The sequence below is a fragment of the Hetaerina americana genome, unplaced genomic scaffold, assembly GCF_022747635.1.
Source record: "Hetaerina americana unplaced genomic scaffold, ioHetAmer1.1.p SCAF_5, whole genome shotgun sequence".
Classification (NCBI taxonomy): Eukaryota; Metazoa; Arthropoda; class Insecta; order Odonata; family Calopterygidae; genus Hetaerina; species Hetaerina americana.
The window spans coordinates 33064920-33137008 of record NW_027287095.1 but is presented as its reverse complement, the minus strand read 5'-3'; the positions used below and the strand labels follow the sequence as shown (position 1 = coordinate 33137008).

The 72089-nt window shown below is 37.4% G+C and overlaps 2 protein-coding genes across 3 annotated transcripts; both read left to right on the top strand.

Annotated features, from left to right (window-relative positions):
• Nucleotides 1–32186: 32186 nt before the first annotated feature.
• CycY (cyclin Y) lies at nt 32187–45787 on the top strand. Its single transcript, XM_071591827.1, has 8 exons — nt 32187–32387; nt 32703–32861; nt 34147–34476; nt 38624–38655; nt 38765–38953; nt 40869–41002; nt 41962–42114; nt 45343–45787. The coding sequence occupies exons 3-8, from the start codon at nt 34158–34160 to the stop codon at nt 45785–45787; spliced, it is 1272 nt and encodes a 423-aa protein (XP_071447928.1). The 5' UTR covers nt 32187–32387; nt 32703–32861; nt 34147–34157.
• Nucleotides 45788–56279: 10492 nt separating this feature from the next.
• Nucleotides 56280–71500, top strand: ncm (pre-mRNA-splicing factor nucampholin). 2 transcript variants are annotated; one of them, XM_071592233.1, is made up of 11 exons: nt 56280–57488; nt 57764–57985; nt 58550–58679; nt 62611–62799; nt 65204–65354; nt 65651–65809; nt 66931–67145; nt 67368–67648; nt 69056–69157; nt 69281–69462; nt 70426–71500. In XM_071592233.1, exons 1-11 carry the CDS (start codon nt 56560–56562, stop codon nt 70608–70610), a joined length of 2745 nt encoding a protein of 914 aa, XP_071448334.1. In that variant the 5' UTR covers nt 56280–56559; the 3' UTR covers nt 70611–71500. The 2 variants fall into 2 exon arrangements, with proteins under 2 accessions (XP_071448334.1, XP_071448333.1); XM_071592232.1 differs by having other exon boundaries at nt 66928–67145.
• Nucleotides 71501–72089: the final 589 nt, after the last annotated feature.

Here is a 72089-nt window from a genome sequence, read left to right as displayed (position 1 = left end):
TTGCGGGGTTAGTTCCTTCCCTTGCACCGCCTGTTGTCCCCTAGGAAGATATGGTATGTACCAGAAAAGCTTGGGTGAAGATTGAGGCGCCCAGAGGTGTCCCCAGGGATCGAACCAGGACCCCATCATAAGTATTTATTGTATTCTATTCTTTAAAAATAAACTTATCTTTCGTGCGGAAAAATGTGAAGAAATAGTGTTTAAAGACCCCTTCAAAGAATATTTAAGCTGACTTTAGTACAAATATTGTCAGCATTTAACTACCTATCACGCTAAATTCTCAAATGAAATTTAGAATTATGTCTCCTTCAAGGGAAACATGTAATTCAGCGGCATTTTATGTACAAGGACATCCTCCGAAACTAGGGTGCAGCTTAACCTCGCGAGCCGTTTCGTAATAATGGAGAGAAAAGTGCATCCGGTTCCCTTGACATTGATGAAGTTATTTCACAGCGTTTAAAGACCTGGGGCACGCGATTTTTTTCCACAGAGACTCACGGAACGGTGAAAACTACAAACATGTTCTCGGGGCCTGTTCGGTTCATCACTGGGCGCTTTTTTTCCTCTCTCTCTCTCTTCAACAGAGCAATGGCGCGCCGCCTCAGCGCACCGTTTGACAGCTATTCGACCGTGTCGTTCGCACCTGCGTCCCCAACGACCTCCTGAAACGTCATCCTTCCTTCCTGTGGATTCCTCTACGTTTGATGAACGTCTCCCACGCGAGAGGCCGAATAACAGATGCCCGTTGTACGTATCTCCGGAAACGGCTTCCGTGACGGTGAGACTTGGGCCAAGACGCTCGAGCGGCGAAGTCCCGAGAGCACAAAGTGAAGAATATGATATCAATGTTCTTCGAGAAACAGAAGGTGCCCTAAGGCTTCACTCAGGTTTTCAACATAGTTTTGGATACTTCTTGGAGCACTAGTTGCAGAACTGAATCGCAATGGCTTGGCAACCAAGGTAGTTTTGCGATAATTACTGTTTCATTAATGGAAACCGCGATTGGGTTTCGGACCGTTTGTGCCTATCCGAACTGACGATCATTGAATAAAAAATGATGTTGGGTGTGGTAACTTTGCGGTATCGCATGTCAATAAATGAATGGCATGTCTTAATATTCCACACTAGAGTGAAATCTGGAAGCCTTCCTGAAGAAAGGCTTCGTGAAGCGGAAACCTCCCAAAGCCCAAGGAATCATAAAATATTCATGGAACGTTTTCCTCTCGAATAAGCCCCTAGGATAGACGGAATCTGTCGAACGCTCACTGAAAGCATTCAACGTATCTTGTAAATTTTATATGAATCAGTTGTATTGGAATCGGATAATGGTGGATATAAAATTTTAGGTGAATTTTTTCAGCTAACCTATTTCGTACTTTCGAGTTGACGTGTGCTGTAACCAAAATTCGATCAAATCAATCGTAAACTCCTTTCAATCAATTTTTTTTCGGGAATCTAATGTTTTTAAAGCAAATTTTTCATTAAAATACATAAATTTTTGTCTTTCATGCATTTAATTTTCGCATTCTCTCGCTCCAATCCGACTAAGAAAGAAAACCTGCACATCCCGGAAAATCACGTGGTCCTGCGATCCTCCCTGTGGCAGGTTATCTAATAAATTGACTCGTCAGGTTTCAATGCTGAGGCATCATCATGAGATTAGAATTACAGGTTTTTTTGGAGTATTGTTTAAATGATCGCTATGAGTGAGGCTCGTGGACAGAGGTTTTAAGTTAAGGGAGGGAGGAGGTACATGGGGTGGTTTAATACTTCAAATGGACGAGAGTACTCGTATTTTAAAAGAGGAAGGGAAACCCAAGGTCACATATCTGTAATCATTTCGGACATGAGAACAGGGGCATCGAAAGAGGAGAGGGAAGTGCAGGTCAGGCAGACAAGGCAGGCAAAAGAAGGCATCATTTGGGAATTTATTGCCATTATTTTTTGCATCTTCAATTCAAATGAAATTCATCTGGCAATTCAAATGAAATGTGTGATAAAAATAAACAAGATTGAATGAAATAAATGGAATGATGCAGACTTGACTTGTTACCAAGATTTTTAATGTTCTAACACTCAGATTCATTTTTTTCTGCAAGTATAAGAACAAAAGGAATCACAATCGGGAGTATTTCATTTAAAATGGATACAAAATATTTTTTTCAAATTTGCACATAATATTTAGCTCAAAGTATCCTCTGAGCTAAATATTAGTTTACCAATAGCCGTGGAATAAAAAATACACACGTTCAAACCATCTTTAGGGATGATTCTACATGTACCAATGCGGTAAGCTAGGTTTTTTGACAAATGATAATAAACGACTTTCAACGAATTAGCTAATTGCGTCTTAAAAATAGGCTTAGGCTACTATGGTATGGCTGGACACTCTGCGAGATTAGAGGTTACCGGCGGGGAAAAGATGTTAAAAAACATCTGCATTTATGGGCGACGCGAGCTCTTACTCGTCGGATACGACCCATCTAGCATTCCTGAACGTGGGCTAGGTCAGGCAGTCCGTGAATTACGTGTTCTATCGGCCGTAATAATCATCCGATCGACTGGCACTCATCCCGAAAATTTAAGTAGTGACAGAACTCATGCAATCATAGCGCAGTAAAATAATACAACACCACTTCCCTCGACCCCCTCTCCCGAATCCCGAATCTTCTCCTGTTGTTTTACAACAGCTCTCCAAACTATTCCATACCCCTTAAGTCTCTCCTTTTCCTCATAGATCCTTTAACCCACATTTTCCTTCACCTTCTTATCATAGCTCATCCTTGGCCACCCTCTATAGCCCCTACTATGTTTCCACCAGTTATGGTCTTCAGAAAAATATTTTCCTTTAGAATGCGTCCATTTAATGCCCCGTATCTTCTTGTAAGCTTCCGCCCTTGGCATCTCTCTTCATCCGCTCTTTGAAGTACGACATATTTTTCGTTTAACGATTTTATTTTCGTCAATCATCTGTGGAACCACATTTCAAATGCTTCCAGTGTACTCTTCCCTGCTACTGCTTTCATCCAGGTTTTACAGCCATGAAAAGGTAGACTCCATATGTACCTTTCGGTAATTACCTATCGTCTGCCTTCTGCTATTACACTTAAGAATGATCGTACCAAGAGCAGTTATCATTGCTCCCGTCAGCACAGATGTAGGGGTCCTCTGAATGTGCAAGCTCTTCTACTACGTCAAGATCGTAATAGTCCATGGGGAGGGATACATGTGTGGGTGTGTGTAAACTCTGGTTCAAAATTAAAATAAACATACAAGCAAAAAGAAAGAACCCGAATATGTAAGACGTGCAGGCCATCATCTCCAGAATGTCACTCTCGGGGGAAGAGCGAAGAGAATAAATACATGGTGGCTTGCGGGGGGGAGGAGTTAAGAAACAAATGGTTAAGAGACAAGGAATAGCGGCTTTAAGATTGTTTTAGTAGTTGATATAAATGATTAGAGGGGCATGGGAAAAACTGGAGATGACAATGAAAGTCGAAGGAGAATTTGTAAAATCATTTAGGTTTGCTGCTTACAAAGCTGTAGTTTGTCAGTCAGCCAAGGGGTTGCAAGCATTGCTGAGAGATTTGTAAATTCAGTGCGATAGATTTGGGGTGAAAATCAATGTTTTTAAAACAAAGTTCATGCGATTTTCCCGAAAGACAAAGGCTAAGCAAATCATTAAAATAGGAGGGTAAAAACTAGAGCAGGTGGAACAGTTTACGTATCTCAGAAGGTTTTTCGACCAAAATGGTCAAAGTAATCGGGACGTTAGAAGAAGAATTGTGCCATGCAAAGAGGCTTTAACAAGGAGGGAGTAAATGACAGGGAAGTTGAGTAAGAATATTAAGAAAAGACTCGAAAACACTTTGAAAAATAGCGTAGTTATGTACGGCGCGGAACAAATGAGGAAGTGCTAGGCTTGGTGGGCGAGGGGAGGGATTTGCTGGGAGAAATCATAAGGAGGTAGGAAAAGTGGATGAAGGGGGTATTGATCAGCAATGGGATGTTGAAGACTGTGATAGAGGGGAAAATGTTAGGCAAACGAGGAAAGGGCAGGAATATGATAGGGATGTTGCACGGGATAAAAGGAGGAAGGACGTACACAGAGATGAAGAGGGACTTGATGTAAAGTAGGTTGCTGGATTGTGTTTTGTTAGGCGCCACAAAATATTTATTTGGCAGATGTGTCCATCCGAAACCTACCTTAACCGGTAGATTACCTAATGAAAAAATAAAGCCCAAGAGTTTGAAATACTTAAAACACCCACAAGAGAACATCTTGCGTGTTCTCACCTATATGCTGCTTGCGGATTCGGAGAGAGTTTCAGTCTCCGAAACATAAAAGCAGTTGTCGAGGGATTGATTGCGTGAAGAAGCATGGGTAGGGATGGGATAATTAAGAAAGGCGGGAGTTATAGCAGAGTAGCGGTGCTTTTTCATGGGGAGGGTAAGGGTGGTGGTGTCTTCACCCACGTTGAAAACAGGACAGAAGTTCCATGAGAGACGGTAGATAACGTTTTTTGAGGGAATTTCTTAGTCAGAAAGTCGGTTAGTCGGAAAAGGTGGCAGAATTTGCAGCGTGGGGGGTCACAAGGTACAGAGAGAGGCGGAGAAGAAAGGTTGGACGTTCAGGTGGTGGCCTTACAGATTTAAAGATGTCGCGCAAGTTCGACAGGCGTTTAAATGAGATAAAGGGGAAATTTGGAAATAAAAGTGTTCTGGTCTCATTGTTTTGAATAATGGGGTAGGGCTCGTGTATCATGTTTGACAGATCTAGATCCTCTATATCACACACTTCATCACTGCCATAGCAGTGATGGGTCACTACCATGGTTTTCATAGAATAGGGTAGGATTAATGAATGTGGTGCAGAAAAGAGGAATATATTGGAGAGATAGGATAGTTATCCGCTACCAGTACATGTCTCAGACTACTCAGATGCGTCTAGCGGATGGTAGGTCGGGATGAGCAGTGTTGGGAATAAATTTGTTAGCACCTTGTATTTTTTTAAAAGATAAGATTCAAACATTTTTTTCATCACAAAATCCATAAACGGTTGTTCAACTATAAATCTAAAGGGGGAGGATTATGGAGACCAGTGTACTTTGCCTAATAATTTGATTTCTGTGACTAATTCCATCTCAAAGTTCTATTTCTCCTTGTTTCTGGGACTTCTGAGAGTCTTTGGAACAGGGTGACTGATTTTATTGAAAAAAACTCGCCGCTTTAGAGGAAGTGGGAATGTGATTTAAATTTTAACCAGAGGATGCCATGAATAGTCTCAAACGAGTCCATCGAATGGCCCGTAACATGCAAATGCGGAGACAATAAAAACTCAAAAAAAGATTTAGTAGACAGGTAGGTGTCGAACCTAACCCATTGTTTTGTATGGATTTTCGAGAAATTCCAATGATTTGTCTCTCTCTCTCGATTTCTTGAAGTCGTGGCCTCAGTCAATACCCACTCCACACCTCTCTTTCCTCCAATTGTAGGAGTCTCGAGCATTTCAAGGTGGGAGGAAACCGTCTATCCGTTCGGGAAGTCACGGGGGGGAAGAGAGGGGAGGGTGTGGTGCAAGCGCGATGGGAAATCGGGAAAGTGATCCGTGCTTGGGAACACTTGTTTCCCCACGCCTTCTCCCCCATTCCACTGCTCCAGTCACGCCAGCTGGGCCGTACTCCGCCCCCTCGCTCACCATCCTGTCGAGAAATGATGAGTTCCGGCCTGCATAGGCATTTGCGGCGTCCATCGAAGGACGAACAAGGTGACGGCAACCTGACGAAGTGGATGATTGATCACGAGAACTGAGCATCGCAAAACAAAATATCGGATCAATTCCGAACATCGATGCAATTTCATGCAAAACTCTTTTTCCGTGAGCTCGAATGAAATTTTTTTGCGCATATTTTCAAGGTTTTCTTAATTTGGCAATTTTTTTCAGTTTATTGATAGTTTTGTTCCCTTACCACAACCACATCTCAAAGGCTATTTCGTTTTTGGTTCCCAGAGGGATTCCAAGCGTCCTTGCTTCAACATCGCATTCCTCTTTCGAAAGGAAATGGCATTTGACCACTGCATCGCAGAAGCAATTCTTTTTCGTTGTGACAGCTGGGTTATGGAGTGGAAATACAGCTTTTTTTTAATTGGACTTCTGCGAATAAATTTTGAAACCACATTTCCAACAACTAAAACTGTGGGTGTGTGTATGCGCGTGTATATATACTATATATATATATATATATATATATATATATATATATATATATATATATATATATATATATATATGCTTTCGTAGACGTAACACGGAAGTGCCGAATAGTACAATACACAGTAACACACAATATAGAAACACAAAAAAAAAGAAAAACACTCACACGTTATTTCTTGATATTTCGACGGAATCACTCCGTCTTCATCGGAAGATATAGAAGTAATGACCATTATATAAGAAGTAATGGTCATTACTTCTATATCTTCCGATGAAGACGGAGTGATTCCGTCGAAATATCAAGAAATAACGTGTGAGTGTTCTTCTTTTTTTGTTTCTATATTGTGTGTATATATATATATATATATATATATATATATATATATATATATATATATATATATATATATATATACACTCAATATAGAAACACAAAAAAAAGAAGAACACTCACACGTTATTTCTTGATATTTCGACGGAATCACTCCGTCTTCATCGGAAGATATATATATATATATATATATATATATATATATATATATATATATATATAAACACACACTGGGTTTTAGTTGTTAGAAATGTGGTTTCGAACAAGTTCAATTAAAAAAAACGCGAGCTACACACACGCACACACCTATATATGTATATGTGTGCGGATCACGGTAGTCCAGGGGTTGGACTACTGACCGGAGTGTTTTAAGAAACTCTGGGTCGGCATTGGGTCGATCCAGGAGACAAATGTCCACACGGTTTTGTCCCTGTGCATCAGTCAGCACCTGCGGGACGAATTTTGATGCGACGCGCGCCATGGCCAAAATGTCTGTCGAAATTGTCTGACAGGGTCCAAAACTAATGTTCACTTCCTCGGCTAACTCCCTAACAGTTAAACGGCGATTTACCCGCATCAAGTCGTTCACCAATTCAACATGGTTGGGGTATGTCGAAGTGGAAGGCCGCCCCGTTGGCGAGTCTTCATTTGCCGAGGTTCTGCCCCATTTAAAACGACTGGACCACTCAAAACACTGGCTTCAACTAATAGCTTCATTAACAAAGGCTTGCTGAATCATTCCAAATGTCTCCGCAGCACTTTTGCCAAGTTAGAAACAAAATTTCGCGCCCACACGCTGTTCCTCTAGCTCCGTCATTGCTGCCGTTGCACGCGGCGACGAGCGGGTACTGCTGCTGCTGTGTACCGACTCGACGTAAACAAACGCAACGCCTCTCGTTTTAGTCGTCAAATATGTTGCTAGATGGCGCTCTGTGTCTCGTTTCGATCCGTTGAATGGTTTGTGCAGAATAAAATTAGTCCGGTCTTTTTTTGATCACACCTTTTATATGATCAGCCATTCTTCAGTAAGTCATTTTACTTCGAATCCAATAATTGCACTATTATTTGCATCACTCTCAACCGTCTATTTGATACAAGCGCAAAAGGATTGACTACAAATTGCCTTACTGATAGTGAAAGCCCAAATATAATTTGCTAACCACTATCTAAGAGGAAGAGTATAGAATTGTAAAGGTTAGGAAAGTGAGTGGAAGAAATATTGAACGAAAATGGGCTGTTGAAGGCCGTGAGGGAAGGGAGAATGCTACTAAAGTGGGGTAGTGGAAGGAAGAGAGTAGATTTTGTAGACAGATTGAAGACAGACAATGAAGAATGAAATAATGTAGGAGGTTCTTGTGATATTTAGAATGAAGAACTCGATACTGATCACTCGTAATCTGCCTTCAATAGGAAGAGTACCATGAATAATAAGTAACTAGCCTAAAAAAGGCATTTTTTGTAGGATAGATACACGCGAAAGGGAAACGTAGAGTATACGATTTGTTCATTCAAATTTATCCTGATACACTGGAAAGTTTGATTGCCGTACTTGAAATTCTGAGTTGGGATGGAAACATTTAACATGAGTGGAATACTCGTCAACAGTGGCGAAGTTAGGATTTATGGCGGCTGGGGCTAACATTTAGTTTTCCGTCCTACCGTCCTCTAATATTGAGAAAAAGAAAAAGCCGTCACGTAGAAGAAAAAATCAACACACCGCTATTATTACCGAAGTGAAAAATCAATTACAAAATTCTTCAAAGTCGTTAACCCCTCGAAACAGTAAAACAAAAGAAACTACCACGACTAGGAGTTCACAAGCAGTACCTAGCTAGGCTAGATACTGCTTGTGAACACCTCCGTGACCTCAAATCTTCTTGCTCTAGGACTACAAGTTTACAACTAAGTTTTATGCCCAGCGAGAGAGAGTTCCGCTCGGGAAAATGCATGCTCGCGAGGACGAAAGGGCACGACGTAAGGGTGCACAATTTGTCGAAACATATCATGACCAATGAACTGCGTCACTCAGTGCTATCAGATTTAATTTGGGCAGTACCAGAAAGTGGAGGAAACAACGCGATCTGGGATTATTAATTAACTTTATAAAACAAAGGTTTACACATTAATTTCTGCATTATTCTTAGGCCAAATTGATTGAGATGATCATACCACAAATAAATTAATTTGACAAATATGATAACTTTAAGATTGGCTATTATTCAACTCCTATCTAATGGGGTTTTCCCATTCTATCTGTCTACTTTCATTGGTGCTTGCATATGTGTACGTGTATGACAGTTTTTGAAAATTTTCCGACCTCGACATGAAAATGGTAGCACTCTTCAACAAAAGATGGGAAATGTGTTTGCGTATTCGTTGAAAGGTACTCACCAAAACTTCAATCATTTTTCACACTCAGTTGTAGTCTGGCAACAGTTTGAGTGAGTTTTCGTAAGGGCATTCGTGAAAATGGAAAAAAATAGTATCGAGCTGCCATTAACTATTTGTTTTTGAAAGGCAATGCGCCTGCGCAAATCAAAGACGAGTTGGACGCTGTGTACGGGGATTCTGCAGCATCGCATGTAGTTTGATCGAAACATTTTTCGCCACTTTGTTGGTCTTGTTCTGAATTTCATAAAGAGTTGCCGCAAACAGCTAACCATCCTCCTTGATAATACTTTAATATTGTAACATCAATTATATTGTCTCCACGCATGTGCATGGTATCAGGATCGTTATCTCTGGATTGCTTTTTTTAATTCATTATTTTAAAATAGGTTTGGAGTTGTAAGGTTGCTTGAGTCAAATCGTACTGTTCACAGTTTTAGAAACCTCAGTATCATGAAACAATCGCGTTGGAACGTGATTCGAATGCGAGATCGTATATCTCAATTGATTGTCCGACCGATGTCTTCATTTTATTTTATTTGTGATGGATAGTCTCACTTTATAGATTAGTGCGAGAGATTAGTTATACTGTATAAGATGATAATTTATATATGTATATATCTATATCTATCTATCTATCTATATATATATATATATATATATATATATATATATATATATATATATATATATATATATATATATATATATATATATATACAGGGTCGCACCCAAAAGTGGTAGGACTGATTTTTTTACAAGAATTTTATTGACGATATAGTTACATCGACTTAATAATCTTCAAAGTATGCTCCTTGAGCTGCTACACACTTAGTATAACGTTGCTCCCATTCCCCGTACGCCCGCTGGAAATTTTCTTTGGGGATGCCGTTGATGACCCTCGTCGAAGCCTCTTGAACGGCGTTTATCGAGTCAAAACGTCGTCCCTTGAGCTGTCTTTTCATCAGGGGGAAGAAGAAGAAGTCCGGTGGTGCCAGATCGGGAGAATAGGGCGGGTGCGGCAACGTGGCAACACCGTATTTGGCAAGGAGCTGTCGGTCGACACTCAGAATTTTCGGCACCATCTTGGCACACACCTTGCGCATGGCCAAATCCTGTGAAATAACGCGTTGGACGTTGGATGCAGACAGACCCAACTGGTCTGCAATTTCTTCACTGGTTAAGCGTCGGTCTGTGTTCAGCAGTGTCCTCACTCTGTCCACATTCGTGTCGGCCTCCAATCTGCACACATCCTTTTGCCTCAAAAATCATGTTTCAGATCCATAAAGCGCTATGCTCTATATTTAAAGTCTTTGATAATATTTTCCTTAACACATTACTTAGTTCACTTGCCATGAATGCTCCTTTTCTTGTAAATACTTCATTCAAAATTTCCCACTACTATGCACATTTTCCTTTTTTACACTGTCAAATAATGATAGTAAATATTTTACTCCCGTACTAATTAAAGGCATATTCTTCCCCGTGGACAGTCGGTTGAAATCAAATCGATATCAGGACATTCATTCCACTTACCACACAGACGACCGAGAAAAAAAAACCTTCTCAAGTCAATAGTCGGCAACATAAAAGAGAATCTTTAAATGTTCGCCGGAAATCATGGGGAAACTTTGTTTACATACCGCATTAGAATACCTTGAAGTGCCCAAAGCTTCCGATATTTTCAGCGATCGACCGTTTCACATGAAAGTAATCGAAAAACATTTGAATATACTTTAAATCGGCTGTCCGTCGCTGGTTTAAACTGATAATGTCTACCCGTGCCGTGGATATTATTTTTTACTGCGCGAGCAAATATTGCGGTGACAATGATTTTTCTTCTAAATAGGGTAAGAGGTGGGAAATTCTCGAAGGATACCGAGCGATCAGGGCCAGATATTGACCGGTTTAAAAATAAGTCATACGTGCTTCACTCTGCGGCAGCCAGTAAATTTTCACGTATTCGGGCTATTGAGTTTAAAGAAAAAAAAATATGCCCTTATATTAAGCGCAAGGGATGAATGATCTTAAAGTGGAACATAATGACGTATTAAGGGGACTCGACGGAATGAAGGAGATTGCGGAATTCAAGCAAACCCATGTTGTCACCAAGGGTCGCATGGTCGGCACCATTCGACGCTTGTGATTCATTTTTTCGCCATTGGCAAATACTATAACTTTGGAATTTGCTCCCGAGACGAGTCAGGGAAATAAGGGTTTTTATTAAGTGGTTTTTTTTATATTGACATGCTAACATAACCAAAAATCGTAGAAATACGACGTGACTCCTGAGTTTTTGTTAATAATGAATGACCACAATGTTACCTGGTAGTCGATGATTTTTTGGGTTTAAAAAAATTCTCAATCGTTACATGACCTGGTCCTATAAATGTATACATTTATTTTACCACTTCGAGTGGAATACATTCATTCATAAATATATTTACCCAACAACTCAATCTTAAATTATCTCTCTACAATGCTTGCCTTAGGAATCGTTGCTCTTTCAACACAAAAATTGCTCTCTCTAAATATATGCACTTCTGGACATACTATTGATGCATTTCAGTAATGGTTTTAGGATCGAAAAATTTGGCGCTATTTTGTTCAAATAATTATTTCCTTCTACACATGTAGTATAAAGGGAAAGTGTTAATTGAATCCATCCAAGTTGACGGTGATATTTAACAGTAGTACACCTGATCGCGTCCTTGTGTATGTATTCAATTTACATTCATTTTAATAACAAGGAGAAATCACCCGATCACACATGCATATTAAAATGCTCTCCTCCTCAAACTCAAATCATTCCGTAGATTTTGTGTTAGTTCCATATTTAAAAAAGCAAAAACGTGACGATAAGGGGGAAATAAACTCGGATTCAGGTCAACATTGACGTATATTATCGAACATTATTTTCAGCATGCCGAAAACATTCAAAAATAGATCGAGAATAACTTAATCAAATATTTACTCGATGTAATTATTCTCTCCCCAATTATTTCAGTCACACAGAGTTTAAGTTGCATTTAAAAACCTCGACATTTTTTTCATTTTTGTTCAGCCGACGACTGTAAACTCATAATTTACTATCAAAGGACCACATGTATTTGGTAAATGGGGATGTACAGATAAATGACAATCAATGATTTTTTCACTTAAATTATTAACCAATTTCTATAAATAATTTCATATAATAATTAACCGGCAGTGTACGGTTTAGGTAGGTTTTGCATGGACACAATCTATACCATAGTGCAACGATTCATTCCTTGTCTCCCCTAACTAAACATCCTACCATCAGACACTACAATAAGTCCTTCAATTTTACATACTTCCTTCCTTCCTACATTCCATCCATCATTCCTATCCCATTCTCACCCATTTCTTGCTGGCCTAACATTCTCCCTTCTATCACATTTCTTCAACGTCTCATTGTCAATCAAAACGCTCTGCATCCATCTTTCCTGCCTCTTTCTGATTTCTCCCAGCAATGCCCTCTCCTTCATCATGCCTACTATTTTCTCGGTCCTTCTCCTTTCTGCCCATTTAACCTTTTCCATCCTTTTTCGCACCCACATTTCAAAAGCCTCCAATTTAGACCTATCGTCTTGCATCAACGACCATATTTCCGCTCCGTACAAAAGCATGCTCCATGCCAAATTTCGATGCTCCTCTTTTAAAACATACATTTTACTTACCTAATATGCATGTACTTGTACTTACCCAACTGTCGTCAATTCCCTCCTTCTAGAGAGTGCTTATTTGTCTAATTCAATTCTTCTTCTAATGTCCCGACTATTTTGAGGATTTTGGTCCAAAATACTCCAAGATAGGTTAACTATTGAACATGGTCTAGTCCGATAGCTTAACTGGCTAAAGCACTCGGCCGGATATCGAGGAATCCGGGTTTGAATCCCGGTCAAGGCGAATGATTTTATTCACTCTGAAATTGTTGCATTGAAATGCATATTAGCGGATGACTTCGTTAAAAGTGACTATTGCGGCATCTCCCGCAGTTTCTTGGAATACGGAACTCCTGTTTTAATATTTAACTTAGCTTCCTTAAATTTCCATATCCTCACACTCTTCCAACGCACTTCTTTCACCCTGTTTGTGTCCCGCCTCAGTTTGCTAATGTCTAAAATTCTTCCACTTCCTTCTCTTGTCTATCTTCCTAGTCATCTCATCTGCAACCCACGGTTTTCCTATCCTTTTGCTAATTGCTGTTGCTATGATTTCGTTTGCTGCTTTCGGTATCTCTTTTATGATATGTAACCATCTTTCTTTTATTGTATCCACCTCTCTATCCTCTATCATAAGCTTTTTCACTGCCTCCGGGTACTCCTTTCTTTTCATCCCTGTTAATGCTTCTACGTTCTACTTCCTCGTGCGTCTTCCTTGTTGTATCCTCATGAATCTGATGTTACTCTTGATTGGTACTAATTTATCGTCCGAATATACATCCGCTTCCAGGAAACTGTGAGTATTAATGACGCTATTCCTAGACTCTTGTCTGGCACTAAATAACTACTAACTGAAATCTCTTTGAATCTCCGTTCAACTTTTGCTTATATCTACTTACATCGTGGTGTTTAAACCAATTTTCTGTTATGATTAAAGCCTGTCTCTTGTAGAACTAATAATCTTCTATCATTTCTTTGCTTTTTGTATACTTCGCTTCTTCCTACCTTTTTGCTCCCTACTACTGCCACTCCTCGTTGGCTCCCTTCCCCGCCGTGTTATGTCACTCTATAGCTATCACTCCTTTAATCACCACTATTTCCTTCCAGCTCACAGCCCTCAAATATCTACACGTACACTTCCTCCCTACATCTCTCGCTTTATATTTTCTAATATCTACGTCCTCAATATCGGCTTAACATCCCTAGTGCCTATTCTAACTAATTGGGTCGTCTTCTGCTGTCGATTTCCCTTTGCAAGTAATATGCGTGATTAAGACTGCGGAAGCCTTTCCTGCGGTAACAAGACGCGCTGCCCAGTGGTCCAAGTCCCTTATATTCCAGGGCTTATCCAAATAATTTTATACAACCTATTTTTTGGGATAAATAACTGATGAGATCTACAGTTGCCTTTCTCATTACGGTTTTTAATGACATATTACCCAATTGGCCACCCCACTTGGTCCGACGCCTTGCAGGCGCTGGGCGGACTACCTTTCATCTGGTTCCTAACCTTCGGCCTATCTGGTACGGGTGACTCTATCAGGAGCAATTATCATTTATCACTACAGAACAGAACAGACATGAAACGACTTAGAAATTTGTTTGTAGTTCACTCTTCCTAGACCGTGAAACGTGGACGTTATCAGGAGCTGAGAAAAAAGACCTACAAGGTTTGTCCCAATAGTAGTAGGACTGAGTCGATTAAAAAAAATGTATTCCCAGAATTGACACATTCACTCAAAATTCTTCAAAGTAGCACCCTTGTGTGCCCACGCACCGCCTTCAGCGGATTTTCCACGCTTCGTACACCATCTGAAAGGGGGCGCCCGGAATGTTCCTAAGCTCCCTCGTCATGGCCTGTTGTGACGCTTTCATCGGGCTATGGTTACGTCCTTTCAGCACGGATTTCAGGTAGGGGAAGAGGAAGAAGTCTGGTGGAGCAACGTCAGGGCTGTAGTGTGGCTTAGGCATGGTTTCCACGTTGTGTCGGGCCATATAGTCCGTTACTCCGTTACTCAGAGAGCACTCGCCGCACCAACTTCGCACACACCTTTTCCATGTCCATGTTTTCGATCACAAGTCGTTAGACATCACTTAAAGGGATGCCAAGTTCATAAGAAACCATGCGAACACTTATTCTGCGATCCCTGTACAACTTAACCTACACGTTTGCAAGATTTTCGTCACTTTTTGAGGTATAAGGGCGTCCTTAACGTTCGGAGTCTTCGACATCTTCTCTACCCTCCCGAAAGAACTTATGCCTCTCAAAAACACCCGATCTACTCATGGCGTTATCACCATAAGCTGCCTTGGGCATGTCACGAGTCTCTTTCCTGGTTTTGCCCAGTTTCACGTAATATTTGATGGCCTAATTCTATTCCAATAACCGGTTCATGACGGAGCGTAAAGAGGTCGCGTTATAGATGTTTCTCAAGCGAAAGATCCGCATTTCACAAAGGCTGGGAGCCAACTACCACCGGCCTCCAGCCTTTTCTGAGACTCCCCTCCCTCGAACCCAGCCAGAGAAACTACCGCCCGCACGTCCGTCTATCCGGGCAAGAAAAAGTCATACTACCTTGGGGACAGATCTTTTAATAAGAATAATAATAAAAGTTGAAATAATAGGAAAATCAACAAATGTGAAGTAGCGAATAAGACCTAAGCGAAGAGCGGGTGAATGCGGTGCGTAACCGATGGTATGATAGTTAATGAAAACCTTACTTTAATTAAACGCGGAGGGGTAGTATTACTGTATACAGGTATATCAATGAATACCAGTAGCAGAAAATTTCATTTGAAAGAAATATTCCAAGTTTCATTTACTTTTTGGAAGCCTTTCATATTAATTAACAAATCACTTCATATTTGTATGTAATATAATTAGTGTACAGAAATACTAATATCACTCATTAAATTTCAAACTGTCTGGCGAGTCCGAGGGATGATTCTTAAAAATAATTTGTAAGCTTAATTGCAACCAAAATTTGGATCTAACTCATAATTCTGTGATTCTAAAATGCTCTTCCAATTTAAAGGGTGGGTTGATATATTTTGCAGGTGTGATGCAAGTTTTTTCAGGATAATTCAAGAGGATTCTACTACCACGAACATTTTTCTCCTTCTCTCTCGGGGTCTCATTACCCTAAACAAGCATAGTTTAATAATTCCCTTATCCTGTTTTCATACCCTGCCTTCCGCGTATTCTTCTCAGATTTACTCTCAGGAGCAAAACTCGCTCCATTTGCTCGGATGTATAGTGAAAATTGCCGAACTGATTTTTAAAGATATTACTATAGATTAAAACACAAGTGTGGGTGTGAGTGCGTTTCCATTTTTTTCATTTGTAAATGTATCATATTTTCTGCGATTGACAGGTCTCTGACACGGGATTAAAACCACCGTAAAGCCAAAGTGTTGAGTGCCATGTGTTGAAAGCCATGAGTTCTTTCGACATACAAACCCGAATGAGAGATTGTTTAAACCTAATTCTGTTTTAATTAAGTTTCATGGCTATATTTACGTTTAATAGTTTACAATTTTTTGCTAATATATAAATATATATACATATATAAATATATATTATATATATATATATTATATATATATATATTATATATATATATATTATATATATATATTATATATAATATATATATTATATATATATATATATATATACTATATAAACCATAAACACAGTAATCAACCCGAAGGTCGGTTTAGTAGGTGATGGTAGAGATCACCCAGTACTAAGCCCTATGCGGCGTGTGAAAATTCACACATCAGGATAGGGGGGCCAGTTCCTTTCCCTGTGCCGGTAATGGTTTCCCAGGAAGACCGAAACGGCCCGAAAAGTCACTTTAGCTCGGGTGGAGCTGCAGGTGCCCAGAGGGCCTTGCCCGGGAATCGAACCCGGGACCCTCCGGTCAGCAGTCCGACACTCTACCCACTGCACTACCGCGACCCATATATATATACATATATATATATATATATATATATATATATACACACACTATATATATACTATATATATATATATATATATATATACACACTATATATATACTATAATTATATATATATATATATTTATATTTATATCTTTGTTAAATTACCCCTTATTTCCAATCTTGCCCACAAAGAGTGCGGCTTTAAGATTAATCCATTTTTTATTTTACTCACTACTTCAGAGAACACCCAAGAACTATGATGAATTTTCAACATCCACACAACAATCCGAAAGTCACCGAAAGGGAACGTGGTGGTGTGTGGGGACACCAGCCTTTTAATTTATGCATAAATATATATATGCTTCACGGACAAAAACACGTGCACACCTATCAACGGCACGTAATTGTTAATTGATTAAAGGGTTAGTTTACGAGATAAATTATGCCTGCTAGTGGCACAAGCGTACGGATTCATTGTTGCTGCGGAAATTTGAACTCGTTATTTCAGGAAATTTGAACTCGTTTCCTCGTAGCGTCTGGACGACCCAAGACTATCCGCATGACCTGGATCCTGGAATTTTGCAAGCGTTCGCCAAACCTAGATCAAACCTAGAGAAGAAGCGTCCACAGGCTTCAGTGGTCCTCTCTTGTTACGTCTCTGGTATTACTCAAATTCTCGGACAACTTAACTAGGAGGGACGCCGACATTACTGTCCCTTGCTTTTTTTCTGAACTACAAATTTGATTCTATGAATTTTTTTCTGTTTTAAGGCATTTGAAAACCTTAACCTGGTCTTATATAAAGTCATCACCTCATTGCATATGATTGCAAGAGCGTTCACCTTGCTACAAATTATTATGTACGAGATATTATGGTGCTTAAAACTATTTTCCTGTTAGTTTCCTTCCTCGGCATTAACTGCACGAAGTTCATCATCATTGCTATTCCTACTTCAATCTCGAAACGGTGCCTTTGACCTTGTTAGCATTAAGACTACTAGGGAAACACCGGTATAGCGGGCTTATCAGAAAATAAAGCCAATAAATCATTGTGTGTGCCTTTCCGTGGTGTGGCAAATTTAGTAGGACGGTTAACAAAGCCCGCACAGATGGTTTTCGCTTTCTTCATTTTGTCATGATACATTCGAGTGAGATCGTCGGGGAGTTAAACGGTTATACACGTTGTTTACGTTGGCGAGTGCCGTTGACATGAAAAATAGTTTACTCCTGGTCTTTGCGTGCGTATGACATCGTATACCGCATCTTTCCTAAACGAAGATTCAAATTTAAATGAAGCTAGAGGCCAAAATTGGAGAATTAAATCGAGGAAAACGTACGTTACCCACAAGTTGGTGAGTCTTCATTGTTTTTCGTTTCTCCGGTATGATTTTTAATCGTAAAGGATTCTCATCCATATCATCTAACAAATAATGTTAGGCTGATAGTAGATCAAAATTTCACGAAGACTCAGAGATTGTTTGCGGCCAATCACCGTTTTTGAATACATATGATAAAAGTAAGTAATTACGTAAACCTTTATAAATGTTCATTGCCTATTTAATATTTTATGATTAGGTTGACATTTAAAAGAATATATTTGTAAATACATTTTTGGTTTCAAGTGGACTCTGAACCGATGTGAATTTTTAATGGTATTAAATACGGAGGCGTTTTGCGTTTCTCCCGTTCGATGTTTTAAAAAATCAACTCATTTGGTAAAACCCGAGACCTAGCACCCTTCGAAATCTACGCACCGAGGAATCTTTCGTGACTACTCACTGAAAGATTGCATTGCAACTTAAGCAGGACACATAATAATGTTACCTCGAAATAAACTCATTCCGAAGCATACTTTCGGCGGCAATGAGAGTTGGTTTCGCATAACTAGCTAGGGAAATGGCGTTCAGTGAGAGGTCAACGTTATTTTATGTATAGTACTACGTTAAACTTTTTTGAGATCTATAAATATATGTATTGGATCCCATTGACTTCCTCGCATGCAATATGTGTGAAAACAACTATGTCCTGTGAGCGGGATCATAAATACCCTTAGAAGGTTAAAAAACATTGGAATGTACTCACAAACCTGGTATTGTTGTAAGATCAATTACTGTTATTACCTTCGTTCAGCTCGTACGTAGAAAAAGACGTGAATGAATATCATCGTCTCGTGAAGGTGAATACTTCCAATGCAATTTCTCATTAGCGAGGATGAAGCCATGAAATGATGGGAGACACCACAGCAGGTACTTAAAAATCTTATGATCCGGATATGAGAAGGATTCTCGGTTTTCGACTCTGGTTACGCCAAAATCCTTGGTTCGTTCCGTTCTTTATCAAATATTTTTTTACGATTTTCAGTTTTACTCAATTAATTCGGTTTTATCGTGTTGGTAGCTGAGTACATTAGTTGTCCTCACTCTCTCTCAGTCGTCATTAAGATATTTTCTGATCCCTGCTTCGAAATTGGCCCTAAAACCTTTTATACTATAGGAGTCTTTCGACATAAATCGCATCCAGTCGCCGTCGAGTGCGCACCTCCTCAATGGCTCAGTAGAGGTTGTATGCGTAAGTTGAGAGCTATTCAGATTATACAGAGCCATCCATCACAAAGGGATCAACTTGATTAGTGCGGCTGTAGTTTCTCTTTCGCCACTGCTACTCGCTCTTTCAGCAGACGCAGTGACATTTCAGCAATGTTCACCGACGGAGCGCTGGATCGACTCCGAGGTGTGGCCTGACTTTGCGGTATCGTTCTTGTCCGTAGCCTTCGTTTGCCACCAGTCGGATGTGACAAGAAATTTTGGCTGTCCGCCGCTTTTCGAGTGGGTCGCTGGGTTTTTTGCTCCCGGCCGCCTCCCAGTCTTTGACCTCAATTGCCCACACGCCCTAATTGGTGCAAATGACTCCAGTTGCCGCGTGAATCCTGAGACAACAACAATGCTACCGCTAATACGGCAGCAGCAGCGTTTGCGTGGGTGCGGAGAGGATGGGCTAAATTTTGATCCATTCTTAGGCCTTGCGTAGGTATTGTGAGCACCGTGACTGTCGGGGTGGAGTGAGAATGCCGGTAACTTTTGTGGAGCAATGTATTTGAGTTATTGGCTGCTGGTAGCTGGAAGAAGAAGAATAGAAGGGTCCACGTAAATGTACTGGATGCTTTCAAAGTAGAATTTAAATACCAGCATGAGCCAACTTCTAGTCTCGATTGAACTCCTTCTCGGAGGCAATGCCTCTTTGATTCACAATGTAATTTCCTTTCTTTTTATTTGGTTAAAAGTACGAATCTCAAGGTCTTTAGCATTTACTAGTTCGGTTATTGATTTCCAGCGACATTATGTCCTCTTCCCGGATAGCATTTTTCAACTTTCATTTCTTCAAATATTTATAACTTCACATCACTATTAATGTATTTGAGATATTCCGTTTATGACCTTTATCCGTAGTTCTTCCCAAGAAATTCTACTCTTCCGCTATTAGAGCCTTCTCGATGGCATATCCTAGAATATATCCATTCAGTTTGTCAATACGACTCTCCTTGAATTATTACGGAAAAGGATCCTAGCTTCATTGAATGCCTTATGCTTTTATTCTTTCAATTTTTTTTCCGGTCGTGACTAACATTAGTATGTTGAATTAGAAAGTTTCATTCTTTTATATGACTCGCAGCGTTTACCAGAAGCCCAGAATGATTAATGACTCTTTACCACGAGATTCACATTAGTCCTAGAAATTACGAGATTGAGCTTAAAAAAAATGTGAAGAAATCCATTCGATTACGGAGTTTTCACTTTCGCAAAAGACTGCTATTCACCATCTCGCTTTAAAATTGCCACAGTCATTGCTTCATTTTCGTTGTTATACGTTTGTATGCATTATGTACTGACTTAGGTATTTCATTTTAAAATGTTGTAGTTATTATTCAGAATGTTAAAAAAAATGAGCCAAGCATACTTTCTGTTAAAAAAATGTATTTATTATTTGCCCCCGGAAATTTACATTCACAAAACTTAGACGCCGTTTAACCCGAAACAAAGTTAGTCGTGCGTCAATCACAATTCTTGAAATCCAAGATTTTCTGCCACGCACAAAGCTCCACTTTCAATAGAGAAGACCGCGTCCCTGGGCTGATGGCCGTGAAAGTTTTAATGAAATTTAGCGATTAATTTACCTGAGCGAATCTGTCTTAAATGAAGAATAATTTCTGTCGCATTGAAATTGTATTAATCCTGGCTAATTAATAATATTGGTTTGAGAAAAAGTTTCAAGTTTATTTGAGGAAAAAAGTGAAGTGATTGCTAAGCTCTCATGATTCTCGGCTCTATGCCTTTCCGCATATGAAATCTCGGCTAAAGTCCTCGATACAAATTTTTGAAATATACTGGCTCGCTTTCTTGAGCAGCGGAAATGGGGGAAGGTAATTGACAATGTTTCATTTTACGGTGATGAGAGAGAAGGAAAATTCCGTTTCGTAGAGTAAATAAAGTCAAATTTTTCCAACGTTGTCGAAATTCGATTGCCCCATTCATTGTCACGTGCATTTTTCGACACAAAGTATATCTCGGCTTTCCGTTATTTCATTCGAAAAAGGCAATCATAAGATTATAGCCCAAGGTTCGAAGCCCTTAGATACGACGTCGAGTTCATACTATTAGAAGCACGACACATACCTGTAGTGTCTCATAGTCAGTCTAGCAGGCACATATTACATTAAACACAGTTATCGACCTGAAGGTTGCTTTTGATACACGTGGGTAGAGCTCACCTAGTACTAAGACCGACGGCGTGTGAAATTCACTAATCAAGGTAGTGGGGGAAACTTCTTTCCCAGGGGTGTCCGCGGCAATCGACCCGGGTCCATCCGGTTAATATCCCAGCGCTTCACCCACTGAACCACCACACATGCAGGTATTTCATGTCTGATTACATTGCTGCGAAGAATTTTCAAATATGGGTCATTTTGATCGCTTTGAGTAATTTCCGACAGAATTCAAAGGGATTTGGCATTTTTCAACGATATGAATGTCGTTAATGGTGATTCGGAGTGTAACTGCAGGCATAAGAGTTTCCATCCTCCACAAAGTCAATGAATTCCAATTAAACCATCGAACGAAACCCACTCTCCTTACGTGGACATTCTTTTCAGTATTGAAGGATATTATATTTCGAATGAATTTTAAACCGCATGTTTAAATTAACGTAAACTGTTGGCAGCTTGATAACCGCTGCAGGCAATTAGCTTTGTCAGCCCACTTTGATTCACATAAGCTCGCAAGCAGTATTATCGCATTAGAATCTATTCGCGAATAACAATGGAGGTGATTAGTGTGTTTTGTTGACATAAAATGCGATAGTTGATAAATATTATCACTCGACCGCGTCACTCAAAAAATCCCGGTGATTTTTTTTCAGATTTTTCTTTTTCTTAAAACTTAGTATGTTGATTCTTTTCTTCGAGCCCCTCTCTTCCTCCCTCCCCCTATTATTAATGACGCAGGTTGCATCGTGACCCCCTCCCTCCATCCCTCACGTGAGGACCGCTGGCATATTGATGCGGCTCGACGTTTTTCTCGCACTGCAGCAAGCATCTTTCTTCTCGGGCTAAGACTTCACTTCGATCCGCTCAAGCCGGCCAACTGAAACGTGAGAGAGATATAGAGACACCGAGCAGCAATAATGCTCGCAAGCCTCGTCAGCACGAACAAATTCAAAGATAAAAGCACGCCACGGGGAACGTTCTTGGTGTCGGATTCCTCTCCTCGGAGCTAAATAACCGAGGGGTTGGGCCAATGAAAAATTAACGCGTCGGATCCTCGGGAATTTAATTCGAGGTCTGCCGAGAATCAGGGCGGCAACGGCCGCGTCTGACGCCGTGAATGCGAGTTCGCGGAGTGGGCAAAGTCGCCGTCGATACGCGGAAAACGTTCCTTCTGTCATTTATTTTCGGGAAACAAGGAGGAAATATTAATTTTTCCACGAGTGCAACGGTGCTTCGCCGTGCGTCTCGTGTTGAGGCCTTTTATTCGCAGCCGCTATGAACACATCATACTGCGTAATCACGCCGGACAAGGATTTGCGAAAGGTCGGGAATGTTCTTCACGATAAGAGATCAGTCGTCGAAGACCGAGGAAGTTGTATGCATGCATGGGACATGTGCTCTTCTAATTAAATTGAGATCAATCAGAGGAGATAGGACAGTATGTGCAAATTCATATCACTCATATAGTATAACCAGGAAGAGGAAGGGAATGGGAGCTTCACAAGTTTAATTTTCAATGGTTCCATTTTAGATTTAAGGATATTTTTTTGAATAAAGGTCACTAGTTTAAGAGAAAGGGGTTGATCGATGAAGTCATGGATCAAATCGGTCAACGGGACTTTACAGGCAAGAAATATTGGGATTATCCGGAAGAGAAGAGCAGGTATGAAAGAAGAAATGTATGAAAGAAGAAATGTATGAAAGAAGAAATGTATGAAAGAAGAAATGTATGAATCTTCCTGAGGCAAATGAAGTATTCATGGGCAAGTCAGTGCATTAGAACTTAGTGAAAGGGAATACGTTTTCTGAAGCACGTAACTCAAAATTAGGCACTTTTTAATTTTACAACCTACGCAAAGGAGCGACGCAATGGATATCTACATATGTATCATGTCGTCGTGGCATTGGATCGAAATACTTGGTCACCAGCATAGCCATGGGTGCCCTGAGAAATCTGGTGCCAGCCCACTGAAGCGCGGAAGTGGATATGACTCCAATTGGAATTCGAGACGCTCCAATCATGTATCCGACGCTTTTTTTACCCCCGCATCCATAAACTAGTCTCTGGTTGATCCACACATCCTTTATCATCTCTGTATCCCCTGTCGTACCCATTGTCGCCGCCCTCTACCACGCCGAAACAGAATATTTTGATTCCGTCTACACTCTAGCAAACACAACAAAAGCGAAATGCACAAGTCAGATCCGGAGATGCTCTTTCATAAAATAATTTCGTAAAATACTAAAATTCGTGCATTAAATTGATGCTAAAATTTTTAATACATTCCGACATTTAAATTAACTAAAACGTTTTATTTTAACAAAAATTATTTTTTTCATCCTTGCGATTTTTATATCTAAAATTTTAATTTAAATCTATTGTCAAATGTAATTTGTGGTTGCTAACGGATTTTTTCCATCACGGCACTGAACAGAAATTAATCTTTGAAATTTAAAAATTTTATTAATAGAGGTTTCACAAGGAGGAGGGAGTCGATGACCAGGGCGTTGAGTAGGGATGTTAAGAAAAGGCTCGTCAAAACTTTGATATGGAGCGTTGTTATGCACGGCGCGGAAACATGGTCACTGAAGCAGGAGGATAGACGTAAATTGCAGGCTTTTGAAACATGGCTCTGAGAATTAGTCCTTTCCCTTGAGAAAGGTGATTTGATCACAAATAATTCGGAAGTGAGTTTCTTTCCTTTGTGCTGGTTTTTGTTTACTAATGCGATCTTGAGGTACATATATAAATATAAATATATATGTATGTGTGTGTGTGTGTGTGTGTGTGTGTGTGTGTGTGTGTGTGTGTGTGTGTGTGTGTGTGTGTGTGGGTCGCAGTAGTCCAGGCGGTAGAGCGTAGGACTGCTGACCGAAGGGTCCTGGGTTCAATTCCCGGGCAAGGAACTCTGGGCACCTGCAGCTCCACCCAAGCTTTGTGATTTTTCGGGTAGCAGATCTTCCTGGGAAACCATAACCGGCACAGGGAAAGGAACTGGCCCCCTTACCCTGATGTGTGAATTTCACACGCCGTCGGGTTTAGTACTGGGTGAACTCTACCATCACCTACCAAACCGACCTTCGGGTTGATTACTGTGTTTATGGTTTTATATATATATATATATATATATATATATATGGGTATATATATGGGTATATATATATATATATATATATATATATATATATATATATATATATGATTTCGTCGACAAACACGGAAGTGCCGAATAGTACATTACACAGTAACAAACAATATAGAAAAAAAGAAAGATCACCCACACGTTATTTCTTGATAATGTCGACGGAATTCTACTCCGTCTTCATCGGAAGATAGTGAAGTCATTATAATTACGTGAGTTCAGAGTTCTGTCCCTCTCTTCCTTGATAAAGGTGGCAACGACCACCGAAAATTCGAAAAATAGTGAGTCTCTTTTTTGTGTGTTTCTGTGTTTTTGTCTGTGTCCACTAGTGCTAAGTGTTATACATTATTATTCACGTCCGTGAGACTTTCAAAAAGTGTTATATATATATACATACTACCTTGATCAAAAAGTTCCCGGAATAACCACCGTGTAGCGCTCCCATCGTTCCGATTTGAGTTCTGTTTTTTTTGTTAAATTGGTACATCTGTTGTTGATATTCCCTTTAAATCTTAGTGTCATAACTTGACATTTGCAAAAGTTACGGTCGGTTTTCGGTATGTCCATCAGTGCTTCCTGCGATTTTTCCATTACTTCCTCTCGGCTGCTAAAACGCGTTCCCCGTAATGGTTTTTTAACTCGATTGAACAGAAAGAAGTAACAGGGAGCCAAATCAGGTGAATTCGGTGGCTGTTGGATGGTATTTATTGCATTTTTCGTCAAAAAATTACGAATAATGATAGCACTGTGCGACGGTGCGTTATCATTGGTGCAAAATCCACGAGTTTTCTGCCCACATTTCTGGTCTCTTTCGGCGAATTGCTTCACGCAAACGTCTCATAACGCCCAAATAATACTCTTTGTTTACTGTCTGGCCTTCTGGCAAAAATTCATGATGCACTACACCGTTGTAATCCATGAAAACCGTCAGCATTGCCTTCTTTTTTGACTGAAAACGAGACGTGGTTTTTTTGGTCTCGGCTCATTTGGTGAACGCCATTCACTTGCGTGATGTCTGGATTGCGTGTCGTACTCATAAACCCGTCTCGTCTCCAGTAATGATCCTTTTGATGAATGTGGGATCGGATTCAGCCTCGCAAATCATGTCTTTTGCGACGTCAACACGGTCTCTTTTTTGCATGAAATTGAGGTCTTTTGGCACCAACTTTGCTGCTACACGACGGAAACCCAAATCATTAACCACAATGTCTTGGGCGGATCCATAGGCAATGTTCAAGTCCTCCGCTATTTCTCTGGTGGTTAATTTGCGGTTATTGACCAACATTTCTTTTACTTTATCAATTTTTTCACCGACTTTCGATGTCGATGGTCTGCCACTGCGTTCATCATCTTCGATTGACTCACGACCACTTCTGAACCGCTCGTGCCACTGGTAAACGACCGTTTTTTTTAGAGAATCGTTGCCGAAACACTTTTCCAACATTTCCAACGTCCGTGCGCCACTAAATCCGTTTTTTACGCAAAATTTAATACAAGTTCGTTGTTGCAAATTTAAATCCATTTCTGCAATTGTAAAAAATCGCCAACACACACAGAGATAGATGTACTCTTGGCTACGTAACTTTTGCAAATGTCAAGTTATGACACTAAGATTTAAAGGGAATATCAACAACAGATGTACCAATTTAACAAAAAAAACAGAACTCAAATCGGAACGATGGGAGCGCCACACGGTGGTTATTCCGGGAACTTTTTGTTCAAGGTAGTATATATATATATAGTACATTACACAGTAACAAACAATATAGAAATACAAAAAAAAAGATCACTCACACGTAATTATAATGACTTCACTATCTTCCGATGAAGACGGAGTAGAATTCCGTCGACATTATCAAGAAATAGCGTGTGAGTGATCTTTCTTTTTTTCTATATTGTTTGTTACTGTGTAATGTACTACTTCTAGAGAACATCCGCCCGGCAAGTGGAAAGATCCGAGGTTCGAGTCCCGGTCAAGGAAATATTTTTACTCTTGTGATCCGTTCGATTCCGCCTTACCCACCTTTATTGTGTTCGTCCTTTATATGTGTTCCTTTCCCTTTTCCTTATATCTGTTTCTGTATATATGAGTATTTATTCGCCGTTTGGCGGGATTTCGTGTTTGAATGTATGTATATATATATATATATATATATATATATATATATATATATATATATATATATATATATATATCCCTCCCCGGACTACAACCTTGACGTGGTGGAAGGGCTTGTGCGTTCCGATGACCCCTAGAGCTGTGCTGGCGGGAGTAATAATAATTGCTCCTGGTAGGATGAAAGGTAGTCCACGCAGCGTCTGTTCCTCAGTGAGGCGGCTGCAATGGCGTCTGACCCCAGTGGGGCGGCCAGTAATTGATGGTGTCACGTTAAAAACACTATTGAGGAAGGCAACGGGAAACCACCTCAATTATCATTCCCAAGAAAAATATGATGGACGATAGAGATATTTTGAGTCCTGGCAACTACGGGGCTGGGCCCAATCGGCCGTGTGTCGTCCCCGGCAGCGGGGGAGGCAAGGCTTCCGCGGTCGTCATCCCACGAAACCCTTGCAAGGGAAAACCAGCAGCAGCAGGGAAGAAGACGGAGGAGAAGAAGACCAAATTAGTTAGAATAGGAACGTGGAATGTTAGGACAATGATGAGGAAAGTTGGAGAATGTTAAGCAGGAGATGAAAAGGGAAAAATAGATATTTTAGGTCTATCCGAGGTGAGATGGAAGGATAGCGGGGATTACTGGAGTGATAAGTATAGAATAATATACAGCGGCGGGGACGAGAGCCAACGAGGGGTTACCATAGTATTCAATGAAGAGGTAGGAAGATGCGTAGTCAACATGGAGCAGGTAACGGTTAGATTATTACTAGTAGAGATAAAAGCAGAACCGACGAACTTGGTTATTATTCATGTATACATGCCACCGAGCAACCATAAAGAAGAAGAGGTCGATAGGATATACGACCAGTTAGAGGACATAATCGCGTGTGTTCCTGCAGGGACACATTTGATAGTGATGGGGGATTGGAATGCGACGGTAGGCGAAGGAAGAGATGGTGATGAGGTCGGGGACTACGGTTTAGGCAGGAGGAATGACCGCGGGGGTAAAGCAGTTGAGTTCTGCAGAAGACAGGGGTTAGTCATCACCAACACTTGGTTTAGACACCACAAAAGGCGCAGGTATATATGGAAAATGCCAGGTGACTCAGAGAAGTATCAGTTGGATTATATTCTGGTTAGGCACAGGTTTAGGAGCAGTGTGATAGATTCGCACAGCTTCCCGGGAGCGGATGCGGACTCTGACTACAATTTAGTTGTTATAAAGTGTAGCGTCCGTTTCAAAAAAATAGGGAAGGGGAGGCGGGTTAGGAAATGGAATGCAGGAGCGTTAAATGGATTGTCAAGGAAGGAGTACCAACAAGCTGTAGAGAAAATGATGGAGGATGGTAAGGAGCTGAATACTACCGAAGAAAAATGGGAATGTATCAAGAAAGGGATATCGAAAGCCCCAAAGGACACAATAGGAACCGTTAATCGGTTAAGGACAGGGAAACCATGGATCACGGATGAGATGATTACAACGATGAGAGAAGAAAATGGAAGAATTTAAACACAGAGTTAAGAAAAAGGAAGTAAAAAGAGCTAAATAATAAATTGAGACGGGCAACACATAAAGCAAAAGAAGTACGGTGGAAGGCGCATTGCGAGGATATGGAAAGTTTTCTGAGGAATGGTAAAATTGGTGCGTTATACAGCAGGTTTTAATCACTATCGGGAAGTAAGAAGAGAAGATCTGTGCTAGCAGTTAGAGATAAGTCGGGTAAGATAATAGTTGACGCAGGAAATATCCAAGAGAGATTGAAGGAATATACAGATATATAGTAAATAACTTAGACCAACAAAGTTAGACATAGAAAAGGAACATGACGCAGAAGAAGATAGCGTAGGTCCAGGCATGCTCAACGATGAGATAGAAAGGGCATTAAGGGAGATGGAACTGAATAAGGCCGTGGGGGTGGATGCCATTCCTTCGGAACAACTAAAAGGTTTAGGAAAATATTGGAGGAAAAGGCTATATGGGCTGATTCGTAGTATTTATGAGGAAGGAATCTGGCCGGAAGACTTTGTGAGATCAGTGTTAGTTCTTTTCCTGAAAAAGGTAAAGGGCACATCATGTGAGGACTACAGAACAATAAGTTTGATATTGCAAGCAGTTTACGTGGTCCTCAGGATCATCGAAAAGAGAATGGAGAGCAGGGCAAATGACTACATAGGGGGATTGTAAGCATGAGTTCAGGAAGGTGGGAGGCACACTTGATGCCATTGTCATAATGAGATCACTAATTGAGAGGAATTTGGAATACAATCAGGACGTATTTGCCTGTTTCGTAGATTTCAAAAAAGGTGTTTGATAGACTGAATTAGGAAAACCTTATGAGTATATTGAAGAAAATAGGAATAGATTAGAGGGAAAGGAGGTTAATCCGCCACCTGTACATGTCTCAGACTGCTCAGGTGCGAGTGGGAAACGTGGAGTCCGGATGGGTAGTGTTAGGGAGAGTTTTAGGGCAAGGTTGTCCATTATAACCGGTGCTGTTCAAGGTATATGTGAAGGAAATGATTAAAGAGGCATGGGAAGAGTTGGAGGTAGGAATGAAAGTTGGATAGGAATTCGTAAAATCGGTTAGGTTTGCTGATGACCAAGCTTTAGTTCGTCAGTCAGGCAAGGGGTTTGCAAGCATTGCTGAGTGAATTGGAAATCCAGGGTAACAGATATGGGATGAGAATCAATGTAAATGAAACAAAGTTTATGCGATTTTCCCGAAAGACAAAGGCTAAGCTAAACATTAAAATAGGAGGGCAAAAACTAGAGCAGTTTACGTATCTCGGAAGTGTTTTGGACCAACACGGTGAAAGTAGTAGGGACGTATGAAGAAGAATTGCGCTAGGCAAATAGGCTTTCACAAGGAGGACGGACTTGATTTTTATTTATTTTTTATTTATTTATCGACTTGATTGGGTGAGGTATAGTCCCATCTTCCACCTAACCCTTAGACATTACATACTACCAAACTCAAGATGGAGGAAAATCCATTTAAGTGGTAATCAAACCCACTACTTCTGGGTTAACAGGCAAGGACGTCACCCTGCCGCCGCCGGGGTCTGTAAATATAGTAGATGACAAGGATGTTGAGTAAGGATGTTAAGAAAAGACTCGTAAAAACTTTGATATGGAGCGTAGCTATGTACGGTGCGGAAACGTGGTCATTGAAGTAGGAGGATAGACGTAAATTGGAGGCTTTTGAAATGTGGGTGTGGAGAAGAATGGAGAAGGTGAAATGGACCGAAAGGAAAACAAATGAGGAAGCACTTGGTATGGTGGGCGAAGAGATAGGGGTTTGTTGAGAGAAATCCTATGGAGGCAGGAAAAATGGATGAAGGGCGTATTGATTGGCAGTTGGATCTTGAAGACTGTAGTGGAGGGGAGAATCTTAGGCAAACGAGGAAAGGGCAGGAAAAGGATAAGGATGTTGGACGGGATGAAGGGAGGAAGTAAGCACTCAGAGATGAAGAGGGACCTGATGTAGAGTAGGTCGCTGGATTTTGTGTTTTGTTAGGAGTCACAAAATATTTATTTGGCAGTTGTGTCCATCCAAAACATATATATCTGTGCGTGTGTGTATGTATATATTTATGTCTGCGTGTGTTTGTATATATATATATATATATATATATATATATATATATATATATATATATATATATATATATATATATATATATATACTTATTTACATATATGGATGTGTGTGTATATATATAGTGGATATAGGAATAGGGATGGGAACACGCAGAAAGGACGAATACAGGAGAGGTGGGGAAGGCGGAATCGAACAGCTTACAAGCGCAAAAATGCTTCCTTGACCGGGGCTTGAACCCTGGATCTTTCCACTTGCCGGGTGGATGCTCTAACCACTCATATTTACATACATATGTAATAATATATTTATTTATTTATGGAAGGGTACGTTATAGTTTACAGAAATATGAAACACTTTTGCGATATGTCGAGCACAGTTTTTGTTGGTAGGGTTTTCGCCTCAGATCATCCCTACCTACATACGCCCTAGCGCCGTCGAAAGATGAGATATGGATCCTGGTGGCCCGATGTATACCGTCGGTGTATGAGAGGTCCCAATCAATTAAGGGTAGGTTACCGAGAGCTCGCCTATCTTTTGTCGACCGGAACAGAGAGCTTACTATATACCACCTACTTACAATGTGAAGAATCGTTTAAGGATCTTCATATCCACTGCTCAGAAAATAGGCGCTGTGAAAATTCGTCCATACTTCAGACGTGGTTGCATGTGATACCTCGTGGATAAAAGTGGAAATGATCGGTACGTCTGAGTTTTGGCTAATATTATTCATCCCATCCGTGGGCCCTCCGGTGTGACCAGTGGACACAGTTCGATCTTTACAAGGCAGTTGGTGAATAAAACGCAAGGAAATTATCCTGAACAAACATTCATTTACGAAAGGATTATGAAATATCACGTCACACTCCGCATTCATCGAGGTAACTCAACTGTAACCGCAGGAAAGGAAATTGGCTTAAAGTGCAGGGGGTGGAGGAAAGGGGCCTAATCCCACATACATACAGTTTATACATGTATACCTTCCTCGTGGATATGCTTAGGTAATTTTGCCTCCAAAGCAATGCTTCACCCTAGGAAGTGGTAAAAGCTCTTCTCGAAAATCGTGGAGTGTGAAACAAGGGATATGTTTTGGAATATCGGCGAACGTTATGGGCCGTGAGGTGTGTGACACAAGCGATGGATCGGCCCATCCCTCTTTTACTTCCCTGACCTCCTACAAATTTGCCTTCAATTAATCCAAAAACTTTGCAGCCCGCTTGACTGTATATGCCTCCAATAATTTATCGATTTTCAATCCTCCTACGGCGGAGATTACGTCTTCCCCTCCTAGCCAACAGTGTTTGCGTACTAGTGCGCTACATAAGGATGTGGTCTCCTCTATTTAGGAGGCCCAAAAAGTTTTGGATTGTTAATTTTAATATTTACCGAAATCTTTCGGCGTTAAGGGAACGAAAAAATATAAATGGGGAGAATGTGTGGAAAATAAATAAATATACATCTCTGCTATTATTTTTCCTTCAAAAACCCTTTTTATGTTCTGCTAAATATAACTTTCTTCCGTAAATTAGTACACATTAATAGCTAATGTTAACATTTTTTTCATGACATATATATATATTTTGCCATATGACCAATAGTATGGCCTACTTGTCAATTGAAGTATTTGGTTAGAAGCTGAAGGAACAATAATTATTTCTGTAGCAGTCACTACCTTTTATCATTTCACCTTTTCCGAAATGAAATATCTAACTTTCACCTCTTACTGGCCAAGCGCCGCTCCATTTATTAATTATGTAATTCCATTTCTCTTATATTTCGCCGTGAAATTTTTTTCAAGAAATAAAAAAGTGCTAGTTTTAACATTTAATAGAAACAAGCTGACTTGTTTAGCTTATATTTTGATCGAAGCGAATATAAAAACTCATGCGTCCAATTCCGCTACATATCTATGCTGCACTGCCATCTCTGTCATGGATGGGATTCAGCGCTAACGCGTCTAGCTGCGGAACTAAGCTCCTTGAGAATTGTGTGATATATCATTTGTATCTGTTTCAATGAGAGTAAATTGACATCGATCTCTATGAATCTGTGAATGATAGTCATGTTTTTGTCGGCTGTACGGGTATATAGTATTTCAAATTTCCACATTCTAAATTGATAACCATCCCTGAGTTATTGTCAATATTGTTAGGAAGTATAGAGATGATTACCCATGTGGGGAGTGAAGTGGTGAAAATGTGAGTAGGCGGTGTGATTTTATATTGATGATTGCTACTGTATCCGTAGCTACAAAGTGTGAGAGGGAGTGTTTTATTTTAAGTATTTCTATTTCAAGTAGTATGCTTTCAATTAATAATGCTGTGCTGTTTTAATGCTCACATTGTGTAAATAGTGTAAGTGGTTATTCGCGTGTGTCAGCCGGAATATTTATTGAGACAATGTTTTTATGAGTCAAGTGTCTAAACTTGGTTCATCTTATTTATACATGTGTTAGCGGTGTATTTAAGTGCCATAATAATGAGTTGGAATACCTTTTTTGCCTTTTTTCACAGTATTCATTCTTTGTAGATGTGAAGCGGCTTACGGCATGGTGGGCATTCAAGTGACCCAACATGTTACCGTGGGCAGGAAAGTTTGCCCATCGTCTTTGTATTCTTGTACTTTGAGCGGTCTATTTCACCATTTCAGCTGAATTAATACTACCCTTATTGGTAAGTGTGGTCATTTAAGAATGATTGATGTTGTCATTTCATGCACTTACGTTCACTTAACATTTGGTGTAGGTACTGCGCTTCCTCGTATTGTAACGCATTTATTATGCCATTATCGTATACTTCTTTGTGTAAATTACCAAATTCGAGGTCCGGAACCCGTGTTAGGTTTATTTTTATGATTGAGCTGTCAACTTAAAGTGTGTTTGTGTGCATTATTCTTTGTTTGTTGTGGAAATGCCTGAGTTGTTTTTTGCTGTTGCTATCAAAGCATATCATGCTTAAACTTCACCGTACGTCGTAACGTACTATTACTTATGTTCTGAACACGATTTATATGTATCACCGTGAATTCCGATGAAAAACTTGACTGCCTTCATATTCTTGTCAGTATGTAGTTCTTTGATGTCGCCACTTTTAATGCGTAACAATAGAACGTATTCACTATTATTTAGGTGACCCTGAAGTTCACTCAGTTAATGATGTCATACAGAACTTAAGTTTAATTTGGGATGTCTAAATTTTCAGTCATCACACTCTGTTTTCTCTGAGGAAGTGCAGTGTTTCATTTCCTGAAGAAAATAGAAGGTTAGTTTAATATTCCTGTGTGAATATTTTTTGTACGATCACCTTTGTCCAAATAGGAACAGTTTTGTTCAGGACTAATTTGAGCTACTTTTGGGTGGCATAAAATTATAATCAATTTGTGAATCCACAAATGATTTAAATTGCTTAACTGAGTAAGATCAATATGTTAAAGCGTTAAACGGTAGGTTTTATTTTAGTTATCATTGTATTAGCAATGGTTGTGAGAGAAAAAAATGCCTTACTGATGTGATAAGTTTTAATTCTTGATGAAGACTACTGCTAATTGTCCTGTACTGCATTGAATGTTTGTAGAAATGGTTAATTGTAGGACAAACTTTCATTTGTGCATAGTAAATACTATTATAGTTATGGTGGTAACAATCCTTCTTCAGATTGTGTGAGAAGATAAAATTTTAATTAATGTAAGTAAGGAAGTGAAATATTTAAAAAAAATCATGATATGTTAGGATTTATTGAGTAAGAAAATGGAGCATAGAAAAGCGTGATAACTTAGGCAACTGTGGTAATCAAAATAGGCGTGAAATATTTAACTTGCTAGTAAGACAAAATTTGCCAATCCCAGATTTCAATTGATCTAGCTGGCATGGGACTGATGTTTATTTCAATTTTTATAATAAATAATTAAAGTTTTTTCATAATTTTTCGTTATAAACAAGAGATTGATTTCTTTGTGTAGGTACAAATAAAATGGGGAACAATCAAAGTTGTTGTGCTTATGCCACCCCTGTGGGTGTGCGTCGAGGATCTGTTGGGGACCACACTACTGGTGGAACTGGTGCAGGTGGTGCTGACTGTCGGGGTGGCTTGCGGAGTGTCATCATAGTCACTAACTCTGGCAGTTGCTATGATGGAATGAAGCTTGAGGACTATTTGCAAGAAGGGGAAGAAAGCACGGGAAATTTGCAGCATATTAGTGAGAGGGAACCTGAAGATTGGCAAGCTGACCCTTCTCTCCACCCCAAGGCAGCAACTATTTTCCTGGAAAGATCTCGAGCATCTGCTCATAGTAAGTGCCATTTTCATTTCTTTGTTTGGATAAAATTTTATTGGCACTTGTCATTTTAACAATGTAAGATTCTATGGGCTGACACTTAGTCTTTCGTAGATGTGGAAGTCTAGTTTCATGATATTATATCATGTCCTGCCAATATTTGAAACAACCTACTGCCACATCTCCTTCTGGAGCCTTACATTCCTCTTTGTTCATTTCTCAAAGAGGAATGATGGCGTTGCCATTATTTGCTATAAGCAGAGCAAATGAAATTTAATGGTTAAGATATTTTAAAGTATATTTCATCAATGAGTTTTTGGGTTGAATGATGCCAATAATATATTTTAACCCTTCCTGTCATCCCTTCTCAGTCTCACAGACATCATACTCTTCTTCCCCTTCTGAAAATTTGAATGTAAGACAATAGATTGGTGAATATTATTTTATATAAGGAAAATTTTGTTTCAAGTGCCATGCACAATTACCATTTACTTGTGAAAATGTCTTTTTTAATAGGTAATCACCTACTTTCACGAATTTTGCCTATGAGCCATCCAGCTACAGATCTGAAAGTCTTTTGATAATCGGGAGACTATAATGATGCTTTGGTGGGATTTTCTTCATTGCTCTGCTTAGCAATAGTTGTAGCAAAAAGATTGGGAAATTTAATGGCCATGTATTTTGAGACCAAGGCTTTAAGTGTGTTAAGAAATGAAATCGTGTATGTGAGTCATGTTATAGAAAGTTCTCGTATTTGTTTGAAAATTATTTGAAAATTTTCATCCATTATTTGACTAGAAGTTTACAAAACTGATACCATTACTGATTATGTCACATAAGAAAAAAAATTATCATTTTAGTTTTTGGCTGCCTTCATAATTATGGATTCTCCAGAGAGCAACTAAAATTTGATCGTATAAAAACATTTTTTACACCCTAAAAATTGTGTCATCCATAACTACATAAAGACTTGTACGAAAGAGATGTGTTTCAGACTTTTTAATAAACTTCCATAGTCTGTTAATTGAAAGCAGTATCACATTCCTGAAATACAACTTGAAAAAATTCTTCCTGGGGAAATTGTATTACAGTATTAATGAGTTTCCTGGTGGTATTATGTTGTGACTATTGTATAGGTTATGCATTGTATATGTATCTACATATGTATATATATATATACATATGTATACATATATATATACATATATATATATGTGTGTGTGTATATATATATATATATATATATATATTTTTTTTTTTTACTTATCTCATTCTTGAAGTAAATGTTGAGACAGGATGAATAAACATTATTTTATAATTCATAACTAGAATGGAAGTTTCTTGTTTTGTGGTTCTACACAGAAAGTACTATCTGCGCTATGAATTTTTTTTATGTGATAATGGTAGAGCTATATATCACGTTGAAATTTTCAAGTTTTATTTGATAATTTTAAGACTATGGTAGTTCTTATCACTGGTGACTTTGTGATCCAACATACATAACCCATTCATAGTAGTCATCCCCACCTTCAAAGTACTAAGGCAAGCTGTACTTCAAAGCTTTTCTGAGATTTTTGTATAACTGCTGTCAGCTATCCTAGAAAGCACATTCTGGAACAGTGCCCCAGCCCACTCTACAAATTTTCCCATTATTTAATGGTTACGGCTTGTCCACTTCCCTTGCAAAACCCTCTGCATGAAAATCATGTCTTCATTTGTATTATTAACATCCTGAAGGTCTCATGTTTTTATGCCTTTCTCTTCTCAGCCAAATCTTCACACTTTCTCCTTTAAGCTATGCACTTCGTCTCTGCTGTAGTAGCTGTGGTGTTTCTAATTTGCAAGCAGATGTTCTGATATTTATGTGTGGCAAAAATGTAAAAAAAATAGGTGAAAGCAATGTTGCCTTAGCGGAGTATGCAGGATTATGTCAGTACCACAAGACATTTTGTTAATGTTTATGTGTACTCAAGAATGTATTGGTTTTAATATTTAAGTAGTAATTTATGTATAAATATTAATATATCTTCGAAAAGCTTTTTACTCAGTAGATCACAATATATTGTTTAAAAAAAGTGTACTGTATAGGAGTTCATGGACCCACCCACCTTTGGTTTTCTAATTATTTAAAAGATAAAGTTAATCACTAAAATAAATCATCGAAAATCAGTTATTCAGGGAATGAAATTCGACTAAAATAATATCAGTAAATGGGTACATGATAATAATCTTTTTATCAATGAGAAAAAATCCTACGTCATGTTTATGGAACACAAATTCTCTGACATCATAAATATTTAATTACAGATTCATTCACATTACTGCCTACATTACCCCACCAATAACTGTAATTGCCCAATGCCGGAACAAGGAAATAAATATAATTACTTCAGGGTAATCATTGATAAAAAATATTAACTTTGGTGAACATATTTTAAAAGTAAATAAATTATATCCTTCGTCAATTTCGCTACATTACTAGTTTTGTAATTTTGAATGTCATCAAGATAGTGTATTTTGTACTGGTTGAGAGTGTTTTAAGATATGGCATACACCATCTGGGGTTCCACTGGTTTGACAAAAAATTAATACACTAAAAAAATCCTAGATAAAATGTCTGAGGCTAGATCAAATAATACAAATATTCTAGATGGAAAAAATATCTTTCAAAAATTAGGAATCTGCCTGTAGACAGGCTGTATAGATATGCCATCATAATAGGAAACTATTTTTTATGACAAATATAAGATACCTCATTTAAATAAAAGGAATTACCATAAAGGGATAATATTAAGTATATAACAAAAAAATTCATACAAATCAAATCAAGAAAATTGGAGGAATGTGTGCCTCTAATTTTTTAATAAAATTCCTAAAGATTTAAGAATATTACTGTCAGTAAATGCTGTGAAAGGGAGAATCAAAGACTGGCTATTATAAGGAATGGATTAGGGCTTGGAACAAAATTTTACACAATATATGTAGCTTTACAATTGCAACAATTAAAGCTATAATTTTTGTTAATGTGGCACCTGCTGCCAAGCCAGAACTGACTAGCTTAGCAGGACCAGAATGCTAATATGCTTAATTTATACCATATATTATGAAGATCATACCACTAGGGGGTATATGATGAAGATTGTCTGTAATTGTATGTTGTATTGATTGTCGGTAATTCTTTATATATCATATATGATGAAGAATATACTACTATTGTTTATGAAAAATAGAAATTAATAAGTATAATTCTACATTCTGGGAAAAAGGGCTGGATATTTTGAAAATATTTGGAGATTTATTCATAAATTAGAAACATGATATGTAGAGAGTGATTTTCCCCTTAATTATGAGATTACTATGGCTTAGATATAGGGCACGTGATGTGTACAAGTCTAGGTAAAACTGAATGGATGCTGTAATGCTGATGTTAGTGGTACCAACAACACACAAAATGGTGGGGGAAAAGAACGGCATGTTTGCATTGAAAAGTTTATGATTAGAAATCCATCGAATGTTTGGCCACCCTGAGGAAGGTGTTGTGGAGACTTCATTGATATCAAATCCTGGACATCTTATGGGTAGGAAGCAAAGTGGACAAGAGAAAATTCCACCTTAGCTGCCATATATACATATGTATATGAAATACTGAATCACAGTGAAATTGGCTCCACTCATATCGACTGGAAACTTTATATCGTGTGGTACAATTTTTCCCATCATTGATGCAATAAAAATCTCCATTGTAAAATAAGGTTTGATGGACAAGAACCTTGTGCATTTGGCATGGAAAGTTTGGATTTAGAGTCTAATTTCTTCTTCAAAACTCTTATATTTTCTCGTAAAAATCTAGTATGCATAAAATCACACAGCACCTGGAGGTGTCAAGAGTCATCAACAAGATTTGGACCCAGGAAACTCTTTGTCATTAGTACCAGAGCACTTACTCACTTAGCTGAAATGCTATCATTAGCTTATCGTTGTAATTTATTCTTTAAGAATATATTAAGAAATTACTAATACTATGCATCGTATTATAATACATGTATAGTTTTAATATAACCTCTCTAATCCATGAATTAGTTACTTAATTTCTGCATCTTGTAAAAATTCTCAATAGCAGAAATTATTAGCAAAAAATTAAATTTCATGATTTTTTTTACAGATGGGCACGTTCGCAAGAGGAGTCAGAATCATGTAAGTTCTACGATGGGCAAAATATTCCTATGCAACATTCTGGAATTATCAGTTCTATTATTTACATGTGTAATTGGTGCATTACTTATATGTTTATCAAATTTTTCAGGTGATTGAGTCAAGACCATGGAAAAAGAGCAGCTCATGTTCTACCATATATTTAGATGACAGTACAGTATCCCAGCCAAATCTGAAAAGTACTCTCAAATGTGTAGCTTTAGCTATTTACTATCATATTGCAAACAGGACTTCCAATAGGAATTTGGAAATTTTCGATGATAAAGCCCATCCATTAACAGTGAGTAATTCTGACTTGAATGTTAAGCTAAATTATAGCATAAAAGATGGTTGAGTATATAGGCTGTTTTTCATTAAAATTTTATTCTCTTATGAAGTTAAAATCCTTTTAAGTACATAGTGATAAGATGATGATTTGAAAAAAAAAAGAAAATCATCATAAATCATTCTTGAAGGCAGTTTGAAAGAAATCAAATTGGGTATTATTTTATCCTAGGCCTTACTCCAGTTCTTTCATTGTTATTTTCTGCTGTGTCATGGGAGTAATGGTTCCTTGTAAACCTGCTCATAGTTATTAATTTATTGTTCACTGGTTATCCAATATAATGTTGGGGTAGATTAGATTTGTATGTAGCATATTGGGGAGAATCTGAAATCACGACCTTAGGGGGTGAGAATAAAGCCCATGTGCTATGAAAATTAATGTTTTGCTTCTCTTCTTAGGAGTTTCTGTCCAATCTCTTTGTTATGGCCCTTTATCTGATGAGATTGTCTTAAATAGCCTACCTTAGCCTGTCTCTGTATATGTCTCTCTTTCCTCCCAGATTTTTTAATCTCTTGCTATCTTTACTATTAATGTTTTGTAAGATATTGATGGTGTCTGGGAGGATGACTGATTGGAAAATTCACTGCATTTAATTTCTAATCTTGTAGAAATAATTATCATTTTCAAATACGTTGGTGAATGCTTGGAATCTACTGGGTGGCTTTGCTGCTAGCAAGTGGGAGGTTCACTTCTAAGAGTGACGGCACAATGTAAACATTGCCTTTTGCACTGTATTTCAGGTGTTCATGGTAGGGGAGACTACCACTTGATGTAGTACTATGTAAAATTCCATGGACATCGCACAATGAACCAACTCCATAACTAACATAAAGAGTCACATGTGGTCACCAGGCTAACTGGGAAGGTTGCCATATTTTTCATAGTGGAGGTTTATCTTAGCAATTAATTGTGGGTATGGAGTTGTCTGGATAAGTTGCCTTAGTGATTTGATTCCCATGTAGAACTTTGAAAATTGAAGTTATAACTTGTTATAACTCTGTTAAATGGTAATTGGGAAAAATATAATGATTATATTCTCTGTGATAGCTCAATTGATTTGACACCATACATCACACAACACTACTGCTTGGCACAACTGTGATAAGCCCTCAAAGAAATATTGTCATGAGGTGATGATAAAATGAGTTATAATGAGGGTGGCATAGAGACAAGAAAGAAGAAGAGAGACACGAGGAAAGTAGGAAGGGTGAAGGAAATGCTTCTATTACTCCTGCAGCAGATAGACAAATCAAAACAATGTAGTGTCAAAATTCCAGTGGTGTATTATACAATATTTACTATTCTTGTAGGAAGGGGGGTTTTATTTATTGGTTAGGAATTAATTTTCGCTTGTGATTCTTTCATGAATTACTGAGAGAACACTTTTGTTGAGAGTATTATTATGTTTTTGTCTTCTTATCTGTTTTCCCTGAAAACTTATCGAGTGGGTACTGCGCATTATTGTCTTTCTATTGTTAAATATGGGATGAAAATCAAAATATTGGGTCAATGTAAAAGGAGTCAATAATCAGTTTTGGGTGTGCTGTTCCTATCCTAGTATAATGTAAAATGTTTTCAATGATGGAAAAAGTAAACAATGCTCATTAATGTTTTCAAGCTCAAAATTTATAGCTGAAAAACTTCGCCAGCAGAAATATGTATTGACATTGCAGGTGGTATAAAAATATGTTCCAATTCAAATCTTTTTAACTTCTGTACATAATGGTTGAGTCATTGATTATTTATGGAGATTTATTACTAGATATTATCAGTTAATGGCTTCACCATTTCTTTAACCAGTGTGTTCTAGTATCTACAAAATACTATCAAGATATGTTATTGTGTACTAATTATCTAAAATATTTTATAGAGAGAGCCAGTTCCTGAGGATTATGCAAAGAAAAATCCAGAACATCGCCTCATTTACAGATTTGTGCGCACTCTCTTTAATGCGGCCCAGCTGACTGCAGAATGTGCCATAATTACATTGGTTTATTTGGAAAGGTATGTTTACTAGTCTCTCCAGAATGAATTTTAATATATTTATTATCATTATTTTGAAAATGCTTTGCATCATAATTTAACATTCAACAGTGGTAAATGGAAAGGGCAAATAACTCCTTCGGTATTGTCTAAAAAGCTGAATCGGTTCCTATGAATTTCAAAAGGGCTTTAAAAATTTCAAATTAAAATTACTCTCTATGGAATTGATAATCATTTACGTAAATGTGAGAGTAAGATTAAAAGTTCTCGTACATACAGGGTCCGCTATAAAAGTAATTCGCATTCTCTGGGAAAAATAGATTTATTGATTGTACTTGTACAAATGCTTGAAATTCTTCAGAATACTCTCCCCCTGCATCAATACACTTGCAGAGGCGTGTCTGCCATACCTGGAAGGCACCCTGAAACTCCTTGATGGGAATGTTTGAGTTTCAGCTCAAACTGAGCAAACTGAAATGTTATAGCATGCTTTAGTATGTTTTCCACGGTCTCCCAATGCTTTCCTATCAGCTCTCTCTTCAGTCCGGGAAACAAAAAAAAGTCACACAGAGCCAAGTCGGGACTAAGGGACCTAGGGGACCACTGGAATGGTGCTCCAGGCTAGGAAGTTGGTAATGATGAAGGACATGTGGTTGGGTGCTCCAGTGTGTTACTAAGTCAAAAAACACACTTCACGCGGAGGCATGTCTTCCCGCTCAGACTGCTCGGACCAAACTGGCAACCTGTGTTGGAAGGGCAGACCTCCCATCACATTTACCGACTGGTTTTACCACGCAGCCATGGAGAGTCTCGTCACAATAAAATCATGAGCATTACTTTCATAATGGACCGTGTATCTATCTATCACAAGCCTATCTTCACTATGAATGGAGAATGATTTTTAAGGTTTAAGCAACAAGGCAATTAAAATTTAATGATACGTTATGCTATTTTCGCCAATCTGATGTTTTCCTTTATAGGTTATTAACTTATGCTGAGGTAGACATAACTCCTGCTAACTGGAAGAGAATAGTTCTAGGCGCCATCCTGCTAGCTTCAAAAGTTTGGGATGATCAGGCTGTGTGGAATGTGGATTATTGCCAGATTCTCAAAGAGATCACAGTAGAGGATATGTATGTATCAATCATTCAACTGAATTCTCATTTTAGCCTCTTAATAAATTCTGATTCCATACTGCTGGTTTTTTCTCCTTAGTAACTGAATTGTGTTACATGATCCTATGCATTAACTGCTTAGCATATAACTTTTTGATTGTTTTCACAACCCCTGGGACAAAAAGTCACCTTAGTCACCATTCTCTTTAAAGTAGTTTTATGTAGTTTCTGGTATATGTATTTTATAAAATGCTGAGGTTACCCCAAATATAGCTGATCAATTCATTTGCATTCCCCGCTACTGACGAGCTTTGAACAAACTGTTTGAGATAGACAATGGAATAAGTGAATTATGTACTCCACTTTAGTAGAAGCTAGGGAACATTTCCCAGTTTGAAGATGAAGATAATGAATGGATTGGTAAAGGTTCCAATTCCTTGTTTTATGCAGCAAGGAATTCCAAAATGTTTGCTCAAGATGAGAATATCATCCTGATGCACCACACAGAAATCATTCATATGTTCACAGGGGTGTATGGTATTGATTGTTCATGTGAACGTATCTAAAACATGTTAGCTGCGTCCAGACTCGTTGAGCATCAAGAAGGATGAAGTTAGGTGCCTAAATGTTAGGCACCGAATGAAAAGGCATCTTCAGTTAGACACCCTACGCAGTAGCACTGCCATCTATATAGCTAAGAATAAGGGATAAATGGATGATGTCCGAATGTAAATATTTTGATACTTGAGATAGCTTGTGCAAATATTTGTGTGTTGTTGCAAAACCATGGAATGGTCTTCACCTAATTCTGAGTTCACATTACAATTCATTCAGCAGTTTTTTGTTAAAGTTTTCCATTTCTTTCTTTTGTTTTAGTAACCTGGGCAATTTTTGGTACTAGTTTCATATTCATTTACTCTTATCTTTAAATCTATAAATTATTCGTTTTTCATATTTTGCTTTAATTATCAGGTCAGATAGTATTACATTTCAATAATTTCAAACATTTTATCTAATTATACTTGTATGGTCTCTTACTCCAGGGTAATTTTTTGGTCATTAATTGTTTTAAGATATGCTTTGTGTCATGTGTAGTTCATTTATATTCATGCATACTTTACTTGCTTATTGTTTCATATTATTAATTTACCCTTAGTATCAATTCAATATATATTCTACAATTAGTCTTTGACGGCATTATTTAATTTTTGTTTGTTTCATTACTTTGTGGGCTTACATAGTGAAACGGTGACTCCTTTAGCAAAGGTTTAGCGTGGGAACTATGATTACCCATTGTCGGGACACAGGGAGTTTAGATCATACCTCAAGAAAATAGGGAAAAAAAGAAGGGGACGTGTGAATGTATGATGGAGGAAGATATGGCAATCCAATCCTTAATTGCCCAATTTATGCCGAGGAAAGACGCGAACTAGAAGCTATCCTTGGATATTTGCATAACGTTCAACAAATTGGGAAATATCTACACAAGGAACCAATTAGGAAAATATTGGAAAGATTTATCAACAAAAGATAAAGTAAGAACGGGGAGAGCAACGGAAAGGAATGGCATGTAACTCATATTTTGTATTTTGTAAAATTAACGAAATTGTTTTGGGGCTTTAAAAATAAGGCACCCCAAAAAACTGAAATTGAAACAATAAATTGCCCGATTCTGCTCGAACGGGCCCAATTATTATGATTACCCAGTTTGATTCATGCAGACAGCTATATTTTTACTAAATGCTTACTCTCTCTAAACACAAAATCATGCTTGAAGATGTTTTCTGTAATATAAGATATATGAAATGCCAATAAGATTTATGTCAAAATAAAATTTAACAAGGGCATAAACGAGGTATGGATGCAGCACAATGACTTTCTGAAATTACTGCATGAAAAATTTTTTAAAATCATGAAATGAATCTCCAAACAAAGAAATATGTTCTTACCTCTACATTTCAATTATATGTATCCAATAACTTGATAAAATAAAGTTATTACAAGAATTAAACTACATTCTTGTAGAAGACATCAAATTTCTCTTGCCCAAGGAAAGCTCCGCCTTTTCCTTTCTTGTGCTAATAAAGTCTTCATTTTGTCGACTAGTAAAAGTGTACCTTTTCGAAGAAATAGCCAATGTTATTTTGACCAACATATATAATAAACTCCTGCCATGGCAAATATTCTTCTGCTTGTTGTCTCGCTTCTAGCACTTGGAATTATGGGGTTGTAATTTGGCATAATTAGGATACACTTCTGTCCTAAATCCGGGGACCAAAATAGGTGCCTAAATTTGCATCTTCTTGCTGCCTAGAGAGTTTGCACACCCTTCAAGATGGTGTCCGGCCTAAATCGAGCAATTTAGGTGCCTAAATGATGAGTCTGGTCACAGGTGTTGTGTTCAAATATGAGTTGGAATTCCATTTTTCCAGTCAATGCGAAAGTATTGTTATGTTAGGAGGTCTCTAATGCAATATATGGGAATTCATATATCTAGTGACTAGGGTGGCCTCTTTTGTTTCAGCTTTTTGAACAAATTCTCATTTCAGATAGAGATTATGTTTTTGGGAAATTGTGCCTTCAGAAATTAAGTTTCTAAATAATAATTTCGGGACAGGGGGTAGGGTCCTTAAAGGCTTTTGCTGGAATCTCCTCAGTTCTTTTAGGTATAATCTGTTTTAAATCTTAGACTTATCTCTGTTCGATTTCATTTGCCGCTGGCATGTGGCTGATCATTTCTGCTATAATTTTTCCCATCTTAGATGTCCTTCTTGACCTGAATTTTGACATCCTTCACTTCATAACTAAACGTTTTCTGATATTTCCATTGACAAAAATGTATCATTCATCGAATTATATACACAACTCCCTGTTGCCAGTATATAACAGCAAACTTAAAAAAATATAATAAGTTTGCTGACAAATATGTTAGCATATTTTTTTCTTAAGACACCTCTTAATGTCTTGTAAAATCTTTTACAAGACGTACAAGGTTTATCTCTTTTTGTGTGACCCAAGGTTCCAATGGTTATAATTGTTGGTCATACCTTATTGTCTTGATAGTATCTGTCATATCTACACTAAGCTTGTTGTAATTCAATTTTAATGAGGCCAATGTGGCAGCATGTCTGTCTTATCCACGATATCCTCTCCTTGTAAAATCCCTACTGGAGATTCAACAATGCCAATCCCAAACCTCTAAAAAAAAAATGCTATTGTACCAAAGTAATTCCAAATCCTTTCCAGGAATGAGTTGGAGCGTCAATTTTTGGAGATGTTGCAGTTTAATATAAATGTGCCGTCAAGCGTGTATGTCAAGTACTACTTTGACCTGCGTACATTGGCTGAGGCGAACAACCTCTCTTTCCCGGCCACCTGGGGAGAGCCTCTGAGCAAGGAAAGGGCACGGCGGCTGGAAGCAATGTCTAGGGTAGTGGGGTGCGAATGGGGTGAGGATGGCGATCCAATTGGACTCTTGCCACCACCCTCGGGAGCAGGTATGAGTGGGCAGCATCACCAAACCTCGCCGGCAAACCCCGGCGCAGTCCACAGTTCTGGTCGCCGTATGCTCCACCTCAAGCGCTGGACTTCCCTGGACAATGTGGCCAGTAGTGGGGGTAGTGGGGAAGGGGGAGGGGGTGGTTGTGGTGGTGGTGGTGCTGCTCGGAGAAGCATAGCGATACTCTCCTGAAGGACTTCCATTGGGCATTTCTCGCCTGTCTCACAAAAGACCGGGGCGAGGAGATGCAAGCAGTCAATTGTGGTTGCCCCGGGGGATGACGACAATTATTTTCTATGCTCTTTACCTGGACTTATATTTAAGGAATATCCCTGTGAGAAATTTGTGTTTTTTTTTCCAGCTACTTCATAATGTGAACTGACTGGTAGGAAAGTGAGTGTGAGTTTTGTCTTTCAGTGAGGCATCCTTTCTTGAATGTGTTTTATGATATTTTCGATAAATCTCCAGTGATACACATAATGAGAACAATCTTAACCTGCATTTAGCTTTATCTCTGAAGAGTGGGTCACTATTCACGCAGATAACATGAAATAGCTTAATAATTTGTGAAGTTGTTAATTATTCTGGGTAATAGTTGATTCTGGCTGCAATAGCATGACCAGGAAAGTTTCCTTAAACCACAGGACCCATGAATAAATCTCAATCCATTAATAATACTTATTTCACTGTAGGACTGTTGGAGCGTTATATATCTTAAATTTGATTGCCTTGGGCATGGTGCTTGCTTGAGGCAAAATTGATTGCATAGCTATTTCAGTGGAAGGGTATTGTTTTGTTTGGTTCATCTTAACCTCGGAATTAAAAGTTCAGCTTCTTTAATGGTTCTGTCTAAGGGCATGCTTTTATTTTATTCATGTCTCTGGATAAGGGATTCCCTCTAAAGCCTTTTCTGAATTTCCGTCCCATAAAACAAAACAGGCAGTTCATGTGATTGGCTAACTAATGAAATAATAGTTTTGTCTACATGCATGTATGAGAATGGATTTACATGATTAAGGAGACTTTATGATCTTTTGCCATGAAGTATTTTTGTCCTATGAGGGGTTGTACTATTGCAAAGTACTTCACTGTAAGTGGATTCCTTTTAAAGTGTACAACATACCATAATGGCCCCAGGTTCAGTAACCATCCCTTATTTGGTCATCCTTGCATGATAGTTTTGAGTGAGTGATGCGCTACAACTTGCTCCAATAATTTTTACGGATGCCTCCATTCCAAGCAGTTGTGTGAGCAGATATTAGCTCCAAAGATTGTGGTAAATAGTCATATTATATACTCTTAATTTTTAACTTTTATTATATTGTGTACAAAAGGTTATATATAAAAGTTATGAATTTGACGTGATGAAAATCAAGATTTCAAAAGTTAAATTGTCTCTAGATTTTTTGACATATTAATTTACTGTAATTGAATATTATGTTGTGTGATTGACAAAGTGGACCACATAGATTGATTTATCTCCACTAACATTTTTTTTATAGAAGTTCTTTTTGTCTTTAAATTGCTGTCTGTCACTTAATATTTCTTCTTAATTCACGTTATGTAAGTATGGCCTATGAACCAACAATGCTGTAGCAGTTATTTACATTTAATGGCTCTAAAATATTAATTTTCTCAATCCTGCTAGTTAAAAAAAAAAAAAAAATATAGGACTCCTTCTAAAATGTATTATAATTAATGTACATATGTGGCGGATATGAAAGCAAAATTGTTTGAAATTGTTTATTGCAATATTTCTACTGATATTGTTTATTATTTTACAGAGCCTTATAAGTAGTCATGGATGCTCTGAAAGAGTGTTAAGTTCATGCAGATGTGTTGGATGGTGTGTGTTCTTTTGGTTAACTGCAGCACAGTCATTTTTTTGTGATTTAAAAGTTTACAGCTCTTTTTTTTTGCTGTATCATTACCAAATTTGCTTCTGGCTAATTGATCTCAAAGTTGCAATCATTGTGCTGTAGTCTCCATTGTGAGCTGGTATATTATTTATGTAAATGTAAATTGAAATCAATTATCAGTCTGGATGTCAAGAATGAATGTGAATGATGAAGAGTGATTCAAGTACTGAGCTTTTTTATCAATTAAATAAAAGACATAACTTATAAATTGAATTTTTTTACTGAAATGAATCGCCGTTGACAGGTGTCCATGAAGAATAAATTAGGGCGGTTGGTAAATTAGCTTTTTTTTATGTGTATGTGATGTCCTGCTTAAACAATTGAGCTTTAGCACAAGTAATTTAGTAATAAATATAATATTTTACTTGCACAAAGGTACAAACCAAATTGTGTGCATTCAAGTATATATTTTGTAGCATGCAATTGGAATGACGAAAATCACCAACACCGACTTTGAAAGTGAAGGAAAAGGTGCCTAGGTCATCAAACTCTTAAACCTTCTAGAAGTCAAGAGGGTTATCTTGCTGCCCCTGAGGCTAGATAAGATAATATTTTATGCAATATTAAGGTGTAGGGCAAGCTGACCAAGTGTCAAAGCCCTTAGTTGCTTATTGAGGCACAGGAAGGGCTGCTTTAATATTAAATTATTTACTCAATATAGTAATATTTGTTTGATACAATTCAATCGGACAGTCAGTCAGGTGGCAAGGTAGAGTTAAACCAAACAAAAATCGTAAGCAAACCTGGTAATAGACATCAAAACATCAGAAATAAAAACTAATTCAGTCCCAGTGTTTGGCCATTGTCTTCTTGAAGCTCCTGATGTTTGCAGGAAAAGGTTTGAAAACATCCCCTGGTAATTTATTCCAATCACTAATTCCCTCGCGCAGGAGTGCTTACTTGTGTCACTCCTTTGAGTGAGCCATTTTAGTTTATGTATAATCTCCCCTTTTTTTGTATCTTCAATGTTAAATAATTATTTACCAATAATTTCCATTAGATCATTATTGGCTTTTTTTTACCTGCACCACTGTATTAATCCATGAGGTAAGGATTCACCCTCAAAGTTATCTTGGGTGATATTACTGATGGATGAAATGGGCACCTTTTAAAATTAAAAAAGTTATTTCCTTTTGACCTAAACATTATTCATTATGATTACCTCATGATCTCACCAATTACATGTTTACGCTAAGGAAAGTATACTACATTTTTTAAACTGAATGTAATTCATCAGTGATGAAGCATTTATGAACTATTTTAACAGGTTGATAAATGCTTAAATGATTCTAAAGCAGTAATTTCACTAGCGAGCACTGGTACTATTTCTTCTTTAATAATTGAGGATAATTGGATAATACATTATTATGTATACATGGTGGGATCAAAAAAAGACAGGACTGATTTTATAACTTGTTCATTTCAACCGATATAGCTTAATCAAACTTGTTGCCCTCAAAGTGCATGCCTTGGCTGATGACACAACTTTTACTAATGTATCCTCCAACTCTCGAACCCTGCCTGGTAAGCCACCTTGGGGATCCTCTTCAGGTCCGCTGTACAATTAGTTTTAATGTCTGCAATAGAGTGGAATCAGTGCCCTTTCAAGGTTGATTTTAACTTAGGAAACAAAAAGAAGGTTTTCAGTAACTCTGGGTCGGCATTGGCTCGATTCAGGAGTTCCTGAAATATGTCCTCACGTTTTTGTCTCTGTTCATTAATCAGTACCTGTGGGGGTGAATGTTGACATGATGTGTGTCATGCCCAAAATTGTCAGACAGGATCCAAAACTAATGTTCACTTCCTATGCTATGTCCCTAACAGTTAAATGGCAATTTTCCATCACCGAATTGACATGATTGGGGTCTGTCAAAGTGGAAGGCTGGCTAGGTTCACGAATCTTCATCTGTCAAGGTTCTGCCCGATATGAAATTACTGTACCAATCAAAACACTGCCTTCGACTCATAGCTTCATTAACATAGGCTTGCTGAATCATACCAAATGCCTCCATAGCACTTTTGCCAAGTTTGAAAAAAAATTTCATGCACACACGCTGTTCCTCTAGCTCCTTCATTGTTGCTGTTGCATGCCGCGACGAACAGGTTAAGACACGTACCGCTGCTGCTGCGAAATGACCCGACATAAACAAACGAAACACCTCTTGTTTTAGTCGTCAGACTTGTCACTAGATGATGTACTGTGCCTAATTTCGATCCTTTGATCGGTTTGCGCAGGATAAAATCTGTCCGGTCTTTTTTTGATCACACCTTGTATACTATATGTTGATATTGACGTGGTGGAAGGGCTTGTGCATTCGGATGATCCATAGAGCACTGCTGGCAGGAGCAATGATAATTGCTCCTGGTCACCCATGCCAGATGCATCGAAGTATAGGAGCAAGACAATAGAAATCCATGCAGCAACTGTTTCTCAGTGAGGCAGTTGTAAAGGCATTTGACCCCAGTGGGGTGGTCATTGAGTGATGGTGCCACATAAAAAGCTCATGAGGAAGGCAATTGGAAACTACCTCACTTATTATTCCCAAGATTTATATGATTGGCAGGACAGGGAAAAATGAGTCTTGGCATTTACGGTACTCGACCGTGTGTCATGCTTGGCAGTGGGAGAGGCAAGGCTTGCTGAGTCATCTCACAAAATCCTTGCAAAGCAAAATGGACGGCACAAGATGCAGAAAACTGAATTAGTTGGAATAGGATCTTGCAATGGTAGGACAGTGTTGACAACAGGAAAATTAGTGAATATAAAGTGAGAGATGGAAAGAGAAAATATATATTAGAGATTACTGAAGGGATAATTATGGAGTAATATTAAGCAGAAGGGATGAGAGCCAGTGAGAGGCCATAATATTGTATAAAAAAAGCATAGTTAACATAGAGCAAGCAACGGATAGAATATCACTAGTAGAGCCAGAAGCAGAACCAATGAACTTGGTCATTGTTCAGTTATAAATGCCGACAAGCAATCACAAGGAGAAAGAAGTCAATAGAATATATGATCAGTTAGAGGAAATAACCGCATGTGTTCCATGCGGGGAAACTGGGGTATTCGAATCTAACGGTAGTCCAAGAAAGAGATTGTGATGAGGTGAGGTACTATGGTTTAGGCCACAAGGAATGACCGGAAGGAGTAAGCAATTGAGTTCTGCAGGAGACATAAGCTAATCATCACCAACACTTAGTTTAGACATAACAAAAGGTGTAGGTATACGTTGAGAATGCTAGGGGACAGTATCAGATTATATTATGGTTAGGTACAGATTTAGAAACAGCATGATAAATTCGCACAGTTTCCCAGGAGTGGATGCAGACTGATCACAATTTAGTAGTCATGAAGTGTAGCATCTGATTCAAAAAGATAAGGGAGGGGCATCGGGTTAAGAAATGGAATGCAGAAGCATTAAATGGATTGACAAGGAAGGAGTATCAGCAGGCTGTTGAGAAAACCAATACTTAGGCTGTATTGTGGATGAAAATGGAAATGCATCAAAAAAGGGATATGGAAAGCTTCCAAAGAAACTATAGGAACCATTAATAGGAAAAGGTAAAGAAAATCATGGATGAGATGATTAGAAAGATAGTTGAGAGGAGGAAATGGAAGAATGTAAATACAAACTTAGATAGAAGAAAGTGCGAACAGTTAAGTAATACATCGAGGCAGGTAACAATAGTGCAAAAGAAGCATGGTGGAAGATGCATGCAAGGATATGGAAAGTTTGCTGAGGAAGGGTGAAATTGGTGCATTATACTAGAAGGTTAAAACACTATTGGGAAGTAAGAAGGGAAAATCAATGTTTAAAGTTGTCAGTCAGAACTCAATGTAACAATAAGTCAGGTAAAATAATAGTTGAAACAGAAAAGATCTAAGAGAGTTGGAAGGGATATATAGAAGAACTATATGGTAAAGAACGTAGGGGATCAAGGTTAGACATAGAAAGTGAATATGACATAGATGAAGATAGCTGATGTCGAGGTATCCTTGAAGATTTGTTAGATAGTGCATTAAGCAGTCTTGAGACATGTACATGTTGCGGATTAGTCATCTGTTCCTCCAATCTATTCCTATTTTCTGCAGTATATTCATTAGTTTTTCCCAACTCACTCTATCAAACACCTTTGTGAAATCTACAAAACAGGCAAATACGTCCTGATTATATTCTATGTTCCTCTCAATTAGTGATCTCATTATGGCAATGGCTTCAAGTGTGCCTCTCCCCTTCCTGAACTCAAGCTGATAATCCCCCTATGTAGTCATTTACCCTGCTGTCCATCCTCTTGTTGATCCTGAGGACCACTTAAGCTGCTTGCAATATCATACTTATTGTTCTGTAGTCCTCACATGAAGTACCCTTAACCTCTTTTGGAATAGAGACGCACTGATCTAACAAATTCTTCTGTCCAAATTTCTTTCTCATAAATTTAAGTATATGTATGTGTTTGTGTGTATATATAAATGAACACATGTTAATTCATATCTATTGGAAATCAAGCCTTAACAGTGTACCCAGCTAGCACAAAAATACTTTGTTCGATTATTAGCAGTAAGTTGTATGGGTAGGATGATGGTGAAAGTCGAAGTCATGCATGTCATCCGGTAGATTGGAAAACAGATCAGGAATGGGTAAAGTAGTGGTAAATTTCATTGTTTTGGCTAGAGCTTCCCAATTTTATGCCATCTCTCAAGCATCAAGAGGAATTATTTACAAAGCATGTGAATTTTTAAATGATGCTCTCAGCCTAATCTGAAAGCTTGAATATCACTCATGTGTAATCGATGGTTTCAGGCGTTATTTTATGGAATCGGTTCATACGTAAGCGGATAAAATAATACTTTGTAATTCCACAGATTTATAAAATATAATATAAATCTGTGGAATTACAAAGTATTATTTTATCCGCTAAAGTATCACTCATGTGGATAAGTGTAATTTTCTTCATTTCTAGAATGGTCTCCCCAGAAAATAATTGAGATCCCTTGTGTGTGAGGGATCTCAATTGACTTGTTGACTTATGCTATAATGAAGTTTCAGAAGATACGCTTTTCAACCAATTCTTCACGATAAGTATATATGTAGATACTTCTAGATGAATCTTCAATCTCTTGGAGCTGAATTTACCTGATTACTTAATGGTGGCCATGCACACTCACTATTGTTGGTAATCTGTTGGGTTGGGTGAGAAAATTGAGGCTTCCTTGTTTATTAAACTACCCTTTCGTCCAGCACTGTCGGAAAGGACTGGCTGTGTGATACTTCTGATCATGGAGTGCTGGATTATTCATTTATGATTTACAAGTTCGGGTGGAAATTGGTTGAATGGGTTATGGACAATGGGGTTCATGGGTGGCTCATGATTTTACAGGTTCACCTATTAAATAATTTCTTAGTGTTCCTTTATTGCCATCATAATTTAGAGGTGAGTCAACTATGCCTGGATATATCGGTTTGTGCTTTTTGGTCCTCCTGTGACATGAGCCATTAGTATCTTGAGTAGATTTGAACACCTTTCAGGCCATTTGTATTTGTGCATGGGTGAATATTCTACTAATATGGGTTGATGTTATAACAACACAAATGTAGACCCATGCAATGACATTTTCAACTGGAATAGAAAGACATAAATTCTTGAAAAGCAGTATTTTTCTGAAACATTGGAGTATTACAACAATTCATTAAGAATTTTATGACAAGCCCTAACAAGGAGTATACAAGTATGCACTATGTTCCACTTTTGTATAATCATGGTCTGTAAAAAAAATCAGACATGCTTTTTTAACTACCTCTATCTAGGAAGCACCTTTCATTAATCTGCCATGATGAATTAATTGAATTCTGGAGTACACCCGGAAACTTTTGAAAACTGCAAATTATTCTGTCCATGTTTGTTTCCATTATAATAATCTGCTAGATCCACTATGGAAACATGACACTAAAAATGAAGTCCTATTTTCAATTTTTCTCTAGATAATAAAAATTAATGGATTTGGTGTAACGCAAACAATTGGTCAATACGCCCTTTTAATTTCCTTACTGATTGCTATGGGCTGGCTTTTCAATCGCAAGAGGAAATGTCTTTTCTCCAAAACATCCCCTCACACAAAAGGATAACGAGGATTGAGAAACAACTATGGAATTGTTAAAATATTCTCATAAATTATCAATATGGCTGAGTTGATTATTCTATTGCAAAATTTGATAAAAAATATTTGCATTAATTTTGAAAGCAAATTTCGTATGTAGTTAAAATGGACTGCGAGTAATATCAAGTGTGTCATTTTTCCAGATGTTGCTCTAGATCTATTGCCGCACCATTTCAAATATTTAACGGTTAAGAGATCATTTCATACGATCATATGTAAGTGCTGGTGTTAATTACATCTGATTCCTATTTCTGACTTTCTGGTGACCAATACACTTAACAATATTACTTTTTCCTTTATTATACAAGATTTATCGTTTCAAATACTGAACCGATGAGCAATCAATTAAGTTCATCAGATGACCGGTGCGTAGCGCCGCAGTGCTAGCATAGCAATCAAGATTCGCCTACTCCACATTAAGACCTTTAATTCTGTTTTCTTTCTATTTCCCGCTATAAGAGGGAGTTGTTTTAAAATCAAACTACGATGTAGTTACATTGTTAGTTAATAGATGACAATAGCGTCGCATTACTGCGCCGTGCCTCATATTTTTTCTTACAATAATTTTATCGCTACCATATATTTTCCATTTTTCAATTATTTATTGAATTTTCATATGAAATTGAAGCCCAGACATCAGGAAATGACAGGAATGTGATATTCACAGGAAAGAAACACATCGGCATGGGCCATTACATATTTATAGAACGGAGAAATTACAAGTTCAATTCAAAAACTATCAATTGTAAGTTAAAAAATGGACCACACATACAAAGGCCTATATTAACAACAAATCTTTTCAAAAGGAATGCCAATTATTTGATAGGCAGCACTAAAATCTTTCTTCTAAATCTTCCTTATTTTCTTGTACCTGGGTCTGCGACAAATAAAAAGAATTATATTACAATTGTGGGATTTTGCACGGGATTGTAATTTATTAGAAATGTAAATAAAATTGCCATGAAATTAATTTAAGATCGTGGCATCACAAAAAGTTGTAAAAAACAAATATTATGGCTGAATATTCCACTGCCAGCCAATAGGTAATCAATCAGCTAGGTAGCATTTTCCTAATTTCATACCCCGGTGGAAAAGAGATCCCAAGGAGACATATACATGCGAAACCTCCAAGTAGTGCCCATACATTGTGCACAGCCTGAATAATATGAAAGACGCAGCAAAAGAAAAAAATATATCAACTGCAAAAAATATAGGCTAATATTAGTTCAATAGTTTCAGCCTCAACTGTGTGGAAGTTCATTTTAATAAATGAAAAAGAAACACTTTGTTCCAATCCACCACTTTGGAACAAAAGTGGTGGATTGAAACAAAGTGTTTCTTTTTCATTTATTATAGGCTAATATTATTAAGTCAAATCTATGAGATTGACACCTGAAAATTTGAAAATCATCTGGTTCTGACAGTATTTGGGTAATTAAATTGAAAAGCGTTTTCCTGGGACCTAATTGTGTTAATTCACGCCTTGCTGCAGTGTTGCCTTGCACAACAGCAGAAAGTTCTTCAGAGGCACAGGTTGTATTTGGTTGATCATCTGAAAGAAAATATAAAAAAGTATCCTGTAATAAATAAGGTTCTGTTGTAAGGGTTGCTCTACAATTGTTACAAGAATGAATCTTGAGAAATGTCTGCACCACATTAACACCCACATATACAACCGAAACTATTTTTTGCTCCTTAACATTAACTCCTTTTCTTTGTTGTCAGCAGGTTCTCCTGTACTGATTGAATATGTTCACGAAAAAGAGAGTTTAAGTTAATCAAAAGATCACTGCCATCATCCATGGTATTTCCATGGGTCTGGTTGGAAACCAAATAATTAATTAATGCAGTTTCAATGCTGTCAGGAACTGGTGGAAAGCATTGAGGTTGTGATTGTCCCCAGTTTTACTTAATAATATTTCAAAAATTCCTATTGGATCTTGATTAAGGTTTCTTGTGTTGAGGTGCCAGAACTGCTTAGTTTGCAGTTCAGCTAACAACAGCATTACCACTATTATGGTTGTTGACCACCCATCCAGTGTAGGAGGGTGAATTACCTTTTTCTTTCCTACGAACTCCCGTGGCCTGACTTTTGCAAGGGCTGATTGCCAGTGATTCATATGAGGACTCACATTCCAACTCATGGGTTTCTTGCATTGGCTATCCATTGTTCCATTAAGCTTGTCAAAAGTACAATTCACATATATTAGGAATTGTGCTGTAGTCAGCCCATCCATGTCCAAAACACCTATTAGAACAAACGAAAAATGCCACAGCCGGACACGTAACATCTTCTACATGCCATTGCTTAATTATGGAATATTAAACAGGGATAGATCACGGAAAAGTCAACTTAATTCAAAGCTAGCGAGATTCAGTTAGAAGCGAAATTACATCCTTTCCCGGGAAGACGATACCCTCCCCCACATCCTTATTTAAGGAGGTCTGTCGGCATCTCCTAGTTCAAATTCCCGCTCATAGATGGCCCGGAATAAGTCCGAGAAATGGGCCAACCACTGACCGACGGACCTGATAGAAATCGTGGACCCTAGGATGAAATTCGTCGTATTTCGGTATTGTTTTGTTCATTAAGATTGTTGTGGTTGTGATTGTCCTTTGGTTGAGAATGTCAAAAGAGGCTACCTATTACGCTATAAATCAGTTTATAATTCAGTGATCCGATTCTTATACTGTTTTTATGATCATCGTTCTTCAATTTCACAGTATTAAGAGTAAAAAACGTGCAAAATTTTTCTAATAATTTTACCATGTTGTTTGTGGAATCGTTGGATTAATACTGGTGGTTGGGCTTAGCTAATGAATTAAACTCTGGTGTTGAGAAAGAAATATCTTCCATAGGTGTACATTTTCTAAATATCACTAAGACAATGAGCTCAGGGGCGGCTGTGGTGAGGCGAAAAGACATTGATTCTGAAAGTAGATCGGAAGAAAGTGATGATTCTTCTGAGGCGAGTGAGGAAAGTCATAGACAGAAAAGAAGTAAAATTGGTAGTGCTGTAGTGGTTAAAGGTAGCCATGAGCCAGAAGACAAAAGAAAAGACAGTCGATTGAAGGATAGAAGTGCAAGTCGGTCCAGGAGCAGGAGTAGAGATCGCGGTCGACGGAACAAACGACGAAGATCAGACGGAGAAGAGAGTGACAAAAAGCAGGATTCTTTGTCAGATTCGGAATCTAGGCAACGCAGGAGAAGGAGGGACTCATACGAGAAAGGTGAAAAAAACAGACGTGATCGAGGAAGGGACAGGGAGGAGAGAGGATATCGAAGACGGGATGAAGGATATTGGAACTCTTATGTTACGAGTGATCGCTACTATGGTGAAAGCAGAGGAAGAGACTGGAATAGAAGCAAAGATTGGGATTGGCGTAATAACCGGGGTGGCAGAAGAGATGAAGGGTGGTCTAGAAATGATGCGCGTAATAGGGATAGTTGGCGTTACCAAGATGATGAACGAGAGCGAGGTAAGAATTGGGGAAATGAGCGACAATCAAATAGGAGAAGAGAAAGAAGTCTATCAGAGGACAAAGAAAACGACCAGAAAAAAACTAGGGTTGATAAAGATGAAGTGGGGGAAAAAACAAGAACTGCTAGAGAAACTGTAAAAGACAAAAGTGTTGAAGGAACCACCGAAAATGATAACGAAAATAGCTCAGCTCCAGATAAGGTTCCTGAAGAGCCACCAAAACCAGCAGCAATTAAAAAGAAACCTGTGGATATACTTACTACAAGAACTGGTGGAGCATATATTCCCCCAGCCAAGCTCAGAATGATGCAGAAAGAAATAACCGATAAGAGCAGGTAAGGTCATTCCGTCGTTTTGATATTATTTTGGATTGTTTTAAAAAGAGTATTCACTTTTTCAACCATTCCTCAATTTGAATATTGGGAAAGACCATTTTTGGCCAATTATATTTATTAGTTGAAACGAATGTGTACTTTTTCATTTCTTTTTGAGGAGTAATCACTCCAGGAATTTATTAATTTGTTTCGGGCGTATTAATTTTTATTATTTATAAGATGTTTCAATCGTTTCACATCTTTTTTGCTTTAAGATATTTTAATTAATTTTACAGTGTGGCTTACCAGAGGCTATCATGGGAGGCATTAAAGAAATCGATTCATGGTCTGATCAACAGAGTTAATACATCAAATATAGCTCTTATCAGTATAAAACTAATGAGTGAAAACATAGTTAGAGGCAGAGGACTACTGTGTCGATCGCTGATGCAGGCACAAGCTGCTTCACCAACATTTTCCAATGTTTTTGCAACATTAGTTTCAATAATAAACACAAGGTAAGTGATTTATGTATTATCATATGTAATGAGAAAAGTAATGAGAACTAGAAAAGGTGTACCTTGCTAGGACAGGAAAAACAGGAAACTTTCCTGACAGGAAAAACTTTCATGTCTGTCTTATTAGCATCTGTAGAAATAAACCATGATTGGTTAGTCTTTGATAAAATGTGAATTCTATGTTTCGCTGTAAAGTAATCCTTCCTTTTAATGAAGTAAATGGCACGGAATGAACTTCTTTGTCCGAGGTGGTTGTCCTCTAATTGAAATGGACAGAACTCTCACCCTATACTCAGCTGGTATATAAGCACTGCATTGTGACCCAGCATTTCATGTAACCTTTGAAGGTTTCATGAAATAAACTGATATAGAGATATTTGTGCACATTTTTATAGTACTTTGTGTTGTTTTTTTATTCAGCATTTTGCAAGATGCACAGCCTGGTAAAATACCTATTGTTGACGTGATTATTGTATTTCAAATCCAACTGAAACAATTTTGAATATATTTTCAAAAATTACTGAAACTGAATTTTTTTAGTCTTATTTGTTCTCTATTTTCCAGATTTCCAGCCATTGTGGAACTTCTGATACAGAGAATAGTGGTGCAATTTCGACGTTCCTTTCGTAGAAATGACAAAAGTGCCTGTATTAATACAACTACCTTTCTTGCACATCTAATCAACATGGATGTGGTAAGTTAAAAACTCTCTAGATGAAGTATGATTCCTGTTGATAATCTAACAGTTAAGGTAGGTTTTGGATGGGCACAGGTCACACAACGCTGGAGCGATAATTTACTTAGCCCTCCCCCAAAATGCAGCCTGTCCTCCAACACTACATTAAACCCTTCTTCAATTCAGCAAAATTTCTTCCCTCATCCATACCATCCAACATACCCATCCTATTCCTACCTCTTCTTTGCTTTCGCTTTATAACACCATACCTATTACTTCTTCCTTTCTTTTTGTTAACGTTCATTTTATCTTTTCTATCCTTCCTCACACCCACATTTCAACGTCTCCAATCTACGCCTATCACCTTGCTTCAAGGCCCTTTTTTCCATGCTCCACAAAACCATGCTTCTTATAAAAGTATTAATGAACCATTTTTGAAACTCCTTGCTCAAAGTCCTGTGATCGATTCCCGATGTATTCTTTCAAAAGATTCCTTTGCCTAGGGCAATTATTCTCCCAATGTCTCAACAACTTTCAACATCTAAGTCCAAAACAGCACCCAGACAGGTGCTGCCCCTTCTACTCAAGTTTCTGTCTTCTTATTTTTATATTTTACGTATCCTAGGGCACTATCAGCTGTGCATGACAAAACTTATTCTTGATACGATTGTTTCCACTCTTCTCACACTGAGTTACAGGTTGCCTCAGAACTAAAAAGGCTATCTTCAGTCATTCCTGTCCCATCACCCTCTTTACTGGCATATGGTAACTTACTTTACCAGGAAAGACTGCCATCCCTTTGATACTGTGGGATACTCATGCCTCTCAATCTCTTCTCCTAACTCTTGTCATTTCTTCCCTGTTGTCTGCCATACAACCCACACCCCCCTCCCTTCATCCCCCCCCCACTCCTGTAGTCAGTCAAAAACACAAAAAGAAATAAATGCTCCCCTCTTACCACTTTAGGATGGAACGAAAATAATACCTCAGCAATACTAAAGACTACTATGTTTAAATATAAATTAGAAAGGTCTAGTACCTGTCTACATAGACAAATAAAGAATGAGTCGGTAAATAAATAAATCCTAATTGATTTCACCATTGATTCCTTTTGGGCATAAACTCCTTTGCATTCTTCTATGATGGCTTGGGTTGTCAAGGGAGTGCTTTTAAAATAGAAATGAATATCAGGGAACTTTGGAATATTATGCGAAGGTTCTTGAAATTTTCTATTGTAAACAAAATTCAGTGATAGAAAGAAGGAAGTCCATTCCATATCCTGTCTTATGAAACTTCCCTCAAGTTCTTATACATCATTACTTCTAATTTAATTTTGAAAGAAAATATGAGGGTAGTTAGAAAAGTTCTCCCAATGGAATAGGAGTAAATGCCTTACCTTTGGGAAACTTTTTTATTTTTCAATGTAGTCTCCCTGTACACTAATGCACTTGGTCTAGCAATGTTCCAATGTCTTGATCCAGCCTTGAAAATTATGCCCCTTCAAATCTGCAAAATACCAATCTACTTTGGCTGTTAGTTCTTTGTTTGAAGAGAATCTCAGTCCACCAAGGAAAATAGGAAAATCTTGAGCTTCTGGAAGAGATGGAAATTTGGTGGAGCCAAATTTTATTTATTTTTTTATTTACACAATTACATTGCAATTAGGCGATTTTCCTGGTGGCAACGGTCAAGTTTGGTCAAAGATAACTCTTACAAAGAAAACTACATTTGTACACATATAAAAACAGATAAGAGACAAAATATTTTTACATTCAATGACACTTCCATATCACATACAAACAATATTTTAATAACTACAATGAAGTTTACTACCCAGTGGCTGCTTTACATTTAAACTTAAAACTTCTAAAATTGGATGGAAAGGACTCAAACAAACCTCCAGGCAGCTGGTTCCAATCAATTATAGTTCTATGTAAAAAAGAGTATTTTTCTTATTTGTTTTTTGAGTCCTTATTTTTATTTTGAAGCTATGGTCGTTTTTTCCCTTAAAGTTAGGCTTTTCTATCCCTTGCCATAATCTTCCCACACTTCATCCTTTTTAACAATTCTATACATCGCGCCTAACCTACTACTCTTTCTTCTATTTTTCAAACTCTCCCATTTCAGTACATCTAACATTTCTGTGACACTATCCGTTCTTTTGTACCTTCCGAGTACATATCTTGCTGCCTTTCTTTGAACTTTTTCTATCTTTTTAATATGTTCCACCTCATATGGATCCCATACTATGGAGGAGTATTCTAGGTTAGGGATAACCAGTGCCTTATATGCTTTTTCTTTTGTGGCTACGCTACTTCCTTTTAAATTTCTCATCACCCAATGCAATACTTTAAATGCCTTCCGTGTCAAATCATTAAATCAGGCTGATATGGTGGGTTTGGCTAAAATTTGTATCTTACTTCACGTATTTTTGCCATGGCAACAACACTTGTGTATAAGAGTGCATTTTTTTGATGAAAAATTACTTTCTTGCCAAACCTGGCATTTTTTCATGTATCTTTTGCTGTAGTTGGTCCAGGAAGTTAGCATAGTATTGTCCAGTACTTGTTTGACCTGTGGGAAGACAATAAATCAGCAGAAAACTGAAGCTATCAACTTTCCTGCTGATCTTATTGCTTTTGCTTTCTTTGGTGGTGGTGACTCAACATGTTTCCACTGTGTTGACTGCTGGTTTTTCTCTGGACTACAGTAGTGGACCCAAGTTTCGTCTGTGGTCACAAATCAGCGCAGAAAATCTTGTTGGTTCCTCTTATAACAGGTCAAACATTGTTTGGAAATTTCCATTCTGATGCGTTTGTGATCTGGTGTCTTAGAGTTGTGGCTCCCGTATAGCTAATAGCTCATATCATATTTCTCATATCCAATTTCACTGTTAGTATGTGATATGCCCTTTCCGATGACCTACTTGACTGTCAAGTCAACTGTTGAATATGAAGGAGCAGAGTCCCCCAGAGTGTTCTGCAAGTCGGCATGAATTCCCTTTGCTTTCATACATTTCTTCACAAATTATTTTATCACTGCTCGAATCTCAATTTTTTCCATCTTCATGAATCACTACACGAGAACAACAACTGAGAGGCATTCGCACTACAGATCTCTTCCCGGAGCACTGACGCATTACGTGTTTACTTATAAAAGATTACCTAGCTCTATGCGGGAAACTAATTGTGCTAGCGCTGACATCTAGTGGTGAATCTGAGAACCTTTCCAACTTCTCTCATATGCATAACCTCCAAATGATAAAAAGGAACTCTTTGCATGCATTTCTATAGAAGTTGATGGCACTGAACTGATGTTGAATCCAACATTTAGGTGTGCAAATAATAGGCTTATTTTCTGAGGGTTGGCAACATTTAATAATGTTTTGAGAGTTTTTCAACTACTGGTTCTGGAAAAGAAATGCAGCATTGTAGGCTTCTCATTGTAGGTAGGTAGATTTCCTTTCTCTATGCTAGCTATGGTTTTCCAGGAAGATTAGGTACTCAAAAGTAACACCCAGAGTCCAATCACAATTATGGATACTTATAAGTTGTTCATAATTGAGATTGCACACCATGATTTGAACTTGGGTTCCTTGATCTCCCCATGCTCAAGCGAATAGGTTACCTCATAACCCTTACTGTTTAAAATGTTTTGAGTTAAAATTGTCATAAGGTCTTATTTGTGTGTTTGAAAGTGGTCACAATATTCATTGTTATGTATTAAGTTAGACATGAGTAAAGCCAGATATAGAATATTCTAAACATGTGCAATGTGTAAGCAGTGCAAATGTTCGCTTACTTCGTGTCCTACATATTTGCACTTCACTATTAACCAAACCATTATTAAATTTTATGCTTTTTTATAGTGTGATTAACAATTGTGGTTGTATTGTGTAAGAATGTGTATGATGCCAGTATTAGAAAATATCCCTCTGATTTTCACATAGGTGCATGAAATATTGGCTCTGGAGATATTGACCCTGCTGGTTGAAAACCCAACGGATCACTCGATAGAAGTGGCCATATCATTTCTCAAAGAGTGCGGCCCTAAAATCCAAGAAGTGTCCGCTGCAGGCTTAGCAGCTGTTTTTGATTCTCTCCGCCATATACTGCACGAGGGTCAGTTGGACAAGAGAGTAAGTGTTTTGATGATTTTGATTGTTCTGTTGGTAGGTGATAGATGAAGGTAAGAAGCGAACACTTTCGCAAACTGTTTCCTTCGGATGACATTTCAAATTTGGAGATAAGATAATCAATATTGCTGACTAGTTGTCCTGAAATGTCATTTTCTCATACTTATTCACTGTAATGTATGAAAGAGCAAGGTTTCAGCGTTATTAAGAATAATCAAGGAAGTTATAATTATATTTTTAGTTATGGAACTTGAATATTAGCATTGTGTTTTGCTGCCCAATGGACTCATATGCGTGTTCATTAAAGTATGCTGTCTTGGTTAATTTTTCATTTGACTCGACCCTTATACTGAAACATACTTGCAATAGTATTAGTGAAGAATTCCAAGAGTATTTTAATAAAATTCTACACCACAGAAAAAGAGTCAATCATAAAAATGAAAAAAAATGTCTTATAAATTGTTAAGTAAACATTTCTGTTTGTTATAAAATTATACTCGAAGTATAATTAATTATAGTAATATAAATTAATTCATAGTCTAAAACTAAATTTATATATTGGCCTGCAGAACCTTTCACCAGAAAAGGAAAAAAATCATTAATTTGCTTGTGGCTTTCAGAGTAAAGAAAAGTTATCAAGAGTCATAGCTGTGGGTGAATTTTACAGTGTCTTTTGAAAGTTAAGCATCTTATCAGTCTTGTAGGTAGGATTTCTAATTGATATTCAGCATTTGCTAGTGATATTCAGCATTTGCTAGTGATGTTATGGCATCTAGAGAAAATTTCCAGCCATTGCATAGAAGAAAGGACTAATTTTGTTGATGTGTGTTATGTTCACTAATTCTCTCTCAGTTTGGATTTGAAATATTATATGAAAGATGGAAATGTATGGGATGTATTTGTTTGAAATAACATGTAAAAATTCTGTTTTTTTCCACTTCTTTTGTTTAATGTGGTCTATTTTTTGATAATATCAATTAATATTGTACGGTCAAAAATATGGAATCTGTGGATTAAGTGTAGGACTTAAGATGTGGTCATGGGAGGGGTATTTTACAGTAAATTAAGTAAAATGATAGTTTGTAAGGACTATGGTTTTGAACAAAGTATACATCAGTCTTACAAGGAGAGAACCAAGCCCATGGATGACAAATATTTATTTTCTGTATTAAAAGATTTTGTACCTTTCCACGGACTTTATTTTAAGATGAAATGCATTTCATGGGCTTGCGGCTTCATCAGGTACTAAGTTTGTTCACTTGTAGCAGTTGCATAAATACACTTAGGACAGAGGAGAGGGGGTGGCTATGCAGGAGGGTGAGGAAGGGTGGAAAGTTAAAGGCTGGGGTTATTTGTAGAAGGGAAGGGAAAAAACGGGCCTTGGTTATGACACGGTATTGGGTGCTGTCAGGGGCATGGGAGGGGTAGGGGCAAATGGGTAGAATATCTATATAGGCATAGAAAGGATGAAAAATGACAGAATGCCCAAACTGATACTTAATAGCAAGATGGAAGGGGTCAGAAGAAGAGGTAGACCAATGAAGAGATGGCTACAGGATGCGGAGGATGATTTGAAGGCATTGGGAGTTACATGATGGGAGGAAATAGCAAGAACAAGAAGTGAATGGAGGCATATCATAGAGGAAGCCAAGGCCCACACCAGGCTGTAGAGCTACAGATTATGATGATTAATATAGGCATATCTCCTAGAAATATAATTGAACACAACTTAAAAGTATTTCGATGTTTTGGACTGAGAGGAGGAAATTCAACTTGTAGCAATTGCTTTTCCTTTTTCCTAAGTATTTTTTCCAATTGCCATTTTAATAGGGGAGATTAATTTGTTTGAAATATTTGGGGCAATGTTAGAATCATTGAGTAAATTTAAAGACAATCTTTCTTTATTTAATATGGATATCACGCAGTGCCACAAAGTGAAGCCTGAAACTGTAAAGAGTATTAATTGTGATTATCCCCCCTTAATTCTTCGATTACAAAAATACCCCCTTTTGAGCGTAGACAGCTAACCATTTGTGTGATAATTATGTTTTAACGTGACAAAAGGTGCTCCCAGTTTGTGGTTTGGGTCGAGGGTAACCCCTAGAAATAGGGTTAATGAAAGTACTTAGGTAGCCCTGCCTTTCATGCACTCTCCCATTCTCTCCTCCCCATCAGGTGTCCTCTTCAATTGATACTCCCTGACATTATATTTCGTGCAAGACCTGTCTCCAGTTTATATTAGAAATTTAGTCTTTACTTCAGTCTTTAGTACTGGAGTAAATTTTAGTTCTATAAAAACATTTCAAATTTGATTATAAAATGAGAATTTTGTCATGTTTTTTTAAGTTTCGTTATTGGTAATGGATTACAAAACCAGCTTTTAAGTTTTAATGTATTTGATTTTCAGGTACAATACATGATAGAAGTGATGTTTCAAATGCGCAAGGATTTCAGCAAACAGCAAATCATTCCCGAAGAACTTGATTTGGTGGATGAAAATGATGTGAGAACGCATGTTGTAACATTGGAAGATGTTGTAGATCCTCAAGATATTTTAAGTAAGTGATTAGCCATTATTATAGTAAGTTAAAAGTAAAGTCAAATCCAATTTGTAATACTATTCGGTGTGTTGGATTGTTATGGTTGCTTTTATTTGAAATTTCTTATAAAAAATGATTTAAGTCCTGCTTGTTTCAAATTTCTTAGTCTAATGTATTTACCATGTTATCATTATTGTCTTTTTTTGCTAATGTCCTACCTCCATTGTCGATTCCTCCTAATTCTGACATTTTCAGCAAAAATGCTTGACTATGTCTTTGTCGCATAACTTATATGCATTCTATTTCCCTTTCAGATGTATTTAAATTAGATCCAGATTTCGTGGAAAATGAAGAGAAATATGTGGCTTTGAAAAAGGCCATTATTGGGGATAGCAGTGATAGGAGTGACTCAGAAAATGAAGGATCTGATGAAGAAGAAGAAGAGGAAGAGGAGGATGAAAAGGAAGTCATAGGTTTGTGAAGAAACAGGATACATTCTTAACTATAAGGAAGTAGTTTACTCTTAGGAGTACTCTTTAAGTTATGGTACAAGTTGGTGTTTAATTTTTAGCCCAAGAATTCACATTAAATTGTGTATTGTGTAAGATTAACTTCTACTGTTCCATACCAAAAGGTACCATTGTGATGATGTATTTCATATTCTCTGTATCTGTGACAATTTTGATGGTAAAATTTGATGGCACGCAGTAAGTCTCGGGTCTCGCGAGTCTCCACATGTCTTTGTGGAAACATTTTTAGTTCTTGCAAAAAGTAATCTCTTTCTCAAAGATCCCAATGATCAAATATTATGTGACAGAATTCTTGTGGTTCTTAAGAGACTAAGAAAAACATAACTATTATTTTTGTAAGTGAGGTTCCACATAGAAAACTAATCCTTTGGCAGCTTTTAATTTTTTTATTGCCACAGAAAAGGCAGTTTTAAAATCTGCAATGTCTATTTTTGAGGAATAAATATTGCAACAAGAAAAACTCATGGCATCTGGATAATTATAAGTCAACAGATTAGTAGAAATTGCAGGAAATTTAGTGAGGAAAATGTCTACAACTGTTCAAGCTTTGGGATATCACAAAACTTATCTTAAATCTCATGCATCCCCCTTCTAACATTGTATGTTTTAGCTCACAATGATATCAGGACAGTATTCATGTATAAAACTTACAGAACACCTTTGAATTCAAATTTTGTGAATTATCAAAAATCCAACTGAGGGAAGTTCCAGTTATAGGAGTTTGTCTGCATTCAGCTTTGTCAAATATATCTTCCATTATTATTTGTTATTAATGTATTGTATTTCAATGATTAGTATAGCTTAATTACAGCTTTTTTCATTTTGATACTTTTATAACTCAGGTTTCTTTACTTGGCTTTGTGAAGTACTTGTTAATTATAAATATGTGAAAGTTGGATCTTTATTTCCTAGCACATTCTAAATATTAACAGAGAACCAAGTGAATATATATTTTAATGTGACCATACTAACATGCAGGCATAGATTTATTTTATTGTTGAGATGTTGTGCCTGATTATATGTGTATATATTAATTTCATTCTTCACTAATTGCCTTTCAGAAGCCGGCGAAATTGTAGATAACACTGAAACTAATTTAGTCTCACTCAGACGAACCATTTACCTCACGATAACATCCAGTTTGGACTTTGAGGAATGTGCTCACAAGCTATCATGTTTACAACTTCGTCCTGGTCAAGAACCGGAACTCTGTCATATGTTTCTTGACTGCTGTTCTCAGCAACGGACATATGAAAAGTTTTATGGGCTACTGGCACAGGTAACTTAATTTAGCATTTCTAATTGATGTTTATAGCTTAAAAAATGTAGTATGAATCATTATGGATATGAGATACTATCAAATTGTTGGTGATGAGCAAGATGATAAAATTGTGAAGTAATTTGTAGCTACCATGAAATATTGAGTGATTGTGTGAGACAGTAAGATATTTATCAATTGGAAATAAGTGAAATCTTGTGGTTTTCTTTTATCTTTTCTCAGAGATTTTGTCAAATGCGGAAAGTGTGCATTGGAGCATTTGAGCAGATATTTAAGGATTCTTATGAAACGATCCATCGGCTGGAAACAAACAAGTTAAGGAATGTGGCAAAATTCTTTGCTCACCTACTATTTACGGATGCCATATCATGGGATGTCCTCAATATCATTCAATTGGACATGGATCATACTAACCCATCCTCTCGTATCTTCGTCAAAATACTCTTTCAAGAGCTCTCCGAATACATGGGCCTGCAGAAGTTAAATGAAAGAGTTAAGGATCCGTAAGTGCTTTTGTTATCCTGTTTGACACTTGAACATATGTTCTGAATTCCAACAAAATGATGTTGGAATGTTGAAGCATATCTTTGAAATGATTATGTGAGGAATTGAAACATTTCTGTGGCCATATATATGTATGCCTAATATAAATGTCTAATGGCATATGAATGCTAAGGCAGGACTGCTTATTTAAAACGATGCAAGTTCTTGACCTGAAAGACAATGACATTTATGTTATTTTTCAGAATTCGATCAAGCAAAATAACTTTTTTGCTGTATTATTTTGTTAGTAATTAAATTGGGTCTGTTTCTGGAACTTTTGACTTAATTTAATGGTACTCAAAAGATTATCTTACTAATTCTGTGTAGCAACTAAATAATGGCTGATTTTTTAAAATGCACAAGCATCTTTATGTTTGGGAAATATCTTCCTAGTCATAGCTAAAATTGAATGAAAGATATGATAAATGAAACTTTCTAAATAGTTGTAATCTTTATTACTCCATCATTCAGTTTTAATTTGTGATTTTTTTGTATCTTTTATGTGATAACACACATGTGCAATTGCTCATTTTTTTTAGTTTTTTATGCCTGATAATGGTAAGGATGGGTTTATACTAATAATAATTGTTTGTCAATCAGAAAATTTACTTTCTAAAAACATATCCTATAAACTTATAATAATTTTTCCCATAAATATTATTGTTAACTGATGAAGAAACATGTAATGTGGAAATCACAGTATGTACTTTCTCTATTATTATGAAATTCTATTTTGAAAAATGTTATTAGGTAACAATCATAAGCATCCAGTTAGCTTGAATAAGTTTTCTGACTTAAACTGAGGATAAAGATTAATCCACTTTGTATCTCATACATCTCATAAATCTCATACATCATGAAGGCCAAAACAAGCCCTAATCAAATGTTATACTCTCTTGTAATTCTTATATTGAAGTCTTCTCTTTCTGCAATAACACTGATGTGCAGGCATTTGGTGACTGCCCATTTTCATTCATAGGGCCAGTGAGGAAAATTAGAATATAATTCATTCCAATGTTGATATTTCCATTAACCAGATGACTATTATTAGATGAGAACATTTTTTAGAAGGCTCAAAAACATCTGATTTTTATTGTAGAGCTGCTGTCCTTGATCAAGTGATAAGGTATTATTCACCGTAACCAAATATGCTGTAATTTTTTCCTCGGCAATATCTGTGTGTTGGCGAGATCAAAATGTCATGTGTATTGAGGTCCCCTTCCCATAATTACTTGGTACATTGTGCTATATAGCTTCGTTCAAAGGCTAATAGCTATCAAATCTAATTCTGGAATTGAATTGAATGTGAACAAACATGTAGCTTGGTTGATGTATGTTGCATTAAAACTCTCATATTTTCATTACAGCACCTTGCAGACAGCTTTTGAAGGCCTCTTTCCCCGTCATGACCCTAAGGACACTCGCTTTGCCATTAATTTCTTCACCTCTATCGGCCTGGGTGGTCTCACGTAAGTTCTTTGCCACGAAACTGTGTTCATATGATGTTGTGTAATTGTCAGGTAGTGCATTCAATAAACCATTTCCATTTTGTGAAGATTTCCGAATTCAGTCTCACTTAAATTATGTTTCAGAGATGAGCTGCGTGAGCACCTTAAGAATCAACCTAAGGTGCAGACCTTGGCAGAGGCCCTAACCTTGAACTCTTCATCATCGTCCTCGTCGTCTTCATCATCCTCTAGTTCAAGTGACAGCAGCAGTGAGAGCGATTCATCAGATTCCTCCTCTTCATCTTCAGATTCTTCATCATCTTCAGGTATTATTAGATATCTCTGCTATTAAACTCTTTATAACTTCATGGTGTCACAGTAGATTAACTTTTTCATTGCTATTGGTGGTCTCTAGGATAACAAACATAATATACATTCAAATTATGTAGCCTTAGGAAAAGTATATTTGAAGGCCAGGGTAAATATTGATATTTTCTGCTTAGCATTACATGATACTGAAGTACACAGTATGAAAAGCTGTATTTCTAGGACCAACTCTATTATGTTTCAGACTGTTTCATTAAGTCCTAGGAGTAAGGCTAATTTTCAAAGTGAATGACCTCAGTACTTTTCCATCTTTCATTACCTCCCTCTACCCAAGTTAGTTTTAATGAAAAAAAAAACAACTTGCTGGTCATATTTATAAAACTTTCAACCATATACAGTCAATCTTTCTGGATGCCAAAAATACATTAAAAAATATCTGTGCATAATATTACATTCAATGTTCAAAATTTTGATTGTGCTGATGAGTATTCACTCTACCTGCTCAAGCTTGTCAGAAAACATTTTTATCACTTTTTAAAATGGATGTAAATTGAATTATTATTATTAAAATTTACATGTGCAGATAGACAGTGTCAGGTGGCGCACTCATGCTTTAGTCGGTAAGATTTGAAATTACAAATACTGGGTGAAAATGATTTATTATCCATTTCCATTTACATCTTTTAAAACACAGTTTAATTTCAACTGAACATTTTGACCTAATGAATGATGTGATTTTCTTCTTACTTTTTTTGTTTAATTTTCAAATGTGAACAAATTTACGAGTGTAAAATTTATAGATCTCGAGCTAAAATGTATAATGTGTGAATCATGGTATGTGAAGATCATTAAGTGATTTTATCTTGTCAAACTCTTGGCAAGGGTTTCCGCAAATTTTTCATGGGTATCGGTAAGATGTGCATTTTCCGTCCCTGATAAGTGATGGCCACATTTGTTTCCAGGTGAGTCATCGGCATCAGATGGCAAAGGAAAGAGGAAGCAAAGCAAAAAGAAGGCCCACGTCAAGAAAAGAAGTAAAGGCACTAAGAAGTCGTCCACAAAGAAAGTGAGTGCCAAGCCATCCAAGAAGAAGGGTAATCTTAAAGAGAGGAAAAAAGAAAGAACTAAAAAGAAAAGTAGCTCATAAATTTATGTGAGTGTTAAGTGTGTGTGTGTGTGTTTATGGGTGGATGAGCGACTTACATTTTTGTATCAATTTGTTAAATGTTGCAACTTGCGATCACGTAGATATGGTCTGTTGTGAACTGAAATTTTCTATGTTTACTGGTGAAATATAGACAGATGAAGCAATTGAGAAGTACTTGTTCAGTCATTTATATGAATATCCTCATAAAAAAATTCGATCAGTGTAGATTTTTTAAGTACATTTTGAACCCAGTGATTACTCAAGTTAACTAATTGCCATGACAATTACAGGTGAAACAGTTTAAAAAAAATAATGACCATATACAGTGTGTCGATAGTGATAACACCATTTGGAAATGGTCTTAGTTGAGATAAAGTTGTGAAAGTAAATTTCTGCTATGTTATTGTGTCTAGTGATAAGTTGTTTTGTTTCATCAATCAATGATTCATTTTGTGGTTAAATGAAGGTTGAATTTTGAAAATGCAACAATATTATCCAACTGTGTCAGTGATTAACATGTTACTTCAAATTCATGGATTGTTATGCTAGCTCAAGCGTTATCATCTGGGAGAAAATCAGTGACTTACACAGACATGATGCTTCATCCCATTCCATTTGACTTGTTGGATCATTCTGGAATATTTTCCTGGAAGATAAATGAGCTTGGATAGGGAGATTTTTATTGTCTTTAAATTATTATATTTTTGGTTGAATTAAGATATAAAAATCACCAATCGGCCGTGCTTCATGGGAATTAATTGCCTTTGGAGTGCCACATCTGAAATAAAATGTGCAGTGTCTTTCTTCTCTTAAGTAATTGGGTGTGTAAGATTTGGCAGGAGATGGAAATTTGATGTAACAAATGAGAGAAATAAATTGTTCCTCTGATATTTTCTTTGGAATTTAATTCCCACAGAGAGTACCCTTCTCTGTGGGAAAGATAGTAAAGATTTTAATTACTTTTACTAGTATTATTTCCCTTGAGTTTAGGCAAGCAAAGGGAGCTACTCAATCCAAAATTATGGTGGATTCTTTAATCAAAGACTAAATCCTAATGTCAGATAATGTTCGTTTCATTTGAGATCATTTGGCTGATTCATTCATTAGATCATCAGTTGTAGAGTAATAAATGGCTAAGTGTATATCAATTAATTAGTGATAAGTTGTATCAATCATGAGAATTACAGTCCACCTCTAAATGACTTGTTGAGATTATACTAAATTTTATTGAGATTATACTATTAAATGCATGTTCCAGTTTCCTATCGTACAAGTTGTGTAGTGGGATGCACAACTCTATTGTACCAAAGTGTTGGTGGGATGCTCAGTATGACACTGGTTTGGTTTCTGATACCACTGAAAGTTTATTACTTCAGGAAATACATATACATATGTAATTGTTAAGTTTCCCACCTGGGAGGCATGAGAATTGAACTTCACTTCTTGGCAAGAACTCATGACTCTTGGGTCATGAAAGTG

Excerpts from the sequence above, each read along its gene's own strand:
- CycY (XM_071591827.1), top strand. The coding sequence starts at position 34,158 with ATGGGGAACAATCAAAGTTGTTGTGCTTATGCCACCCCTGTGGGTGTG. Across the intron at positions 38,656-38,764 it reads GCAAGAGGAGTCAGAATCAT|GTGATTGAGTCAAGACCATG; the intron begins GTAAGTTCTACG and ends CAAATTTTTCAG. Across the intron at positions 41,003-41,961 it reads ACATTGGTTTATTTGGAAAG|GTTATTAACTTATGCTGAGG; the intron begins GTATGTTTACTA and ends TTTCCTTTATAG.
- ncm (XM_071592232.1), top strand. The coding sequence starts at position 56,560 with ATGAGCTCAGGGGCGGCTGTGGTGAGGCGAAAAGACATTGATTCTGAA. Across the intron at positions 58,680-62,610 it reads ATCTAATCAACATGGATGTG|GTGCATGAAATATTGGCTCT; the intron begins GTAAGTTAAAAA and ends ATTTTCACATAG. Across the intron at positions 69,158-69,280 it reads ATCGGCCTGGGTGGTCTCAC|AGATGAGCTGCGTGAGCACC; the intron begins GTAAGTTCTTTG and ends ATTATGTTTCAG.